At 52.1% G+C, this 70,936-nt stretch overlaps 3 protein-coding genes across 6 annotated transcripts in view; 2 read left to right on the plus strand and 1 right to left on the minus strand.

Annotated features, from left to right (window-relative positions):
- Nucleotides 1–3,606: 3,606 nt before the first annotated feature.
- LOC144733169 (uncharacterized) lies at nucleotides 3,607–19,818 on the minus strand. Of its 2 annotated transcripts, none has more exons than XM_078614952.1 (4): nucleotides 19,710–19,818; nucleotides 10,464–10,573; nucleotides 9,538–9,896; nucleotides 3,607–6,836 (listed from the first exon to the last, which is right to left on the minus strand). In XM_078614952.1, the coding sequence occupies exons 2-4, from the start codon at nucleotides 10,513–10,515 to the stop codon at nucleotides 5,757–5,759; spliced, it is 1,491 nt and encodes a 496-aa protein (XP_078471078.1). In that variant the 5' UTR covers nucleotides 10,516–10,573; nucleotides 19,710–19,818; the 3' UTR covers nucleotides 3,607–5,756. The 2 variants fall into 2 exon arrangements, with proteins under 2 accessions (XP_078471078.1, XP_078471079.1); XM_078614953.1 differs by lacking the exon at nucleotides 19,710–19,818 and adding an exon at nucleotides 19,135–19,689.
- Nucleotides 19,819–48,161: 28,343 nt separating this feature from the next.
- Nucleotides 48,162–57,832, plus strand: LOC144733170 (uncharacterized). Of its 3 annotated transcripts, none has more exons than XM_078614956.1 (6): nucleotides 48,162–48,342; nucleotides 49,737–49,799; nucleotides 50,504–50,659; nucleotides 54,378–54,400; nucleotides 55,793–55,893; nucleotides 56,850–57,832. In XM_078614956.1, exons 2-6 carry the CDS (start codon nucleotides 49,746–49,748, stop codon nucleotides 57,812–57,814), a joined length of 1,299 nt encoding a protein of 432 aa, XP_078471082.1. In that variant the 5' UTR covers nucleotides 48,162–48,342; nucleotides 49,737–49,745; the 3' UTR covers nucleotides 57,815–57,832. The 3 variants fall into 3 exon arrangements, with proteins under 3 accessions (XP_078471082.1, XP_078471081.1, XP_078471080.1); XM_078614955.1 differs by having other exon boundaries at nucleotides 48,163–48,342; nucleotides 50,483–50,659; XM_078614954.1 differs by lacking the exons at nucleotides 48,162–48,342; nucleotides 49,737–49,799; nucleotides 50,504–50,659; nucleotides 54,378–54,400 and having other exon boundaries at nucleotides 54,525–55,893.
- Nucleotides 57,833–63,664: 5,832 nt separating this feature from the next.
- The window catches only part of LOC144733163 (uncharacterized), a 7,309-nt gene continuing 37 nt past the window's right edge, over nucleotides 63,665–70,936 (plus strand). Inside the window, exons 1-6 of the mRNA XM_078614946.1 lie at nucleotides 63,665–64,067; nucleotides 65,145–65,385; nucleotides 66,557–66,694; nucleotides 67,101–67,395; nucleotides 69,647–70,133; nucleotides 70,882–70,936. The exon at nucleotides 70,882–70,936 is cut by the window's right edge and continues 37 nt beyond it. Coding sequence (XP_078471072.1) covers nucleotides 65,213–65,385; nucleotides 66,557–66,694; nucleotides 67,101–67,395; nucleotides 69,647–70,120 — 1,080 coding nt within the window. The 5' untranslated portion in view covers nucleotides 63,665–64,067; nucleotides 65,145–65,212 and the 3' untranslated portion in view covers nucleotides 70,121–70,133; nucleotides 70,882–70,936. The remainder of the gene's footprint in view (nucleotides 64,068–65,144; nucleotides 65,386–66,556; nucleotides 66,695–67,100; nucleotides 67,396–69,646; nucleotides 70,134–70,881) is intronic.

Consider the following 70,936-nt stretch of genomic DNA (forward strand, 5'->3'; position numbering starts at 1 on the left):
ATTATAGACTGCCAGTACACTCACCCAGCTTAGGCTAGGATATTTTGCGCCCGGGGACGAACTATAAAATTGGCGCCCCCCCCCCCCGTTTAATCACATTCTCCTATTACATCGAATAAGGAATAACAATTTAAATTTTTATGAAACATTGTATTTAAAGAAGCAAATTTATAGAAATATTACATGGCTCACTCAGTCACTGTCGTAGACTGGCTGACATAGTCTACAAAAGATAAATTTTTCTTGATTTCACTGTCGCAAACTGGTCAATCACGTAATCAAAATCAGTTTTTTTCCAATGTTTCTCTTTCAACGCTAAGAAGAGCAAGATCGCTGAGACGATCTTGTCCCATTGAAGCACACAAATGCGACAAAATAAGTTTCCATTTGCTGAACGACCGCTCACAGCTTGCAATTGAAACTGCTATTGTTAATACAATTTGCAGTGAAATTCGCAAATTCGGAAATATGTCGTCTCCATAAAACACAATAAAACCAAGAAGATCCAAAGGAGTTTCTGGTAGAACTTCATTCCGGTTACTGAGCAGCATTTTGCAATCTCCAATTTCTGTGAAAAGTTTGTGGCCATTGATGTCGGTGTCATAGAAATTTGCAAAATCTGTGCAATTTCGACGAATTGCACCGATATCTGTGTCGGATAGAAGAGTTTTGACATCCAGCAGACTTACTTAGATTAAGAACCAGGCTACAGTCTACATTATAGACTGTCAATACACTCACTTAGATTAAGAACCAGGCTACAGTCTACATTATAGACTGTCAGTGCACTCACTTAGATTAAGAACCAGGCTACAGTCTACATTATAGACTATCAGTACACTCACTTAGATTAAGAACCAGGCTACAGTCTACATTAGTGTGTTTTTAAATTAACTTTATTTTTATTATTATTTTTCTCTCTACGTGACTTGACGGAAAGAACCAAAGAATATAAATTCCTGCAGTCACGGAAGTTTTAAGTAAAAATTTTCTCCCTTCACTTTCCACTTCCCCTCTCCAGCCAATCAGCTTCCCACTCTTTCCCTCGCGGATCCCCAAACCGACCTCCCCTGTCCAATCGCCCCTCCGTTTTCCCGCGTCTCCTTCCATTTTGTATCTCGACCTCCATTGGCCCCTTCAATGCCCTGCCTCTAACCAATCACCGTATCAGGCCCCGTTAAGTAACCAATCAGAGAATGTGAGAGGGGTGGGAGGGGCTTGTTTTTTACCTCCTGAGTGTGACGCGGTGTGTGTACACGTGTCTGTGTGTGGGTGGGTCCACGTCTAGCCAAGCCCCTCCCACTCCCCCACCAGTTACCAGAAGTTGGTTCCTAGACAGAAGTTCCTCTTCTTCCTCTTCTCATCCACTCTGCTGCTGTCCGCACATGGCACTGGAACTGCAACTGCCTCCCAGATGAACACCACACAGACGTGTTCAACCACACACCCACACACGTGTTCAGCCACACACACTCGTGTACACCCACACACACTCGTGTACACCCACACACACTCGTGTACATCCACACACACTCGTGTACACACACACACACTCGTGTACACCCACCCCTTGCAGCGCACTGAGTCTTTGCGCTGCAGTGGTACCCAACAATCATGCTGATGTAGATGCTCATATTCTATGTAGATGTCACTCACGTCTGACATGGCTATTGTTCGTGATGTTCTGTCCGACGACAGATATGGGGGTGCGTGTTTATAGGGGATCTTCCTGATATGAGGGTGCTGAGTTTGGTCACGTGACCAGGAAGATCCGGGTTGAGGGACTCTGAGCCACGAGGCCAGCATGGGGTGGCGGCCATTACGCAGAGTACAAAATGGAGGTACAATTAGTGTCTCAGTGAAGACGGGTGCATCTGTGCATTGCGATACTTTGAGAAGCATTATCTGTAAGTTCGTTTATGTTCTCATAATACTGGGCAATGCTGTTACGATGTTGAGATTGCCGTTATAATGCTGCAAATGCCCTTAGAATGCTGTTAAATTTTTTGCGATGAATATGGGGCCTAGTTAACAACGATGCCTGCCACTTACATTATCGTGAATTTTTTTGTAAGTTGGATAAGTCGAGCCAGACTTGTGCCCCTGTAACTTAAATTTGTTCTTGAGAGTGAGGATGTCGAAGTATCTCATCCACAGTTCAGTGTTATACATAGCACTGTACATTTAGGCTGCGGTATGGTGATTACACAAAGTGACCTTATTTAACGCAGTTGCTTATTCTCTTGTATAGCTTTTCAGTGCTAATGTAGGTGCCTGGTCCATCCAGGACTTATTGTTGAGATTCAGGTTATCTAAGACAATGTTATGATGCTGCAGTGTTCATTCATTGTATTGATATTGCAAGTGTAATGGATTCATTTTAGGCGCAAACACTTCTTGGGAGGCAACACTCAGTTATTAGAACAGTAAGTATATAACACTGCACATTACACATAGGGTGGTGACCACCGACCTACTCTAGCTAACACACACTTCTCTAACTCTCAGCTACTCTAGTGTGACCCAGCCAGGTGGGATACTGGCAGGTCCGCTGACTGGAGGCTTGTCTCTTCTTGGCGTCTTCACGAGGCGTCTTCATTCTCGGCACAGGCAGCCTCGAACCTCGTGAGGAGGCTGCTGATATGGGCCTCGGCGTGCCCGGGCCCCACCCCGGCCACGCCTCCCTTCGAGCTCCCTCTGGAAGCCCCCCCCCCGCCCTGCTGTCCACGTGCCCCCCCGAGGTTCCCCCGGGCCCCCGGCCCCCACTGGGATCCGGTCACGTGTCCAGCACCGGCCCTGACGTCATTCCCGCCTCCAGCCGGGATGACGTCATGTGTGTGTGTAGACCCACGTGGTAGTAACGCTCCCGGCACAGTGACGTCACACGTGTGCGTGTGTACACAGTAGTGATACCACAATCATTACACGAGTATTAATGGATGCTGCATTTTGTGTTCTGTTTTTACATCAGTTTTACCTCGTTGAGAAACATGAAACTCGTTGAAACTCATTGATACTCATCGTAATGTTCATTCTCATTCATTAAATACGTTGGAGTCGGATGTTCAACCTGGCTCTGAAGGTTTATTGAATGCGAGGTTATCTATTCGGACAGTGGTGCAGCGCAGCGCACAGCGAGGCTGAGACACTTAATAAAAGTTGTGTTGTGGGTCAGATCGCGTCAATGTATAAATGTGGTGTCGTTAAACCCGCCACCACCTGGCACAGCCAATCAGTAAGGTTTAGCGTCACGTACACAGAAGGTGACCAATTCATTACTCGTACAGCACGAGTGTATAGTGTAGTGTATAGTACTGTATAGTCGTGTAGTGTGTAGTTTATAGTAGTGTAGTGTACAGTGGAGTGCATAGTGTAGTGTTTCGTGTAGTATACTAGTACAGCACTACACCGGTTGTGTGTTGGAGAGCAATTCCACAACATTTGCAACTAAATTACGGATGATATTGGTCGTGAAAACCTACGTGGTAAAATCGCTGTTATTCACAATTGCACCCATTGAAAATTGTGTAATTCTACACTACGCAGTGCGTTTACAAAGCAACAAATGTCACAGAAAGAGGTCAGGCAGTCGTCAAACGGACGAGGTGATTGGACAGAGGCTTTTATTGATTAATAAACCACTATTAGTATTCGCGATAAGCGGTGTACGTAGTTTTCACATGGAGTGTCAGCTTAGAGGTCATAATATTGGCCTAACGTTGATTGACCGTAGTCAAATGTTAACTACATATCAAAGCTCCGGGTCTCCTTGGCCACGGTCATTCCCTCTCTTCTCTACGCTTGTGAAACGTGGACCTCCCCTAATGTAACATCTTTGCCGGTTAGACACATTCAGGCTGGCCCTGCCTACGATCTATCCTGGGTTTAACCTGCAAGTTGGATTGTGTGAGGAGCTCACAAATCGTTGAAGGATGTGGACAAAGTCCCTTCATTAGTGAGCTTCACCGGCAGGCAAGGCTGCGTTGGCTTGGTCATGTAGCCCGCATGCCCAGCCACCGCATTCCCAAGCAGCTTCTGTTGGGCTGGATAGAGGGGACTAAACGGGCAAGGCACGGACTAGCGAAGAGATGGAGTGATGTGGTACAGGAGGATGTGGAGCTGAGTGGACTTGCCGATGACTGGTACCAGCGGTGTCAAGATCGGCCTCTGTGGAGGAGGCTCGTGAAGGACGCTGCTACTGGGCAGTTGGAGGCAGTCGCCCTCCAGTAACAGCAGAGGGCAGAGGAGCGACGCTCACAAGAACGAGCGGAGCGCCGGACAAATACATTGCAGCAACTTGGCGCAGTAGGGGGCATAGGTGGTGCTTCTGCCAGTCATCTCATTTGGTCAATATATGACACTTGCTGGGTCTGTCCCGTGACCTGCTCCTGCACCTAGCCTGGCACATCAGTCCAACCAATGGCACCTGCAGGGTCTGTCTCGTGACCTCCTCCTGCACCTAGCCTGGCACAGCAGTCCAACCCATGGCACCTGCAGGGTCTGTCCCGTGACCTCCTGCCAGCAGCGAGCCTTCGACATTGACAATTTCAGTTCTATGTTTATCTTCATCCATGCTCATTGCATCTAAAAGCTGCGTTGGATACGATAATTATAATTGCATAATCACGTTCAGGGCGACATCGTGTGCATGGCAATTATTATAATTGTTGTTACTTACTACAGCGAATTAAATCCGTCAGATAATGAGAATTAATTAAAAGCAATCGAGGAATGCGATTAGAAATAGTACGAGCAACGTCAACATGAAACCCGACAGCTCAAAATTTAAATCAGTAAGCAATAATCAATAAATGGTTACACAAATGAAAGGTATAAGCAACATAATAGTTACCACACACACACAAAGAGGAATAGAAAAGTACGTGTGCACGCGTGGTGTGTGTGTACACGTGTGTATGTGTATTCGTGTGTGTGTGTGCACGTGAGTGTTTGTGTGTGTACATGTGTGTGCGGTGGGTGTACACGTGCGTGTGTGCGTGTATGTTCACGTGTGTGGGTGTACACGTGTGTGTAATTATTATTTTTGGTTGTAAATTAATTATTTTAATCGTTTTAATATGTACTTGTTTTGTAAGTGTGGACAGTGATATAGGCGGTGCGTATATACAGGTTGCTTCAAAAAAATGTTCACACATTTGAGAATGTTGAACACAACCACGAGAAATGTGCCGCCTCCGGTCTCTGGAGACCACCTGGAGAAGATTCCAGGCACGCGTTGACATCGATGGCGAACAAGCGGGAGAATCTTTGAAGCTGTTAACAATACATTTGTTATCATGTTACAGTCCATTATAATCTGTTGTTTTTCCATTAAAAACTTTCGTCCCATGTAAGTGTTAACACTTTTTTGAAGCACCCTTTGTATTGATGTTGTTGCTGTTGAGGTTAGGCGTAGCGCTCATTGTGAACAGCTAAGAATGGGTGCTGTCTACCCTCTCTGGCGGTGGTGAAATAGCAGGAGGTCGTGTCAAGATGTTCAAACACCAAACAGAAACCTTTTGCAAGGAATCAAGTTTCTGCATTGACCACCACACGGAACCTGTGGTGACCCGGCAAACCTCTGGTCGTATATTGATGGCAGTGTCTTTGTAACTGATTGGCATATTCCATAAGTACAAGTGTAAGTATGAATGGGGGGTGGTTGGTCGCGGTGCGAGCAGGAACCGCGCACGCTGAGCCCCCTTCGTGTACTCTGAGACCTTGCTGTACGTATCGAGGGGGAGGATACCCGTCATCTATTTCCTATTTCTCTGGATGTAATCGGTGGTTTTCGCCATGTGGATCAGGTGCAACTTCAAGTCGTCGTACGTCTTCTGCCAGTGCTCTGCTATCTTTGATGGGCTCCCCTTGTGCAGATCGACCCCGGCCAAGATCAGGCTCGCGACGTCGACTACGAGGAACACGGAGCTCACTGCGATCCCGGCTACCCGCAAGCCGCCGCTCGCCACACCCTTCACCACCGCCAAAGCGACGTCGTCGGCCACTTTCGCGCCTTCCACAGCCACTTTCGCGCCTTCCACAGCCACTTTCGTGCCAACCACGGCCATTTTCGTGCTTTGCATGGCCATTTTCGTGGCAACCGCGGCCACTTTTGTGCCTTCCACGGCCACTTTCGTGCTTTCCGTGGCCACTTTCGCGCTAATCGTGGCCACTGTCGCGCCAAACGCAGCCACTGTCGCGCCTTCCGCGGCCAGTTTCGCGCCTTTCACGGCCATTTTAGTGCTTGCCCCGGCCACTGTCGTGTCAACTGCGGCCAGTTTCGCGCCTTCCGCGGCCAGTTTCGCATTCCTGGCCATATCAATTCCGTTTAAGAAGCCTCTCCACGCCCATTTATCAAAAGATATTTCAACATAAGTTCCGATTTTCTCACAAGTGACTTTGGTCACCAGCGTGGCCATGGTGACAACGTTGAGCTTGCTCACTGCCAAGTAAATCGACTGCACGGCTTCAGCGAGCTTTTCGCCAGCAATTTTATCCTTCTCGATGTTTTCTGTCGCCTCCTTGGTCGAGGCTTTGTTCATCACCAGCACGGCGATCGACGCCCCCGCGGCCGTGATGCCTCCGGCAACCCCCGTGGCCGTGCCGGCGATGGTGAGGCCCAGAGACGCGCCGAAGGTCACCGGGATGAGGGCTATGCCGGCGATGGCCATGGCACCACCAGCGATGCTCGCGGAAGAGCCAGCGACCTTGGAGATGTTGCCGTCTCTCGCTCTCTTCTTCAGCTGAACGATCATGTCGGCGAGCATCTTCAAGACCCCAATTCTTTTCTTCTTCCATTCTGGAAATACCTCCACGAGTTTGCTGTGTGCTTTCGACTGTTTTGGAAACAACAACAAAAGGTGAAGCAAGGATGGTGGAATGCATTTTTTTTTGACAGTGGCATGAAGACAACTGATTACGTAAAGTCGTTATCCTTTCGGAGTACCCTTTGAAACGTGTAGATCCAGTATATGTCTGAATTCTGTAACGGCAAAAAGCCACTGTGAGTGGCCACGTGGAATGTCTGATCACTCACTGAGGAGGAGAGGCTGCCATTCCTTTGTCTGGAGCTGGACCAGTACCGCCTAGATCTCTGCATTATTCAGGTGGTTCGGTAGATTGGCTCTGGCTCTTGCAACCATGAGGGGTGGACAGTCCTCTACTCAGAGCAGGAGACTGCTAAGCAACAGGGAGTGGCTTTTGTTCTGAACTAAATAATTAAGGGAGCGTGGGAGCGTTGCGGTGAAGTGTGAAAAGCTGTCAGCCCCAGGCTACTGTGGTCTCGCCTCCCCATAAATCGGACGCAATAAATGGTGGTGGTGATTGCTTACAACCTCCCTGATCATGAACATCAGTGGAGAGATGCAGGCAAGTCCGATGCCTTCGATGACCTCCTGTCACAGGTGCTAGTTTAAGTGGCCTCTCTGGATGGAATCATCCTGTTGAGTTACTTTAATGCCCGAGTTGGTCATGATGCTGGCACCTGGTCTGGAGTGATTGGAAGGCATGGGCCAAATCAGCTCAATAACAACGGTAGGAGGCTGCGTGACTTCTGTGCAGCCCATGGGCTTGTAATTACCAACACGCTGTTCCGACATCGGCACATCCACACAACATCATGGATGCATGCTGGGTCCAAGCAAGAACGTCTGGATTATATAGTGACAGAACAGTGGATGTGGGCCCATGTCCTTGACACTAGGACCTACCGTGGAGCTGATCTGCTCACTGACCATCAACTTATACTCTTTGGTTCTTTCGGTAAAGTCACGTAGGTATAAAATACATCTTTTTTTAAATTTTATTTTATATCTATACTTACGTGACTTTACCGAAAGAACCAGATTCCTGCAGTCAAATCAAGATTGACCATCGACTTGTCATCTGTAAAATGCGCCTGACATTATTCCACTCCTGTGTTGGGTGTACACCCAGGACCCCATTCAAACCCTTAGTGGCTTGGTCTCAGCTAGCTGATGAAAGTTGCAAGCGAGAATTTTATTATCGTTTGCAGCTGGGGTTGGCATCATCCCCCACTCCTCCAGATGTCGAGGGGAAATGGGCGAGGTTTAGGACTGTGGTTCATGCAGCTGCAATGGCTGCTTTGGGTACGCGGTCCAGACCTCCGCAGAGACCCTGGCTGACAGAGGAGGTGTTCAAGCTGTCTGAGAAAAAAATTAACCCGTAAAAACAAAGTTTTTCACTATAAATCCTTTATATGCGTGGCATCGGTTTCATTTTATTATTCATTTCTGTTTTTCTTGAGTAAGTAAGCAAGCGAAGTTAATATAAAGGATTTAAAAATGAAAGATCACCTCTTGACATGCCCCGTATATTCCCGAGGGCACTAGCGTTGACCCGTTTTACCACTTTCAAGAACCTAGCGGCTTCAATTTAACTGCTCTATAAATAGTCTCCACTTTACAGCGTGGGGGCAGGGATTTCATGCCATGTGGTTAGTCAACATTTGCGTCATCATGAAACGGGCGGCTCGAGTCCTCTCGTCCTCTGGTTTGAGATGGCTGCCACCTATGGGTCAGATGATTGTCTGCCACCATTACGCATTTGGTAAATAAATATTTTTTAAAAAATCCCTAAACAGTGTAACATTTTGGAAAAAAAATTTCACGAAAATTAATTGTCACGCACAACGAGTCTGTGTGCAAAATGTCAGCTCGATTGGATCACGGGAAGTGGGATAAAAAACGACCGAAAGATTTGCACGGTCCTAAGCAAGCAAGCAAGCACGCAAGCAAGTGAACTTAATATAAAGGATTTAATAAGTATAACCCGTAATAAGTATAACCCGTAAAAACAAAGTTTTTCACTATAAATCCTTTATATGCGTGGCAGCGAACTTAATATAAAGGATTTAAAAATATATTCGCCTGTGGAGGACGCGGGGATCTATCCCACGACCTTTGGCATGGGAAGCGAGGGCGCTACCAACTGCACTACTCCGCCACGGCCTGTGGAGGGGTTACGCTCTGGGCTCTTATACTGTGACGTTCAGCCAAAGCCATGAATGAGTTCTATTTGAATATATGTAAAATATTTTTTTGGCCTAAAAAGTGTAAAATTTTGGGAATTTTTTTTCACGAACATTAATTGTCTGGCACAACGAGTCTGTGTGGAAAATGTCAGCTCGATTGGATCACGGGAAGTGGGTTAAAAAACGACCGAAAGATTTGCACGGTCGTAAGCAAGCAAGCAAGCACGCAAGCAAGCAAGCATGCGAACTTAATATAAAGGATTAAAAAAGCGACAGGCCCACTTTCATCGGCTACAGCATCCCATGTCAGAGAATGAGGAGGCTTACCGCAGCCTTTGCTCGGAAGTTCGGAGAGCCGTGAGGCACTGCAAGGATGGGTGGTGGAGAGAAAAACCGAAGTGCCCAGAGGAAGAAAATCCACGCAACCACAGGGAGCGAGAGAGAAAGAGATATACACACAGACTCTAATTATATGGCAGGCATCGTCCCGGTCGGGATCTTACCACAAACCACCAGAATGCCAAAAGGAAGTTATGCCCACTCACCCATTCCTCACCACCATCCTGTGCGGGTGGGGATGATTGTGGTGAGGATGCGTTTCTCTCATCCGTTGCTCCTCCTTTCTTTGCCACCCATTGCATTTCATAAAGTTTCACAGACACGAGCTTCTCCCTCGCTTCTTCCGCCACAGTCTCCAGTGTCGTATCCTTCCTCACCTTGGGTTTGCTCTCCCATTTCTGCTCACACTTAGCTTGTGGGCAGGATAATTCTGTCTGCGTCGATTCCAACTCCCAGTGGACCTCAACGCAGACCTCGCAGAAGCTGTGACAGCATGACAACCTCACCGGATTGTAAAATAAACACCCGCATATCTGGCAGGTGCATTCATCTGGGTTTGTCTGATCTGTAATAGAAGACACACACCACCACCAACAAGAAAGATGTCAATGATAGGGTTCACAAATTTTGTTTGTGGCTGCCCATAGACTCAGCACTGCAACCCATAGACTCAGCACTACCCATAGCCTCAGCACTGCCCATAGATTAAACACTGATACCCATAGACTCAACACTGCTACCCATAGGCTCAGCACTGCTACCCATAGACTCACCACTACCCATAGACTCAACACTGCGCATAGACTCAACACTACCCATAGACTCAACACTACTCATATACTCAACACTATCCATAGACTCAACACTGCCCGTAGACTCAGCACTACCCATAGACTCAACACTACCCATAGACTCAACACTACCCATAGACTCAACACTACCCATAGACTCAACACTACCCATAGACTCAACACTACCCATAGACTCAACAATGCCCATAGACTCGACACTACCCATAGACTCAACACTGCCCATAGACTCAACACTGCGCATAGACTCAACACTACCCATAGACTCGACACTACCCAGACTCAACACTGTCCATAGACTCAACACTGCCCCTATGACTCACCTCTACCTGTAGTTGTAGTTTGTAGTTCACCTTTGCTCTGTTCTGAGCCCATGTCGTTGCTGTGCCTCTTACAATCGCAGCCACGAGCGTTGTCCTTGATGTGGAGAGTTCTGTGGGCAACATGGTGTGATAGTGAGCTTGTGTAGTATATAGTGTAGTGTATAGTGTAGTGTATATTAGTGAATAGTGTAGTGTATAGTGGTGTAGTGTATAGTGGTGTAGTGTAGTTTATAGTAGTGTCGTATATAGTAGTGGAGTGTATAATAGTGTATAGTGTAATGTAGGTTATGGTCTAGTGTATAGTAGTATAGTGTATAGTTGTGTAGTGTATAGTGCAGTGAGTAGTGTAGTGTATGGTAGTGTAGTGTTTAATAGTGTAGAGTATAGTGTTTTGTGTAGTGTAATGTATTGGTAGTGTATACAATAAACTATACACTACACTATTATACACTACACTATAAACTGCATTATATAATACACTACACTATACAAGGCACTATACTACTATAAACTAAACTATTGTACACTACTAGAGATTACACTTATACAATACACTACTAAACACTACACTATACACGACTAGCATATAGCCCGTCCAAGGAAAATATTGACCCACTCATGATTATTAATGAGGGGGTGGGGGCGGGGTCAACAGGAGTGACGTCATCCGCTCATGATTATTGATGAGTGTGCTCCATGTGGAGTGACGTCAGGCGCGGGACATACATTCTTAGCTCATTAGTAAACTATACACTACTCAACACTATACTATAGGCTGCTCTACCGTACACTTAACTATTATGCGAAAGCGAACGTCCATAAAAAAAAGAATTCACTCTTGATATGTAAAATTAAAAAAGTTAAATACCGAGGCACAATGCAATTGGACTCATCTTTTATTTGCACTGCAGGGGTTCACTGAACGGGCGCGCGTCACTCCTCGGCCAAATGCTAAACCGGCGCTTTGGCAGTATAACCGGCACATTGGCGGCACACCTGGAGCATTGGCGCGAGTCCATACACTACACTACACACTACACTATAAACTACACTATACACTACACTATACACTACACTATACACTACACTATACACTACACTATAAACTACACCATACACTATACACTACACTATACACTACTTTCCACTACAATACACGTGACATTACTGCACTACCATCCACTACACTACACCACACAATACACTACACTATACATTTCTATACACTACACTATACTATATACTACACTATACACCAGAGGTGGGACAAAGTCATTGTTATGCAAGTCCAAGTCGAGTCGCAAGTCATCAAATTCATGACTCGAGTCTGACTCGAGTCCAAGTCACATGACTCGAGTCCACATCTCATAGGTGGGACAAAGTCATTGTTATGCAAGTCCAAGTCGAGTCGCAAGTCATCAAATTCATGACTCGAGTCTGACTCGAGTCCAAGTCACATGACTCGAGTCCACACCTCTGCTATACACAACAACATACACAACACGACACACTACCATACACTACACTATACACGACTTTACACTACATTAATATACACTAAACTTAAAAATCTAGATAGATACACTAGACAAAACACAACACGACTGTACACTCCACTATTACAATACACTACAATATACAAAACTATACACTACACTATACAGTACACTACTGTACACTGCACATATGTACACTATACTACTTTACACTACACTATACACTACATTACGATACACTACACTATATACCACACTATACACTACTATACACTAATATACAATTACACTATATACTACACTATACACGACTGTACCCTACAATACGATACACAACACTGCTGTACACTATACACTGCACTATACACTACAATACACACTTCATTTATATATGTAGGACTCGTACTGACGCGACAGCTTCTTTGTCTTTCTTTGGTTCTTTATTAACATTTTTGGTTCCACATCTCTTCCGTCGACATCACTCAATGTCCCTCCGTACACTTCGACTCGCAGCTCCCCGTCAACATCACTCAATGTCCCTCCGCTCGCTCACTCGCTCCGCTGGCTTCGCTCGCTCTCCTTCTGCTCCTCCAGCGATCCTCCTCTCTGCTCTCTCTCTCCAGCTCGGCCGCTCTTTGTTAACTTTGTTGTCCCACTCCGTCGTAACTCTCCGTCGTCTCTCTCTCCCCCAAGGTCCGTTACACCGCTGCTATTCTACGCTGTACTCGCTCCATCCACTGTTACTCTATACTGTATTGTCTCTATCCACTGCTACCTTATACTTTATTCTCTTTGTCCACTGCTACCTTATACTTTACTCTCTCTATCCGCTGCTCCGTCTCTCCAACCGTTCGTATCTCGTCCCAGGCACCAAACCCCCCCCCCCCCCCCCCCCCGTTTAACTTCACGCTCTCCACCTTTATCCCTGAACCAATTACCCTTAATTAATTAGGTCATCCTCCGCGACGCCACTCGCCCCCAGCACCCGGTGCCACGTGGCGTTGTTGTTGCAGACACACCGGCGCCAATGTCAGACAACCGTCCCTTTCATCCAATCAGAGCCCTGCGTCCTCAATTACCCCCGGCCACCTGCAGCCCCCTTAACTATCACGCCACCTTAATTGGTAAGACAACAATGGCTAGCCAATCAGCGCCCTGTGTCCTCATTCGCCCTCACTGTCCGCCACGTGCACGTATATTGACCCAGCGCGTGACGCGTGTCTCAAGCACTACATCACCCCCCCCCCCCCCCATGTTTAAAGAGTTAGCCGTCCCAGCTAAGCACAACGCGTCACGCAGCAATACACAACAACCCGACACAATGTACATGATCCCCCCCTTAATACGGCAACCAACTTCTGTGTCACGCAATGTTTATGGAAAAGTCACTCTTCGGGAGCAGGTTCCCGCAGCCGGCCCGTCACCCCGGCCCGGGTGAACAGGGGGCAAGGGCGGGGAGCATCTCTCCATGGGTGCGGGGCAGCGTCCTGCCCGAACGTGCGCCTCTCTTTGTTGCACCGGCCATTCCCCAACGAGACCCCAATCTGGTCGCATGCATCCCGGGGTGGCCCCTGACTCAGAAATGGCGACCCTGCAGACACACGGGGGGTAAACTGCTGAGGTGCGTTCTCCCGTCGCCGCACAGTACGCTCGTCGGACACATCCAATACAGGCCGTTCCGAGATGGGAGATGACGCATCATAAGCTACCACATATTTCTTTAACTGCGACGGGTGAACATGCCACCATCGGCGACCGCACCGAATCCTCACACTCTGGTCCCTACGAACCCCCACAAATTCACTGGGACCCTGCCAGGGCCGATGGAATTTCGGTGACGTGCCCACTGGCACCATGAGACAATGTAACCCGGCCCTGTCTCCCATTTGCCATGGTTCCCGCGGAGGCTGTGTACCATACAGGAGCTCGTTAGCCGCCTGCCTCCGCTTTGTGTTACCCAGTTAACCCACCGGTGCTCGCAACGGCACCCGATATGGTTGCGCCGGCGCCTCTTGCCGCGCGCACTCGTTACATGCTTTACGTACAATGAACATCGTTCTGCAATCCCGGCTAGTAAAATCGTTACCCAAAGTCAATGCGGTTTCCTTCTCCCCCAAGTGCATCAACACTCGTGCGCATCGTGAATAAGTTTTACCCTCAAGCACAATGGTACCACAATACAAAATGTCAGCAACACGACATCCCAACAAATATGGTCGATACAACTGCATGAAGCAAATAATCGCCTACAATTCTCTGCGCGTTACAAAACATTCTTGCTCCGCTGGCAGATAGCACACGGCTGCCGTATGCAATGACTCTTTCCACCCCATCGATTTTCTGCGCAATAACAACCATCTCTTCAAAATTTTGATATATCTGAGCGGCGGTGCGTCTGCCAACGCATCCCGAAGTGCTTCAACGAACGCTGTTCGTCGTCATCTCACAGGAACCCTTCACCCCTAGCGGTCAGTGTATGCAGTGGCCTCGTAATCGTAGCAAATCTTTACCAAATCGACGGTAGTATAACGCAATTTCCACGAAGCTACGCACTTCCGACACTGACCTCGGCACTGGCCACGTGCGTACACAACTCGCTTTCTCCTAGTCAGTGGCATTCCTGCCGCGCTGACAACATGACCCAATACTTGACAGGCGTTCTCAACAAAATGGCATATTTGGGTTTAAAATTTCAAATTAACGTCTCACATCCAGCAAACACAGTTTCCAACCGTTGCAATTTTGCCTCAAAATCCTTACAAACCACAATGACATCGTCAGGTATATCAACATGACTCCCACTGCAATCCGGTGATGTTTCAACAGGGACGCGTGACCGACACCATATTTCCCTGAGCTAAAGACGTTTTTAAATTTCAAAAGCAGCTTACGGAGACGCGACCCCTGCTTGGATGTCAAATCATCATTACATTACAATCCCAGAACCACTTCGGTTCCTCGTAACACTGTGGCAGCGCATTTCCCTCGCCCGCTGCCAAGCACGCAACCCCATCTGAGTTCTGCGCAGCCAATGCATGCTCTAACGTAGTCCCTTTTTGAATAACAACTGACTCGTGCCCCGTATTAACAATCTGCATGAATGGTTCGCACTTCGCCGGCACCATCGTAAAAGCTCCAACCAAGGAGGGCGTCCGTGCCACAGCGTTTGATGGTGTCAACAAATCACTCTTTCCCCCCAAGTTATCCAAAGGCAGGCACTTTCAAGCGCAAAGGCACGAGCATCAGCGTCGCAGGTGGAACACGCACTATGCGACTAACCACCGCCAGCCCCCGGCACTTACATGAATTAATAACCACACACATTGCTCACTCAACATCATCATCGTCACAATTATCGTCATTATCGTTAACATCATCGTCCTCATCGGCACAATCATCGTCATCATTGTTAACATCATTGTCATCATCGTCACAATCGTCGCCACAATCATCGTAGCACATTTAGATGGAGTTCCCCAAAATTTAAGACATTTCCCCGATGGCAATTCCAACCATCGCCCCTCTATTGAGATCTTTAATGGCATCTTTTGCAAAAAAAATCTGTGCCCAACAAACATGGCATGGCCAGAACAGTCGAAACCAAAATGTATCCCGTTACACACACCACCCCAACTTTAATTGTTGCAAGCACGCGAGCCAAAATTGCCAACTGCCCCCATTTGTCACTATACACGTAGCATCCACTGGTTCCAAATTTTTTGGCGAGGTTGGCAATGAACGAAAGTTTCCAAGAAAAGAGGGTCGCTGAAGCCCCCGTATCGACAATTACTCTAATCTGTACCCCTTGAACAAGCGCCACCACATATGATGAACCTAAAACGCGTTGAACCAACGCGCCCCATACATCGTTACCGTGCGATTGGTACGAAGGGGAATTTAGTGTGTGGTGTCGCGGATGGGTGATGGGAAGGATACGGCCGTGTATTAAATGTGTCACGACTCGCCTGATAGTCCTGGGATGGGAAGAATCAGTGGTTGTAGTCTCCTGATGACCGCGGGAAGACGCCTCTCCGTCTCCAGCAGTCCCGTGCGAAGCGTCCTCGACGCCCGTACTCGTAGTTCGTCCGCGGGGTGGCGAGGCAGGTTTGCGAGCGGCCATGCGGCCACTGCTGCCAGCGACCCCGGTCCCTCCGACTCCGACGTGCCCCCGGCCGCGCCGGCGCACACCACCAGAGGCCGTGCCGTCACCACCGCTGGTTTGTCGCGAAGCCTCAACCGTTCCACGTGCAGCTGGCATAGCGAGAGACACAGCTGTGCCGCCGGCCACCGCTGTTGTCGCAGGCTCGGGCAGCGGCTGGTCCGATCCTGTCGGCGCCTCTTGTATCGTTTTCGAACTCCTTCGCGAGCGCCATCATGTTGGCCTCCCACTCAGCCATCGCAGTCCTCCATACATGAGGCGGGCTTGGTTCGTTATCGTCGTTCCGGTCGTCCTCCTCCCGCGGAGGCGCCCCACCATCCAGGTCCATCAGGGGAGCGGGAGCCTACAGCCCCGACGGGGTTATCACGTCCACATCGCTGCTGTCCGTCGACGAGCCCGCTGGTGCGTTCTTCTTTTTCGTTGCTTTCTTCGACATGTCGGCGCGGTTCTTTTGATCACTTCTAACACCAGTTGTAGGACTCGTACTGACGCGACAGCTTCTTTGTCTTTCTTTGGTTCTTTATTAACATTTTTGGTTCCACATCTCTTCCGTCGACATCACTCAATGTCCCTCCGTACACTTCGACTCGCAGCTCCCCGTCAACATCACTCAATGTCCCTCCGCTCGCTCACTCGCTCCGCTCCGCTGGCTTCGCTCGCTCTCCTTCTGCTCCTCCAGCGATCCTCCTCTCTGCTCTCTCTCTCCAGCTCGGCCGCTCTTTGTTAACTTTGTTGTCCCACACCGTCGTAACTCTCCGTCATCTCTCTCTCCCCCAAGGTCCGTTACACCGCTGCTATTCTACGCTGTCCACTGTTACTCTATACTGTATTGTCTCTATCCACTGCTACCTTATACTTTATTCTCTTTGTCCACTGCTACCTTATACTTTACTCTCTCTATCCGCTGCTCCGTCTCTCCAACCGTTCGTATCTCGTCCCAGGCACCAAACCCCCCCGTTTAACTCCACGCTCTCCACCTTTATCCCTGAACCAATTACCCTTAATAAATTAGGTCATCCTCCGCGACGCCACTCGCCCCCAGCACCAGGTGCCACGTGGCGTTGTTGTTGCAGACACGCCGGCGCCAATGTCAGACAACCGTCCCTCTCATCCAATCAGAGCCCTGCGTCCTCAAATACCCCTGGCCACCTGCAGCCCCCTTAACTATCATGCCACCTTAATTGGTACGACAACAACGGCTAGCCAATCAGCGCCCTGTGTCCTCGTTCACCCTCACGGTCCGCCACGTGCACGTATATCGACCCAGCGCGTGACGCGTGTTTCTCAAGGCCTACATATAGAAGACATTATACACTGTACTATACGCTGCACGATTGTACACTACTCTACTACACACTACTATACACTACACTATGCACTAAACTAGTATACACTATACACTACACTATACACTACACTGCTATAAATTGTACGTTACACCACACTTCTATACACTGTGACTACACTACTATACACTACACTCTACACTACACTCTTATATCATACACTACTACACTACAATATATACTACACTATACCATAAACTATACATTACACTATTCTTTACTTTACACTACACTATTTTACATTACACTACTATACACTACACTATACACTACATCACTATACACTACACTATACACTGCACTACTAAACCCTAGTATATACACTACTATACACTACACTACTATTTACTACACTATAAACTACAATGTAAACTAAACTTTACACTACTGTATTAATGTATAGAGCTCCATAGAGAAATACATAGACACATTAAAGTAGCGAGTAACAGCACCTATGAAGGCTATCGGCACTGTGGCACACACAGAGGGGGTGAGTGGCCAGCACCACCATGCCCGGCCGCCTTTGTCTCCCCAGTGCTGGCGATGTTAACCACACACCACCGCTACACCACCGCCACCACCGTTACACCAGCTACTCATTTCAGGCTGAGTCGACCTAGGGGAGGCCCAGGACCGGTTCAGATAATCGTCATCGAACACGGCAAAACGGGTTCGATTCCCGCTCACGGACAACACCACGGGTGACGATTCTCTAAATCGGTCCTGGGCCTCCCCTAGGTCGACTCAGCCTCAAATGAGTACCTGGTGCGGTGTGTAAACATTGCCACTAGGGAGACAAAGGCGGTCGGGCGTGGTGCTGGCCACCCACCCCCTCATGGACCGTGCCGGCCTTCATAGGTGCTCGCTAACAGCACTTGGCCCTACAGTCTGTTAAGGCTAAATGGGGGAACTTTGTTGATCTTTGTTGTGTCTACCTGTGTGTATCTACCTGTGCAGCGTAAGCACTAACCACTATACACACACTCACTCACTCACCTGTGAGTCTACACACTCACTCACCACTCACCTGTGAGTCTATACACGCACTCACCACTCACCTGTGAGTCTACACACTCACTCACCACTCACCTGTGAGTATATACACTCACTCACCACTCACCTGTGAGTCTACACACTCACTCACCACTCACCTGTGAGTCTACACACTCACTCACCACTCACCTGTGAGTCTACACACTCACTCACCACTCACCTGTGAGTCTACACACTCACTCACCACTCACCTGTGAGTCTACACACTCACTCACTACTCACCTGTGAGTCTACACACTCACTCACCACTCACCTGTGAGTCTACACACTCACTCACCACTCACCTGTGAGTCTACACACTCACTCACCACTCACCTGTGAGTCTACACACTCACTCACCACTCACCTGTGAGTCTACACACTCACTCACCACTCACCTGTGAGTCTACACACACACTCACCACTCACCTGTGAGTCTACACACTCACTCACGACTCACCTGTGAGTTTACACACTCACCACACACCTGTGAGTCTACACACTCACTCACCACTCACCTGTGAGTTTACACACTCACTCACCACTCACTTGTGAGTCTACACACTCACCACACACCTGTGAGTCTACACAATCACTCACCACTCACTTGTGAGTCTACACACTCACTCACCACTTACCCCGTGTGTTGGAACTGAATACATGTCTTGCCTCCAAAGTCTACGTCTACGATTCAGTTGAACCCATTGCATATGGGTAGTGTTATTCTTTGCAGTTTTGAAGCAACTTCAGTCGTTTTAGTCTATGGGTAGTGTTGAGCCTATGAGTAGTGTTGAGTCTATGGGCAGTGTTGAGTCTATGGGTAATGTTGAGTCTATGGGCAGTGTTGAGTCTATGGGCAGTGTTGAGTCGATGGGATGTGTTGAATCTACTTGGGCAGAGAGTAACAACGGTTCACGAGCTAATCAGAAAATCTGATTGCCGTGGAACGGATTGTGCAGCGAGAATTGAATACTGAAATATCCGCAGGGTAATCACAGTTATCAACGTGACGTCTGCAACGAGCGAAACTCCCTTTAGTGTATCGTGATGACAACGTATCCATAATTTAATGTTTTTGTAGGGGATTAGGTATTTGACGCGATCGAACAAAACTTCCCAAGTATGAGTATTGGCGGCTATCGCCTTCAGTGTTGAAATGCTAAGGCGTATTATTGTGAAGGTGTATAACGAGCAGGCGTTTTAAAGTGCTTACCCCTTCTCCTCGCGATTCCAATCGGCTGTGGTGGTTGTAATTTTGCGAGCGAGCGGTATTTATACAAAGCCAGGCTGGTTTTGACTTCAGCTTTGACGCAAATTCCCGGATTTGAACAAGGTCAAGACAATTTGCAGGAAGCACACACACACACACCTGTGTGTGTGTGTAAAGTACACCCACGCATTTTCCACGAGGTGCAAAGCCAGGCAGATTCGAGATCAGCGCACACACACAAACAAAGACAAAGACACGCACTCAACTTAGTGTGTGTGTCTTTGTGTGGGGGCAGTAATGTAGCGGTAGTGAAGCAGTTAGCGCGCATCACTACGAACCTGGCGACCCGGGTTCGAATCCCGCTCACGGCAAACACTGTCAGTGACGATCATCTGAACCGGACCTGGGCCTCCCCTAGGTCGACTCAGCCCCAAAGACAAAGGCGGCAGGGCGTGGTACTTGCCACCAACCCCATCATGTGTCGTGCTGGCCTTTATAGGTGTTGCAACTCGCGAACAGCATTTGCCCCTACAGTCGGTTACAGGCTACACCGGGGATCTTTGTCTTTGTGTGTGTGTCTTTGTGTGTGTCTGTCTTCGTGCGTGTGTGTCTGTCTTTGTGCGTGTGTGTCTGTCTTTGTGCGTGTGTGTCTGTCTTTGTGCGTGTGTGTCTGTCTTTGTGTGTGTTTGTGTGTCTTTGTGAGTGTAAGTCTCGGCAAAACCAACTCCCTACCTCCTCGTGGTGCTGGATGGGCAACGTCGTGGACAGTGCTGTGGGGAGGAGGGCCAATTCCGTTAGGCCTTTGCCCCTCAGGGCGTTTGTAACCACCACAGCAGCTAAATGGGGGCCGGAGGCCCCGGGGGGACAGGCGTCTATGACGCCTCCTGGCCAAACCCCATTTGGGGGAGCCAGGAGACTGAATCCGTACCCTCGGGGCTCCCCCACAAAAAAACAAAAAGTCACTACGGATGGCCACGTGGAATGTTCAAACGCTCACTGTGGAGGAGAGGCTGCCACTCCTTTGTCGGAAGCTGGACCGTCACCGTCTAGATCTCTGTGGTATTCAGGAGGTCCGGTGGACGGGCTTTGGCTCCTGCTATCATGAGGGGTGGACAGTCCTCCACTCGGGGTAGGAAACCACAAAACAACACGCAGTGGCTCTTCTTCTGAACAAAAGAATGAAGGGGGCTTGGGAGCGTGGCGGTGAAGTGTGGGAAGCTGTAAGCCGCAGGCTACTTTTGGCTCGCCTTCCCATCAATCCTGAGGGGAGGAGTGATGGTCGTGGTTACTTATGCCCCCACCGATGACGAACATCCCTGGAGGGATGCAGGCAAAGCCGATGAGTCAAATGCCTTCTATGACCTCCTGTCGCAGGTGCTGGCTAAAGTGGCCCCTCGGGATAGTCATCTTGTTGGGTGACTTCAATGCCCGAGTTGGTGATGATGCTGGCACCTTGTCTGGATTAATTGGAAGGCATGCACCAGATCAGCTCAATAACTACAGCAGGAGTCTGCTAGATTTTTGTGCAGCCCATGGGCTCGTAATTAACAACACGTTGTTCCGGCATCGGCATATCCACACCACATCATGGATGCATGCCGGGTCCAAGCAAGAACATCTGCTGGTCTACGTAGCGACGAAAAAGCGGATGTGAGCCTATGTCCTTGACACCAGGACCTACTGTGGAGCTGATCTGCCCTCAGACCATCAAGATGCGCCTGCCATTCTTCCACTCCGGTGGTGGGTGTACACCCAGGACCCCATTCCAACCTAAAGTGGGCTGGTTTCAGCTAGCTGATGAAAGTTGCAAGCAAGAATTTTATCATCACTAGCAGCTGGGGTTGGCATCGTCCCCCCTGCTCCTGATGTCGAGGGGAAATGGGCGAGGTTTAGATCTGTGGCTCATGCAGCTGCAATGGTTGCTTTATGTACACGGTCCAGACATCCTCAGAGACCCTGGCTGACAGAGGAGTTGTTCAAGCTGGCTGAAAAAAGCGACAGGCCCACTCTCATCGGTTACAGTATCCCACGTCGGAGAATGAGGAGGCTTACCGAAGCCTTAGCTCTGAGGTTAGGAGAGTCGTGAGGCACTGCAAGGATGGGTGGTGGTCGTGGGTTGCTGCGGAGATGAAGTCTGCTCAATGGCCAGCGATCAAAAATCGCTATATAGCTCCATCAAGAAAGTAACCAGCAGAGCAACACCTATTACCATCATTAGGGGAAAAAACGGTGATCCAATTTCCGACCCCCAGGAACAGGTTTGCTAATTTGATGAGCATTTCTGTGAGGTCCTGGGGGAGAGGAAATTCCTCAGCCAGGAAAACGTGGGACAAAGTGGGGATGACCCAGCTGAGGCTGCGGTGCCTAAATTATTGGAGGTGAAAGTCAACCCGTATGAGTGGCTGGCTGAGATTCCAACTGTTGAGTAAGTACTGAAGGCGATCCAGAGTCTGAGACCAGTAAAGGCACCGGGCAGAGATGATCTCCCAAGCGAAATGCTGAGGGACGGTGGCGTTTGTGCACAGGCTGCACTACATGACATCATAACAACAGTTTGGACCGCTGGACGGGTCCCGCAGAATTGGAAGGATGCCCTAGTGGTCCCCCTCTTTAAGAAGGGTGACCGCACACACTGTAAAAACTACAGGGGCATCTCACTCCTCAGGTCCTGGCAAGGATTATTCAACAACGCCATGCTAGGCATGCTGAGGAGAGGCTTGCGGATCTCCAATGCGGTGTCAGGAAGGGGCGGTCCTGCACAGATGCCATATTTCTGTCTGTCTGCTACAGCAGAGGTGTAGGGAATTCCCACAAGACCTACATCTCTGCTTTATTGATCCGTTCAAGGCCTATGATACCATCAGTAGGCCTGGGCTCTGGGTTGTTCTTCGTGCTTTCGGAGTCCCTGACCCTCTGCTCACGATCGTTAAGGACCTTCATGATGGTGAGCGGGCCCTGGTAAAACTACGTGGCCGGGAGTCAGAGCCATTCCCTGTACACCTTGGCGTGCAACAGAGATGTCCTCTGGCTCCCACATTATTTAACATCAATTTTGACCACGTAAATCGTGAAGCCTTCAATAGCTGTATTGGAGGAATTTCCATTTGGTACAGATTTATTGGGAGGCTGATCAATGCCCGGGTGCGGTCAAGGGATGGTTCCCTATTGCTTAACCACGTTATGTATGCTGATGATCTGGTAATTGCTGCTCACTCAGAGGAGGAGTTGGGGGCTCTGCTGCTGAACCTGGAGCTTGCCACGAAGAGGTGAGGCCTTAACATCAGCCCGACCAAAAGAAAGCACCTGCCTGGGTATTTTGTTCCATCGGTCACTCCACCCCCACAATTCCCAATCGGTGATAGGGCAGTTGTGGAGAGCGTGGAGAGTTTCCCAGACCCTGGCAGTGTGCTCATGACTGCTCTGGTTTAATAGCAGAGGTCTCACTCCGAATCACTCGAGCAGCAATATCTTTTCATCGGTTGCGTAACACTGTGTGGAAGCTACCTGGTCAATCACTACGCACGAAGCTTTAGGGCTTCTCAGCCACGTCATTACCTCCCTTCTCTACGCTTGCGAAACGTGGACCCCAGTAATGGAACATCTTCGCCGGTTAGAAATATTTAGGCTGGCCTGCCTACGATCCATCCTGGGTTTAACTAGGATGGATTGTTTGATTAGCTCACAAATCCTTTTAGATGTGGACCAAGTCCCATCGGTGAGCTCCTCCGGCAGGCAAGGCTGTGTTGGTTGGGTCATGTAGCCCGCATGCCCAGCCACCGCATGCCTAAACAGCTTTTGTTCTGCCGGATCGAGCGGCTAAACGGGCGCAGCACGGGCTAGAGAAGAGATGGAGTAATGTGGTACAGGAGGACGTGGAGCTGAGTGGACTTGCTGATGACTGGTACCAGCGGTGTCAAGATCGGCCTCTGTGGAGGAGGCTCGTGAAGGACGCTGCTACTGGGCAGTTGGAGGCAGTCGCCCTCCAACAACAACGGAGGGCGGAGGAGCGACGCTTACAATATCGAGCGCAGCGCCGGGTGGCTAAAGCAAAGCAAGATGGCACAGTAGGGGGCACAGGTGGTGCATCAGCCAGTCGTCTCAGTCAGTCCACTCGTCGCACCTGGGTCTTCCCCGTGACCTCCTGCCAGCGGGCGTTTGACACTTCACGTGGCCTCAAGGTGCACATGGCCTGGCACAAGCGTCGTGGTGACGTCACCGCCACTTAGTGGCGAATGGCGGTTGTTATCTGTTTTTGTGCGTGTGAATCTTTGTGTGTGCGTCTTTGTGTGTGTGTCTGTCTTTGTGTGTGTGAGTGTCTTTGTGTGTGTGTCTTTGTGCGTGTTTTTCTGTCTTTGGGTGTGTGTCTGTCTTTGTGTGTGTGTTTCTCTTTGCGTTTGTGTGTGTCTTTGTGCGTGTTTGTGTGTCTTTGTGCGTCTGTCTTTGTGCGTGTGTCTTTGTGCGTATGTGTGTCTTTGTGCGTGTGTCTTTGTGCGTGTGTTTCTTTGTGCATGTGTGTCTTTCTGTGAGTGTCTGTCTTTGTGCGTGTATGTGTATTTGTGTGTATGTAACGTACACACATCAAAATATTCTGTACCCCTAGGAATGTCCTACGATATCGAGACCATCACTTATGTGTCCCCTGCATACGGAACGACGAAGCAGCGTCGGGTACAATTAAAGGAAAAATGTGGAAGTCGGGAGGCTTGCGAGGGGTTTCGGTTGTAGTCTTCTTGTGCGCTTCTGATGCAGAACCAACGACAGTGATTTGACACTCATATTGAACAAGCCACTGATAGCAATTGGATGAGTGTGTGAGTGGGTGGGTAATGGGGTCGGTGGGTGGGTGGATGGATGAGTGAGTTCGTGGGTGAATGAGTGAGTGGGTGAGCAGGTGGGTGATTGAGTGCATGGGTGAGTGTGAGTGTGTATGGGTGAGTGTGGGTGGGTATGGGTGAGTGTGGGTGGGTATGGGTGAGTGTGCGTGAGTATGGGTGAGTATGGGTGAGTGTGAGTATTGGTGTGTATGGGTGAGTATGGGAGTGTATGGGTGTGTATGGGTGAGTGTGGGTGAGTGAGGGGGAGTGAGGGTGGGTATGGATGAGTATGGGTGAGTGAGTGTGGGTGTGTATGGGTGAATGTGGGTGTGTATTGGTGAGTATGGGTGAGTTTGGGTGAGTGTGGGTGTGTAAGAGTGAGTGTGGGTGAGTGTGAGTGAGTGAGGCTGAGTATGGGTGAGTGTGGATAAGTGAGGGTGAGTGAGGGTTTTCTTCTTGTCGTAGGGCCGCTGATCTAGAATCAACGACTGCGATTTCACGTTCAGCTTTGTCAAGCCTTCAGATAACAATTGGATGGGTGGGTGAGTGAGTGGATGGATGAGAGAGTGGGTGGGTGAGTGAGTGGATGGATGAGTAAGTAGGTGGGTGAGTGAGTGGGTGAGTGAGTGGGTGGGTGAGTGAATGAGTGAGTGAGTGGGTGAGTGAGTGGGTGAGTGAGTGGGTGGGTAAGTGAATGGTTGAGCAGGTGTGAGTGTGTGTGGGTGAATGTGTGTGGGTGAGTGTCTTTGTGTCTTTGTGTGTGTGAGAGCCGTGAGGCGCTGCAGGGATCGGTGGTGGTCGCGGGTTGCTGAGGAGATGGAGTCTGCCTCAATGGCCCGCGATCACAAATCCATATTTAACTCCATCAAAAAATTAAGGTTTCGACTTCAACTTTGACGAAAATTCCCGGATTTGAACAAGACAATACAATTTGCAGGAAGCACACACACACCTGTGTGCGTGTGTGAAGTACACCCACGCATTTCCCACGAGGTGCAAAGCTAGGCGGCTTTGACATCAGCACACACATACACAAAGACACGCACGCAACTTAGTGTGTGTGTCTTTGTGTGGGGAGCAGTAATGTAGCGGTCGTGTAGCAGTTAGCGCGCATCGCTACGAATCTGGCGACCCAGGTTCGAATCCTGCTCACGGCAAACACCGTCAGTGACGATCATCTGAACCGGACCTGGTCCTCCCCTAGGTCGACTCAGCCCCAAAGACAAAGGCGGCCGGGCGTGGTACTGGCCACCAACCCCATCATGTGTCGTGTCGGCCTTCATATGTGTTGCAACTCGCGAACTGCATTTGCCCCTACAGTCGGTTACAGGCTGTGAGTGTCTGTCTTTGTGCGTGTGTGTGTCCGTCAGGCAAGGCAGCGTTGGCTGGGTCATGTAGCCCGCATGCCCAGCCACCGCATGCCTTAACAGCTTTTGTTCGGCCGGATCGAGGGGGATAAACGTGCGCGGCACGGGCTAGAGAGGAGATGGAGTGATGTGGTACAGGAGGACGTGGAGCTAAGTGGACTTGCCGATGACTGGTACCAGCGGTGTCAAGATCGGCCTCTGTGGAGGAGGCTCGTGAAGGACGCTACTGGGCAGTTGGAGGCAGTCGCCCTCCAGCAACATCGGAGGGCGGAGGAGTGACGCTCACAACAACGAGCGGAGCGCCGGGTGGATAAAGCAAAGCAAGTTGGCACAGTAGGGGGCACAGGTGGTGCATAAGCCAGTCATCTCGGTCATCTCAGTCAGTCGACCTGTGGCACCTGCTGAGTCTGCCCCGTGACCTTCTGCCAGCGGGCGTTCGACACTTCACATGGCCTCAAGGTGCATATGGCCTGGCACAAGCGTCGTGGTGACGTCACCGCCACTTAGTGGCGAATGGCGGTTGTTGTTGTGGGTCGTTGTGTGTTTATCTGTCTTTGTGTGTGTATCTGTCTTTGTGTGTGTCTGTCTTTGTGTGTGTGTTTTTGTGCGTTTGTGTCTTTTTGTGTGTGTCTGTCTTTGTGAGTGTCAGTCTCGGCAAAACCAACCCCCTACCTCCTCGTGGTGCGGGATGGGCAACGTTGTCTTGCACAGTGCTGTGGGGGGGGAGGGCCAATTCCGTTAGGTCTTTGCCCCTCAGGGCGTTTGTAACCACCACAGCAGCTAAATGGGGGCCGGAGGCCCCGGGGGGACAGGCGTCTATGACGTCTCCTGGCCAAATCCCATTTGGCAGAGCCAGGAGACTGAATCCGTACCCTCGGGGCTCCTCCACAAACAACAAAAATCCACTACGTGTGGCCACGTGGAATGTTCAAACGCTCACTGTGGAGGAGAGGCTGCCACTCCTATGTCGGAAGCTGTGAGTACGTGATGGTGCGTGGAATTATCAAGCAACCAGATGTTTCCTCTGAACAAACATCAGCAATCATGAATGAAGCTCTGCCATATATCAAGCAGACATTTAAAATGTGGGGAAGCAATATTCTTCGAGCAGATGCGATCTGTAGGTTGGGTCAAAGAGAAACTGCAACCGTCAGTGGCCATGCCAGTAAACGTCCCAATTTTACAACTAACATTGGTAATGTGCACAATGCTCAGCAAACACGACAGAAGAACAAAGCTTCCCTGTCTCGACTCGACTGCATCGTTGCTGTGCTCAGCGCTGCTGATTGCACAGTCGTTCAAGAGATGCTGCAGATAATGACCAAGTTCCCAATGGCGCTCCCCCTGGTGATGCCAGATCTGGAACTTGCAGGCAGATTGAAGGTGATGCTTCCCCTGCTTGCCGGCAATACGATTAAGTGGGAGGCTCAATCTGGTGTCATTGCTGAGAACCACCTGTTCCTCAGCCCTTTCAGACTCATCTTGGCCGTTAGACTCGGCAGCGGTTTATGCGGGAAGAGCACAATCCTCAACCAGCTCATGGCCGTGGAGAACATGTTCTCGTCGTGTGGGGAACCAGGAGCCCAGGGAGGGCCACCCTTGACCCTGGCCGGGACGGTGGAGTTCACGTGGCTCACACAGGAGACGTGCAGTTCCTGAAGAAGTTCACCTCAGCATACCTCATTTTCATGATGCCAGGAACAAATAACGTTTTGGCAAAGAGAAGTGAGAAGTTTGGCAAACATGCACGTTCTGAAGATAAATCCTTCATCCTTCTTGTCGATCCTTCAGCGGACTGCGACGAAGCGGACGAAATCATCATTCAGACATCAACGCTGACAAAGGACGCTACTCTGGAGAAGGTGCGCTCCATTTTCAGAGGAATTCTAAAAATGCCTTCAACTAAAATGATGCTAAACCGAAGCTTGAAAGCGACGAAATATGCGACTCACTGTCATTCGCACACGGGATTGAATGTGTCGAATCACAACGAGTGGTAAATTTCGTTCGACAGAAGACGTGTAAAGAAATTAGAAAAGCCATGCATTTTCAAATGCATAAAACAGGTCAAAGAACAAATCTGATTAGATTATGGGGCGAAAACGAAATACTCCAGCAGCAGATGACACATTATGGGGCAGTTTTGAGCCTGCCTCTTTCAGAAAGACTAAAAGCCATGTCCCATCTTGAGAGGGATATCTCACTCCTATCCAATGCAGAATCCTCGTGCCTTAGACAAAAAGTTGCAACTAAAATTGAGAACTTGCAACGACAAATAGTTCTTAAGAATCAAGACAAGAAATGTGTGAATAAAATAAAAATGGATATTGAAAAGAACTTTAAAGAGCTGGACCAAATGTGTCTTGGTTTGGAGCATTTCTTTCGTGAGTTGGGTCATATTTATGAGATAGTGCAAGGGGGTCAAGGTGAAAATGAAGACATTAACATTTCCAAAATGGTATGGAGAGTTGCTCACCCAAGGCCATGCAATTGAACTGCTTCACGGTGACACCAGCGAAATGCCCGGAGCGTGGTTGGCAGACATCTTTCAACACATTTCCCGCAACTTCCCAACACTCTGCATATTCGTGATGTCCATACTGGGATTGCAGTCGTCTGGGAAATCCACACTCCTGAACGCCCTCTTCGCTTGCAAATTCGCCGTCTCCGTTGGCCGCTGCACCCGCGGTCTCTTCATGAGGCTGCTCTTCTTGGAGGAGGAGCTCGTGACGGAGCTCAAATGCGATGCGATCGTGCTCATCCACACCGAGGGACTTGGGGCGCCGGAGAAAATGAGCGACGACAACGCGGAACAAAATGGCCGAATTCTCGCAACGTTTGCGATGAGCGTGAGCAACCTCACTCCCATCAACGTCGTCGGGGAGAATATGCGAGATTTGACTGAAATCCTGCAGATCGCGATCGTCGTGATGGCTCGGCTCGAAGAGGTTAAAATGACGCCGGACATCGTCATGGTGCAGCATCTCACGGAGAGGAACACGGACATGATGTCATCAGCGCAAAACCAATTTTTTCAAGCGATTGAGAAGGCACTGGAGCTTATGGAGAAGAAGGATTTTGACATGGGCATTGCCGATGTTAGCTGCTTGAAGAACCTGACTGACAGAATCCAGAATGGGAAGCTTCTGAAACAATTCCGCCCGTTCAAGAACGGAGCTAGCGCTGGTTCTCCCCCTTCGGAGCAGTACCACGAGGACGTGCGGGATCTGTATAAAACGATCCTGGATACTTGTGCAAAGTCGGGTGGCTCGGTGCTGTTCTCAGAATGGCAATCACGTTTACAGAGCTTTTGGAGTTGCGTCTCCAAGGACAATTTTGCCGTCCGATTAAAAAGCATCAAAGAGATTTATGAATTCAATGACGTGGCCATCGAATTGCAACCGTGAAAGAGACCGCTGATGCGGAATTTTTTTCACACACAGAGAAGCTGAAAAAACAAATGTGCACAGAGGTGCAGGATTGGAATGAAAAAACTCAACAAAATGCGTTGAGCATATTCGAAAAAGAATTGAATGCGGTGCCTTATGGCTGTAACGATGGTGCATCGAAAACATCCTGATGCGAGGCATGTGAGGATGTCTCTACAAAAATCGATAGTTTACAGGCATGTGCAAAAGAAACACAGTGCAATCTCGAGATGATGAAAACGGTTAACAGCTACGTACATCGCATCCGCCAGTCCACTTTGACGACTCTCACACAGATACTGGACGCCGCCTTGGTGCGTCAAGGCTGCTCGGAGCAGTTCTTGGAGGAATTTAAGCGATGCCTAAAAACGGAATTGATGAAACGGCCAGCTGGAAATGTATCTGACGAGGAACGCAGCATTATTGTTGAGAAGATTCTATCGAGTCTCTCCAGGATCGCTACTTCGATGAGAAAGTATTTACCAGATGATAGAAAACTTAAAGAGGAGCTAGAATATGAATATGAGCAAGTGCCTTCTATACCTGCTCGATACGGTAACAAGACACCTCTGAAGTCATTTGGAATCAGAAAACTAGTACAGAAAAATAAGTGGTCACGGCCATGGCAATGGCAATGGCCATGGCAATGGTCATGGTTATGGTTAAGGAAAATGACCGATAACAGCACAAGTGAAAATATCACTTCGCTAGAGAATGATTTAGAATCATTGCCTAAGCAAATACTCAAGGATAAGAAGGCTGAGTATTTTGAAAATGGCATGATTCGTGAACTTAAAAAACGAGTAGAAACATATATACGTCTTTATGAAGAGAAACGACACGTTAAACTGCCCACAGATATCAAGTCGGAAGCCCACTTATTCACTCTCTGTAAATTTGGAGAACTCATGTCAGTCTGTCAAGATACATGGGAAAAACAACACTGGCCAATTGCAATACTGGAACAAAAGAAGGATGAGTTCAGAGCAATAATAGACATTCAACCTCGAGGTGGATTTTCATCTGCTTCCGAAGCGAGAATCATTGCCAAATATTTCCTGGACGCTATTCGACAGAGATCGATTAAGTCTGGAAATCGCCAAAAGGTAGAAGCCGTGCTGAATTTGCACTGGACAACCAATAGCGAGAAGGTGCGCCTCACCTACTTTGAGCATCTGGCCACCCAGGTCGATAACAAACAAACCGAAGAGGCGCTGCAGCACTTCAGACATCCAAATTGCACCATCGAAAAGTAGTTCTCCAAGAGGGTCGACAGCCACGTCTGTGATAAAACGACCGAGGCGTTTAAGGCGACGTACGCCGCTGAACTGAAGCACGTCGTTCAGGAAATCCGGAACTGTCAGGACATCGCATCAGTGCAGAAATTCACTCGTGATTACCTGACTGATGCCGAAGACCTCGAATACAACAGCTGCTTAGACGAACAAGATGTATCGAAAATGGACATCTCTTTACTTCGTGACAGCGTCCTGGAAGTGCTCAATGACACAAAGTAAAAGGGAGACCCCGACAGCGTGAAATTTGTGGACCCGTCGACAGACGAGAGGGTCCAAAGTCGTCTTGGCTGCACGGCGCGATGCTTCTGGCGTGGGGCTCTGTGCTGGGGGTCACGGGGTCATGACGAGAACGATGACGACACAAAGGCGCACCACAGCTGCCACCAGCCAAGTGGCCTTCACGGCACGAGTGACAGAGAAACCAAACATTTACAAGCAGAGCCATGCAATTTATTCGAGGATGATTCGTCAGTTTGTTGGGGAGACAATCGCATGAAGTGGTCCAAGGCGAAGGCCACGGAGTTCAAAACGTAGAAGTTTGACGCCCACTGTAATGACAAATTTGAAGCACTCATGCGCTGTTTTTTCAGATGTTGCACGAAGAGATCGCTGCATCACGGCAACTGCTTCCCGCTACAAAAGAGCAATTGGTAAAATACAAATGCCAAAACCTTGAACATCGTTCTATACTGGCAGCAATTAGGGTGGTGATAAAATAGATGTAGTTAAAAAACGGGCATTCATATGTAGAAATGCTCGAGGAACCTGTTAATATTTGAAGCTTTCGTGACTGCAAGGATCCATACTCTTGTTTTTTCGGTAAAGTCACGTAGGTTAAAAAAGGAAAACGAAAACAAATACATTAAATCACGACGTTTCGGAGGCAACACAAGCCCCCGTCTTCAGGTGGAACAGTCACAGCAAAATTACTGTATCAAGTTTTAACTTACGTGACTTTACCAAAAAAACAAGAGTATGGAACCTGCTAATAATTATCGGTGTTTTGGATTATAGGGCAATCATTATTAATCACGTAGACACATGCAGATACAATTAATTACAGGTAATGTACACATTGCCATTGTTGTATTTATGCCCCTTTTAACAAATTCATATAAAGAATAATTCGGCCAATATTTTTTTATAAAAAAATATAAAAACAGATACCCCCAAAACTCTCAACTCTACCCCTCACAAGCCACACCAAGCATCTGGAGGTCGTAAAATACCATTCAACAAAAAGCTTCGGAGGAAAGAGAGGTCAGCGACTATCTGGAAATCTCCAGATTGACAAAAGGTCTATGACCTGACATTCCCCAAACGTCTGGAGGTGCACAAAATATGCGGGGCCAGAGGAAAACACACGCTCAGATCAGATGCAAACAACGTTACAACTCGAGTTTTCTTTAACGGTAAAAAAAGTTAAAACTCAGCAAAAAGAACAAATCAACGTGATAAGACTGCAGTCTACAATAGTGGCTTTATTCGAGGATGATTCGTCAGTTTGTTGGGGAGACAATCGCATGAAGTGGTCCAAGGCGAAGGCCACGGAGTTCAAAACGTGGAAGTTTGACGCCCACTGTAATGACAAATTTGAAGCACTCATGCGCTGGTTTTTTGAGATGTTGCACGAAGAGACCGCTGCATCGCGGCAACTGCTTCTCGCTACAAAAGAGCAATTGGTAAAATACAAATGCCAAAACCTTGAACATCGTTCTATACTGGCAGCAATTAGGGTGGTGATAAAATAGATGTAGTTAAAAAACGGGCATTCATATGTAGAAATGCTCGAGGAACCTGCTAATATTTGAAGCTTTCGTGACTGCAAGGATCCATACTCTTGTTTTTTTCGGTAAAGTCACGTAGGTTAAAAAAGGAAAACGAAAACAAATACATTAAATCACGACGTTTCGGAGGCAACACAAGCCCCCGTCTTCAGGTGGAACAGTCACAGCAAAATTACTGTATCAAGTTTTAACCTACGTGACTTTACCAAAAAAAACAAGAGTATGGAACCTGCTAATAATTATCGGTGTTTTGGATTATATGGCAATCATTATTAATCACGTAGACACATGAATAAACAATTAATTACAGTTAATGTACACATTACCATTGTTGTATTTATGCCCCTTTTAACAAATTCATATACCATTCAACAACAAACTTCGGAGCAAAGAGAGGTCAGCGACTATCTGGAAATCTCCAGATTGACAAAAGGTCTTTGACCTAACATTCCCCAAACGTCTGGAGGTGCACAAAATATGCGGGGCCAGAGGAAAACACACGCTCAGAGCAGATACAAACAACGTTACAACTCGAGTTTTTTTCAACGGTAAAAAGTTGAAACTCAGCAAAAAGAACAAATCAACGTGATAAGACTGTAGTCTACAATAGTGGCTTTATGATTAATTCCCTTATATTACTCGTATTCACCACACATATATTATTTTGTATTGTATCTTTCTATCTATGTAACCTCACCAAAATGAACCAAATACATGAGCCCTGCCATTACCCAGCATCGAAATATAACTCAAAATAAAACACTAATCCATGGAGACAGACTCATAACGAAGCTTGGCAAAACCCTCAAAATAATGACGTAACGAGGAGCATTACGAATATCGATTAAACATGAACCGAATAATAACCACAATATTAAGACCGGGGGTAACTCATAAGAGATACAAGGAATAAATCTAACACACAGGACCACATAATGTCTCCCATAGAACCAAAGCCTCCTCAGCCACCTTTGTCTTCCAATGGTTCGGCACAAACACATGCCAGCCATAAATACGTATTAAGGAGTCTCGAGATGACAAGCACTCAGAGGGAACGCGGGAGAAATTTGAGACTGACGCCATCCAGACTGCCACTCTACGCCCGACCTTATGGAAGAGGTACGTAGATGACACTTTTGTCATCTGGCCACATGGCCGGCCTGCTCTAGACCAATTCCTCGACCACATCAATTCCATACACCCAGCCATCAGATTCACCATGGAAGTCGAAAAAGATGGCAAGCTACCCTTTTTGGATGTCCTAATTTAAAGGAGACCTGATGGTTCAATGAGCCATTCTGTCTACAGGAAAGCCACCCATACGGATGCTTACCTAAAACCGGATTCCCACCACCATCCATCCCAGAAGAACTCCCTCATCAAGACGCTATACCATAGAGCCCAATGCATCTCCGACCAGGAACACATTGCCAGTGAACTCAAACACGTACGCCAAGCTCTTAAGGCTAATGGTTACTCCGACTACACGATCCGCAAAGCCATCACTCCAACCATCAAGAAGGATCCTGTTGAGGAGCCTTTCAAAACCATCACCTTACCCTACATTGCTGGGGTCACAAAAAATATCTCCAAAATCCTGATTAAACACAAGATCCAGGTCCGATTCAACACAGTACATAAAATCCGTGATCTGGTCCCGTCTGTAAAAGATGTGGTTCCAAACATACAGTACCCTGGCGTCTACAAACTAAGTTGCCTCTGTGGTAGCAGTTACATTGGAGAAACCAAACGACATGTCTCGGACCGCATCCGTGAACATAAAGCAGACCTGAAACACGGTAGGACAAACACCTCGGCCGTGGCAGATCACTGTTACAATTCAGTGGGCTCACATGACATTGACTTCTCCAAGACAGAGGTTCTCTGCAAGCCATCTGGCTACCATGAGAGATTCGTTCATGAGGCGATCCACATATACAAACACAGAGACAATTTCAACCGAGAAGATGGATTCTGGCTCAGCAATAATTGGAAAGACGTAATAAACCATTTCGGATCTTAACTGATTGTGTTCACGTTTACGGTGACTTTCAGACCGCAATCCACTCACTGGTTTTGACTATATATCTTGTATTCTCCACAGGGAATGGATTATTTGCTCCGCTGCAAGTCTCCTACCACCACTCTCCCATTGACATATTTCGTTGCTTCCTCTTAGTATCTTTCAGGCGATGGTCAATGGTATAGTGTATAGCAGATTGTATAAATAGTATAAAATTGTAATGTTTAATACAATATATACGGTAATATACAGTATCGTAATTGTTTAGTGAATATACAGCAGTGTGGTATACAGTAGGGTGGGTAGAATAATACTTAGTTTAATATTATAGTCGAAGGTATAGGGTGGTGTATAGTAATCCAGTATATAATTTAATGTTGGGTTTGTCTATGGGAGTATATAGTACGGTGTAGACTCGTGTGATGTAAGAGAAAAAGTTTAGCTGGAAGCATATTATACCTTTTTTTGCTACATAGAATTGTAATGTATTACTTACTGTTAGTAGCTCAGCTTATTGGAGAGGTTATTTAGTATACTGATGATACTATGTAGTTTATACTTTATTTTTTTTACGTGGTGGTTTAGTAACTGCAGCTACATAGTATTAACATTCCTTCCCTTTGTTAATGCTACCCCTATCCCCTCCCTTTGATGCTGCTAATCCTGCATAATGCACGGGCATAATATGACTTTGAAACCCCCCGCCCACCTCCTACGCATTTCACAAGTAGTGACTAATCCCATATCTGCATTTCCCATAAAAATGCTCAATTCCTATTGATATGCAAATTCCTTTGTCAAGGCTCTCTTCTCCCACCAACCCAGCTTAAATATACGCTCCAAGCTTGGTGGTGTTTAATTCTTCACCTGAGGACGGCTGCTTGCGTTGTGGCCGAAACGTCGTGAGAATTATTTTATTATGTTTTATTTTTATTATTTCATTATTTTCCTTCTACGTGACTTTACCGAAAGAACCAAGAAGATAACACAGAAGTGTTTGAGTGTTTCGTTCCTAAGTTTATGCATACACATTTTAATTATAAGAACTGTATCCTGCGTTGAGATATGAATTTGGAGACCTAACATAACATAAACACACTAAGATAATCAATAAATGTTTAATCAAAGATAATTGTTTTATCCCGATTGATACAACTCTGGATAACGAAGCTAAGTCTAATTATCATAACTGCCCACATTAACATAATCGCAAGCATTCGCATAAATTAATACGATTATCTCCATGATTATCATAATATATGCGTATAAGTACGTACATTGGCATAATTTACGCGAAATACGCATTTTTCCAAAACATTTTTTTATTTTAAATGTGTTATCAAAATTTCATAACCCGACATATACAACACCATATACAGGGTGCTTCAATTTTTTATTTTAACACATACATGGGACTATCGTGTTTAATGGAAAAAAGAATGGATAATAGTAGACTGTAAACACGATAACAAATGTAATGTTAACAGCCTCAAAAAGTCAAAGAGTCTCCACTTGTTCGCCATCGTTGTCAACGAGCGCCTGCAATCTTCTCCAAGTGGTCTCCAGAGACCAGAGGCGCATTTCTCATGGTGTTGTTTGAAAATTCTCAGAAATGTTCACTTTATTTTGAAGCACCCTGTGTGTGTGAATATATGAATCCTTTACCTGCACATTCTTATATTAGATAATGCACGCATTACGCAGATCAACGTCCCTTGATACGTGACCATTGCTTCGGCATGAATGCACGGCCGTGTGGGGTAAACGAAGCGATGTCAACGCTTAGCCAAAGGGTCGAGGATCAGCAGCCCTCGCGACAACAACAACAACAAATTTATACTTGAAACTTTCGTGACTGCAGGAATTCATATTCTTGGTTCTTTCGGTAAAGTCACGTAGATAGAAGAAAAAAAAATACAAAATAAAGTGAATAAAAATGATCAAAAACGAAAGAAACACTTTACCGAAAAAGCCAAGAATAACAACAAAACACAGCGCTCGATTTGCTGCATTCAGAAGTGCGTGATGCCATCTCCCCATCGAGCGAGCGTGAGGCGGTGCTCGCGTGGAATTGCATCCAACCCCCCAACCCCCCAAACTTTCCAGCGGGCAACTCACCCCGACACCAGGAGCCTCGTCTACCCCCGCTGCTCGTACGATAACAAAACAGAGTGATCACTTGTAACAAATCTGCAATCTGCAATGCTCACCACGCGGTACGAATGTGCTGGCAGCCACCACCAGACCTCGTTTTTAGTCGCGATCCCACGCACGCTTTGCTTACTAAACGTGCTAGCGTTGTCATAGCTTTGGAAGACACACATATATATATAAATATATATCAATCGTTATCATGTTGTACCACTGAGTAATAAATGAGGATTATTTTACTTGTGATAATATTGGAGCGCGATTGCGAGTTTAATTCTGGGAGTTGGGGGGCTTCATGTTATTTGCGGGTTATGCTGCTCTTAGCTGTTGATTAGAATCAACGCCGATTCGAATGGTGGCCTCTTTATGATGTAAAATGAATGTGTACGCTTCGTTTAAAAGGCAAACGCAGTAAATCAAAAGTTGCCTTGAATGCGTCTCCTCGTTTCACTTCACGTCGCGTCATCACGTCATCACGTCATCACGACGCACAGCTACAAACACAGCTACACACACAGACAGCTACACAACAACAACAACCGTCATTCGCCACTAAGTGGCGGTGACGTCACCACAACGCTTGTGCCAGTCTAGTTGCACCTTGAGGCTATCACGTTAAGTGACGAGCGCCTGCTGGTAGGAGAAAGGTCACGGGGTCAGACCCAGCAGGTACCACGGGTCGACTGACTGGCTGATGCACCACCTGCGCCCCCTAATGTGCCAACTTGCTGTGTTTTAGCTACCCGGCGCTCCGCTCATTGTTGTGAGCGTCGCTCCTCCGCCCTCCGTTGTTGTTTTTAGTTTTCTGTTTCATTTATTAGGTATAACTCTGTGAGCCATGCGGCTCTTGACTCGGGTGCAACCGCAACAAACAAAAACATGAACAAGAAACATCTTAAAGTGACTACACGCAACAGAAAAATCCAGGAAAAAACAGCAAAGTCTTCCAGAAGAAGCACCGCATTTCAACACTGTGTGCAAAAATCCCAGTTGGATGCAAGTCAAGCAATAAAAACCATAAGACAATTTAGATTAAAGTTATCAGGCTAACTCCGTACTACAACAAACAAACATGGCGAAACCAAAACTTTTCAAAATCACCAAAATAAATCTATAAAACAATGTAACAGTGATCATAGGAATTGTGATTCCAATTTAACGATTCACTCCATAACAGCAGGAGTATCAGTAGCAGTATCAATATTCTTCAATACACGTTTAAAGATCAGCACACTATAATAAAAACTCAAGATCATACTTTGCAGCGGTCATCCGGAATGATACATTTGATTTCAGGCCATTCTGAATAGCAGTGGCAGCAAGGCGTGTACAACTCCTCTAGAGCAGTTTTGAGTGAAGATCTCACAGGTAGTCATCCAAGTTGCAGTTTATTTGTGATAGCGTTCCAGACCCTGGGGGCATCAATAGAAAAGGCCCTTCCTCACTGATCTCTGCGGTATCTCCTCACTGTTTCGAAGAACAAATGTGACCTTCTGCTCTATTTAAGACCGGGAGCAAGTGGAGGGCTACACCATTCTGGCAAATTGCCTGATGACGCTGGGGATGTAATTACCAGCGAAACGTCACAATACTCAAAAACTGTAAATGTTGTGGATTCACTCTTCAACACACCGGTGGGCTAAAGTAGTGAACTATTTGTCTTTTGTCAACGTGACACCTTTTTTTTACTGATTGGCTGTGTCGGGTGGTGAAGAGTTACGGCACATTCATAAATAACGCGATCTAACCCAAAAACCTGTATTATGAATAAATTCTTGCTTGCAACTTCCATCAGCTAGCTGAGACCATGCCACTTAGGGTTTGAATGGGGTCCTGGGTGTACACCCACCACTGGAGTGGAAGAATGGCAGGCACATCTCAGTGGGCAGATCAGCTTCACGGTAGGTCCTGGTGTCAAGGACATGGGCCAGCAACCGCTGTTCCGTCACTATGCAGTCCAGCAGATGCCGGAACACCGTGTTGGTAATTACAAGCCCATGGGCTGCACAAAATCTAGCAGCCTCCTACCGTTGTTATTGAGCTGATCTGGCCCATGCCTTCCAATCACTCCAGACCAGGTGCCAGCATCATGACCCACTCGAGTATTGAAGTCACCCAACAAGATGACTCTACCCCGAGGGGCCACTTTAGCCAGCACCTGTGACAGGAGGTCATAGAAGGCATCTGACTTATCGGCCTTGCCTGCATCCCTCCACGGATGTTCGTCTTTAATGTGGGCATAAGTAACCACAACCACCACTCCTCATCTCTGGTTGATGGGAAGACAAGCCCAAAGTAGCCTGGAGCTTACAGCTTCCCACACCTCACCGCCACGCTCCCATGCTCCCCTTCATTCTTTTGTTCAGAAAAAGAGCCACTCCCTGTTGTCTCCTGCCCCGAGTAGAGGACTGTCCACCACTCTTGGTGGCAGGAGCCAGAGCCGGTCCACCAGACCTCCTGAATGCCACAGAGATCCCGGCGGTACCGGTCCAGCTCCCGACAGGGGAGTCGCAGCCTCTCCTCCGCAGTGAGCATTCTAACATTCCACGTGGCCATCTGTAGTGGTTTTTTGTTGTTTCTGGAGGAGCCCCGAGGGTAAGGATTCAGTCTCCTGGCTGCGCCAAATGGGATTTGGCTGGGAGACGTCATAGACGCCTGTCACCCCGGGGCCTCCGGCACAAGCTCTTTTTCAATAAAATTTTGCGGTCGTGGTTTAGTGGTAATTAATTGAAGGTGGAGGGGTTACCAGCCCCTCGCACTAGTCCAGAGCCCCCATTTAGCCGCTGTGGTGGCTACAAGCGCCATGAGAGTAAAGGCCAATCGGAAATTGTCCCTCCCCCCACAACACTGCCCACGACAGCGTTGCCCGTCCGGCACCACAAGGAGGTAGGGGGTTTTGATTTAAAGCTTTCGTGACTGCAGGGATTCATATTCTTGGTTCTTTCGGTAAAGTCACGTAGAAGGGAAATAATTAAATAAATAAATATTAACCAATATTGTTTTATATTTATATAATTTTATTACTTCCCAATATATTGTTTAATATTTATATTATTTATAATTTCCCTTCTACGTGACTTTACCGAAATAACCAAGAATAGGTAGGGGGTTGTTTTAGCTACACACACAGCTACACACACAGCTATACACGTGTAGAGGTGTAATTGTGTATGGGCACGGATGGCTAACAAACACAAGGGGCGTGGTTAGGGCCGTACACAGAGGAGGTGCTCACACCGACGTCCGCACCTGCATCCCCCACGGGCCCCTCCCGGGGGCCGAGTGCTATAAAAGGTGGTGAGCCGGAGGGCTCGAGGTCGAGTATTAGCTTTAACCAGCGAAGAGTGAAGACCAGCTAGAATAGGCCCCGGAGCTCCCCTGGCTCGCTGTCCTTGTCAGGGCCGACCAGGGCAAGCCGGTGGTGTGGCCCTGAGAGCCCAGACTGACGTTCTTATAAGAGCCGGTCTGGAGACTCAGGGTGCCGGGATCCCAGCTTGACCAGGGCTGGGATAGGTAGCCTCCCCTAGCTCCGTAGTGGAGGACTCGGGCGTAGGTTAGCGGGGTTAGACGTGGTGTCTCCCTGTTAGACGAGTGAAGGGGACGATACCCCTTCAAGTGCTGTGTGTACCCGTTACTGTGCACAAGTTGGTGTTAATAAATAAGTGTGCCTCCGACCCCGTCGTCCAAGCCTCTTGCAACTTACTACATCTGGGGTCAGAAGTGATCATGCAACAATGGACACACGAAGGACAACACGTACCAGGGAGTCGGAGATGGAGGACACCTCGGCTGACTCGGCACCAGAGATGGCCGAGGTCGGATCCGATCAGCCGGGGCCAAGTACACCCGCGCCGCTACGACAGGAAGGGTGGGATGCGTCGGCCGACGGACTTCGGCTGGCTCACTCCCGCCTGGCGGAGCTGCTCTACGCTGCGGCCGCCACGTTGGAGGAGATCACGCGGCTGGGGGCTGGAGGGGCTGCGCGGGACGACGACGGCAGCCGTTGCGCGGCGCCGTTTCCCGCCACCCCGACGCGGCTCGCACTCAAATTTCCCGCCATCGCTACAGTGGGTGCAGAGGGCGGGGCCGGCCCGCGTCAGGTGACCGCCGAGGGCCAAGCAGAGGCCGTGACGTCATCGACACCGGCCAGCGCGTCAACAACGGAGCGACCGGCGATGCCATACGCTCGGCCCGCCCACACTGTACCGAGTGCCGGGAACGACGGAGCGCCATCCGCAGCCACGGACGTCGCGTTACAGCAGCGACTGTCGCCTCTCAAAGAATTCGTGGACGGGGACTGGGGCGGCTTCAAGAGACGGTTCATCGCTCATCAGAAGATGGCAAACTGGACGGACGCCGAAGCACTACGCGCGCTGCCGGCGATGTTGGACAACGACGCCCTGGCTACCCTCACCTCGGCTCCTAAGGAAAAGCGCGCCACGCTGCACTTGGCGCTGCAGCTGCTGTCAGCTGTCTACGGCCCGCCTTCGGACTGCAGGCAGCTGTTCCACGATCGTCATCGGGGCGCCAACGAATCGCCTCTGGCTTTCCGGACGGCTCTCCTGGCCCTGGCGAAGGCAGCTTTTCCACGGATGGACGAGGAGGGAGTGGACGCTATGGTGGCAGAAAAGCTGTTGCTACTCGCGGACGAGCTGGACGTCGCCGTCTTGGCTCAAGACGACACAGAGATGTCTTCCTTGCTGGTCGCGCGCCACATCCACGGGGGCTTGCGGTCCCTGCGTCGCAAGGCCGCCAAGGGGGTGGCCGGCCATGCCATGGCGGCTACCACCCTCCCATCGGAGGAGGTCTGCGGGGTGGAGCGGCGGGGGGAATGGAGATCTGTGGGACCACAGGCTCGGAACGGACCGAGCCACCAGGAGCAGCCCAAGCCATCTGGGGCGCTCACACTCTGCTACAACTGTGGCCTTCAAGGCCACGTGGCTTCAGGATGCCCGGCTCCTCGTCAGCGCGGGGCGACACCTCGTCAGGACGCCGCGCCGCCTCCACCCAAGCTCCAGCAGAGAAATACGGCGAGTCGTGGCACCTCACACGTTTGGCCCGTGCACACATCTGTCACACGCTCACTCGCTGAAACAAACAGGGCTCGAAATTCGCCGGGCGTTGCGTCAGATTGTTCGGAAATGCGGTGAGCGCTCCAACCAGGCCAGTGGTCGGAGCTCGCCCATCGTGTCGTTGCAGCGTCGGCGGGGTCGTCAGTCGTGGTCGGTCACATAGATGGGGTTGAGGTGCGGATTTTAATTGACACGGGAGCATCGGCGACCATTATATCTGATTTGATTTATAACATCCTTCCCGTTCAAAGCCGTCCTTTGCTCCCCATTGACGTGCCATGCTATGCTGCTAACGCGGGCTCGCTGGGCATCATTGGGCAGATCCGCGCCAAAATTTGCATTGGGGACATTAAATTATCCGGGCCTGTATTGGTTTCCTCCTCGCTGGCGGTTCCGTGCCTATCCGTATATTGATCGACCAGGGGTGCATCGAACTCCCGTCGGGCCGACATGTAACATTTTTGTCTTCCCCCGCCATGGAGCGTCAGGCATTTGCGACCGTGCAGGCGCTCGTGGCGAGAACTGTACGCGTGCCCCCGGGAGCTCAGATGCTCGTCCCTCTTAGGTTACGTCGGCCGTTTGCTGAGGGGGTTGCGGATCGGGGGGTCTTGTTGGGACCATCTCGAGCCGGGGTCAATGGACCTGATTTGATAGCGGCTCAGACCATGGTGAAAGGGGTTGGGGATCCCTTCATTGCAGTCCTTAATGTGGGATCGCGAACGGCCGTGGTTCCTCAAGGGACCGTGCTTGCACACGCAACGCCGGCACCCTATGAGGAACCTCTCGTGGGTCAGGTGAGCACCGATCCTCCGTCGCGACCACATTCGGACTGTGATGACGGATGGCTGGATGCGCTTTGCGCGGGATCAGTGGACCTGTCCGACTCACAGTGTGAGAGGCTGCGAGTTCTCCTGAAAGAGTTTGCCGACGTTTTTAGTCGACACAAATTTGATATTGGTTGTACTAAATTGCTGCGACACCACATTGACACGGGTGACAGCGCGCCAATCCGCCAAAATCCCTTTCGGTTGAGTCCCGCCGAAAAGGATCATGTCAAATCGGCCATTGACGACATGCTAGCCGCCGATATCATATCCCCTTCCAACAGCCCGTGGGGCGCACCGATCGTTTTGGTGAAAAAACACGATGGCTCACTGCGGTTTTGTGTCGACTTTCGCCGGTTGAACAAAATTTCAGTAGCCGACGCGTACCCGCTACCTCGAATGGATGAGTCGCTTGATGCCTTGGCGGGGGCGTGATTCTTTTCCACCTTGGATTTACTTTCTGGATTCTGGCAGCTTCCTCTGGATGATGAATCTAAACCTAAGACGGCTTTCCGTACACCGCACGGCCTTTTCCAGTTTAACCGCTTGCCGATGGGCTTACATTCTGCGCCGGCAACTTTTCAGCGGTTAATGGAACTGGTCTTGGCGGGCTTGCAATGGGATTCGTGTTTAATTTACTTGGACGATGTCATCGTCTTTAGCAAAACGTTCGATGAACACCTCCAGAGGTTGCGTGCTGTTTTTCTCAAAATGCGGGATGCCAATTTGAAATTTAAACCGCAGAAGTGCCATTTGCTCCGCGAATCGGTGCGGTATTTGGGTCATATTGTTGGTCGCTCGGGGATATCCACCGATCCCGCCAAAACGGAATGCGTCAGCTCCTGGCCGACTCCCACCTCGGTGGGGGAGGTCAGGAGTTTCATTGGGTTCGCGTCGTACTACCGACGGTTTGTGGCTGACTTCGCTATGATCGCGAAACCCTTGCATGCCTTGACGTCCAAGGGAGTCAGGTTTCGTTGGGGGCCGGAGGAGGAGGCTGCTTTTCGCTCCCTCCGGGATGCCCTGGTGGGGGCTCCGCCGTTGAATTATCCCGATTTCTCACAACCCTTCTTGCTCGATACAGACACAAGTAACACGGGCATTGGGGGCGTGCTGTCCCAGCTCATTGGTGGCGTAGAGCATGTGGTGGCTTATGGTAGTCGGGTGTTGTCTCCGGCGGAACAACGGTACTGCGTTACCCGTCGTGAACTATTGGCGATCGTTTATTTCATTCAGCAGTATTGCCCGTATCTGTACGGACGACGTTTCACCGTCCGTACAGATCATGCGGCTCTACAGTACGCCCTGCGGATTCAACAACCATCGGGACAGTTGTCTCGATGGTTGGAGATTCTCCAAGACTACGACTTTGTCACCACATACCGTAAGGGCGTCCGCCATACGAACGCTGACGCTCTGTCATGGTTGCCGCCTACTTCGGAGTGCGCTTGCCTCTCGGGTTCGGGGCGTTGTAGGCCCCCGAACGTGACCACAGATTCGGTCCTTGTGGCCGCCGCAGATGCGCCTTCAACTTCGGGCCCTATCGAGCAAGAAGGGAGGGATTCCTTGCTGGGGTTGTCTGTTGCGGAGTGGTGACGCCTCCAAATGGAGGACACCTCCCTCCTCGCTCTGCGCCGTCGCATCGGGGGGGTTGGTCAGGGGGCGGCGAACGTTGACTCGTGGGGGTTGTTCCAGGGGCTTTTAATGCACTGGGACGGGAAATCCCGCCGCCAACGGCTGGTGGTGCCTGCAGCATTGAGGGGTAAAGTGGTGTGGGCTGCGCTTGAGCGGCTCCTGCACTTGGGGATTCACAAGACCCTTGCCATGCTCCAGCTCGATTTCTTCTGGCCGGGCATGGCAAGGGACGTGGGGAATCTCCTGGGGTCATGCACTCAATGCGCACAGCGGAAGCCACCAGCGAGGGGGTCCAACCCTCCGCTGCAGTCCATAAAGGTTTCCCGAATTAACGAGCTCGTTGCTCTGGATATTCTCGGGCCATTTCCCGCTACACCCAGGTACTTATTGACAGGGGTCGAATACTTCACGAGATGGCCCATGGCCTGACCCCTGGCCAACCAGTCGGCAGCAGCCGTCGCAGAGGCCTTTGTCCAGGGCTACGTCCTTGACAAGGGTGCTCCGGAACGGCTGCTGACTGACCAGGGTAAAACATTTTCGGGGAAACTCCTCCGCGAGGTGTGCAACCTCTTGGGTACGGAGAAAATTCGGACCTCCCCATATCACCCACAAACTGACGGGATGGTGGAACGGCTGCATCGGACTATCACGTCCATGCTGTCCCAGCAGGTATTGGAATCACAGACAGATTGGGACCTTCGCATTGCGGGTGTGTTGCAAGCCTACAGGATGGCTCCCCATGCGGCCACCGGATTTTCACCTTTCTTTTTAATGTATGGCCGCGAGGCTAACCCGCCTGTGATGACTCAGCTGAAGCTCTCGGCGCCTCAGGCGATGTCTAAATTGTCCGACCACGTTAAATTTAACATCGGGAAATTAACAGAGGCGCGGGAAGCGGCCGTGCAAAATTCTGAACTCCGCCAAAAGGCGAATGAGAGGCTTAGGCTGGGACGGGCACATGTGTTCCAATGGAAACCAGGGGACAGGGCATAGTTGCACTGTCCCCAGGTGCCACTGGCGACCTCGTCGAAGCTGGTGCGGCCGTGGCGGGGGCCCATGGAGGTCATACAGGTCTTGCGGCCGCAATGTGTACACGTCAAGTGGGGGGAAACGTCAGTGGTACGTGCACCCCTCCAGGTTGAAACCGTTCATTGCGCCGCCCCAGGGTTCTCACACACACACGCATGGCCAAACGTGTGAGGGGTCCGCCGACTCCCCGGCTTCGCTGCTTTCGCCTAACCTGACACCGACTGTTCCATCTCCAGGTGCACCAGGAGTGACGGGTCCACGACTGCCAACCCCTCCCGGGGGGGTCGGGGGTCACTCAGCAGCGAAGCCGGACACTCTCGCACCCGGACTGTCGACACCCGCCACTGGGCGAGCCGGGGCGGGCCCTTGTGACGGGCCCGCCGCGAGAACGTGCGCTAAAACGCGCAGACTTTTGTGAGGTCGGCCGTTGGGGGGGCCCTTGCGGAAGAAGGGGGGGGGGCGTCCGGAGTGCGTGTATATATGTTGGTTTTGCGGAATGGGGTATTTATTCAGGGGGGGTGCGTCGGGTTGTTTTTTCTGTTTCCTGTTGTTATTGTTGTTGTTCTTGTTAAAATTACGCGAGGCACACACGGTTTTGGGGGGGGATGCACCTTTATTGTGATTTTGTTGCAGCCGGGGACGGCTGCGAGCTGTACAGGGGGGGGGGGGGGTGATGTAGAGGTGTAATTGTGTATGGGCACGGATGGCTAAAAAACACAAGGGGCGTGGTTAGGGCCGTACACAGAGGAGGTGCTCACACCGACGTCCGCACCTGCATCCCCCACGGGCCCCTCCCGGGGGCCGAGTGCTATAAAAGGTGGTGAGCCGGAGGGCTCGAGGTCGAGTATTAGCTTTAACCAGCGAAGAGTGAAGACCAGCTAGAATAGGCCCCGGAGCTCCGCTGGCTCGCTGTCCTTGTCAGGGCCAACCAGGGCAAGCCGGTGGCGTGGCCCCGAGAGCCCAGACTGACGTTCTTATAAGAGCCGGTCTGGAGACTCAGGGTGCCGGGATCCCAGCTTGACCAGGGCTGGGATAGGTAGCCTCCCCTAGCTCCGTAGTGGAGGACTCGGGCGTAGGTTAGCGGGGTTAGACGTGGTGTCTCCCTGTTAGACGAGTGAAGGGGACGATACCCGTTCAAGTGCTGTGTGTACCCGTTACTGTGCACAAGTTGGTGTTAATAAATAAGTGTGCCTCCGACCCCGTCGTCCAAGCCTCTTGCAACTTACTACACACACAACTACACACACACAGCTATACACACACAGCTACAGACACAGCTACAGACAAACAGCTACACATACACCTACACACGACACACACACCTACACACACCTACACACACACCTACAACTACACACACACAGCTACAAACACAGCTTCAAACACACACACCTACATACACACACACCTGCATACACACACACCTACATACACACACCTACATACACACACCTACATACACACACACCCACATACACACACACAGCAACACACGCACAGCTACACACACAGCTACCTAGGGGAGCTTTGTCTCTTTATTTGCCCGTGACCGTTCCGGTTTGCTGCGACGTCCAACCCTGAGTTGCGGCATTCCGCAACTCAGGGTGGTGAGTGGTGAGTCGGGGGGTGAGTGGGTTGGTGAATGGGTGGGTGAGTGGGGAGATTCTAGTGGGGGAGTGCGAGTGGGTGGTGAGTTGGTGGGTGAGTAGGTGGGTGAGTGGGGGGGGTATGCAGGCTGGGTATGCTTTGTGTTCGCAGGCTGAATCAACCCCAAACGAGTGGGTGAGAGGGTGGGTGAGTGGGGGGGGGGAGTGGGTGGGTGAGTGAGTGGGGAGGTGAGTGAGTGGGGGGGGGGTGAGTGGGGGGGGTGAGTGGGGGCGGGTGAGTGGAGGGGGGGGTGAGTGGGGGGTGGGGTGAGTGGGGGGGTGGGGTGGGGTGAGTGAGTGTATGGGTGGGTGGGTGAGTGATTGAGGGGGTAAGTGAGTGAGTGAGTGAGTGGGTGAGTGAGTGGTAGGGGAGTGGTGAGTGAGTGGGTGAGTGGGTGGGTGAGTGAGTGGGTGGTTGGGTGGTTGGGTGGGTGAGTGGGTGAGTGGGTGGGTGGGTGAGTGGGTGGGTGGGTGGGTGAGTGGGTGGGTGGGTGAGTGAGTGAGTGAGTGGGTGGGTGGGTGAGTGGGTGGGTGAGTGGGTGAGTGGGTGGGTGAGCGGGTGGTTGGGTGGGTGAGTGAGTGGGTGGGTGAGTGGGGGGGGGGAGTGGGGGGTGAGTACGTGAGTGGCTGGGTGAGTGGGTGGGTGAGTGAGTGGGTGAGTGGGTGGGTGGTTGAGTGGGTGAGTGGGTGGGTGAGTGGGTGAGTGGGTGAGTGAGTGGGTGGTTGGGTGGGTGAGTGAGTGGGTGGGTGAGTGGGGGGGTGGAGTGGGGGGGTGGAGTGGGGGGTGAGTGCGTGAGTGGCTGGGTGAGTGGGTGGGTGAGTGGGTGGGTTGGGTGAGTGGGTGGGTTAGTGGGGGGTGGCTGAGTGGGTGGGTGAGTGGGTGGCTGAGTGGGTGGGTGAGTGGGTGGGTGAGTGGGTGAGTGGGTGGGTGAGTGGGTGGGTTGGGTGAGTGGGTGGGTTAGTGGGGGGTGGCTGAGTGGGTGGGTGAGTGGGTGGCTGGGTGAGTGGGTGGGTGAGTGGGTGAGTGGGTGAGTGGGTGGGTGGGTTGTTGAGTGGGTGAGTGGGTGAGTGGGTGGGTGAGTGGGTGGGTGAGTGGGTGAGTAGGTGAGTGGGTGAGTGAGTGGGTGGTTGGGTGGGTGAGTGGGTGAGTGGGGGGGGGGGGGTGGAGTGGGGGGTGAGTGCGTGAGTGGCTGGGTGAGTGGGTGGGTGAGTGGGTGGGTTGGGTGGGTGAGTGGGTGAGAGGGTGAGTGAGTGGGTGGTTGGGTGGGTGAGTGAGTGGGTGGGTGAGTGGGGGGTGGAGTGGGGGGTGAGTGCGTGAGTGGCTGGGTGAGTGGGTGGGTGAGTGGGTGGGTTGGGTGAGTGGGTGGGTGAGTGGGTGGCTGAGTGGGTGGGTGGATGGGGGTATGCAGGCTGCGTAGTTGTGTTCACAGGCTGAATCAGCCTCAAACGAGTGGCTCTCTGGGGCTCTGCAGTTTGTAGTCCCCAACGCCCCTCGGGGAAGACAAAGACGGCCGTGGGACAGGCCTCGACAGACGCTGCTTCTCGCTGCCAACGCAGCCCAGGTGAGGCGACACGGGTGGGGTGAGTGGGGTGAGTGAGTTGGGTGAGTTGGTTGAGTGGGGTGAGTGGGGTGAGTGAGTGGGGTGAGTGGGGTGAGTGGAGTGAGTGGACTGAGTGGAGTGAGTGGGGTGAGTGAGTGGGGTGAGTGAGTGGGGTGAGTGGAGTGAGTGGGGTGAGTGAAGTGAGTGGGGGTTAGTGAGTGGGGTGAGTGAGTGGGGTGACTGAGGTGAGTGGGGTGAGTGGACTGAGTGGAGTGAGTGGGGTGAGTGAGTGGGGTGAGTGAGTGGGGTGAGTGGAGTGAGTGGGGTGAGTGAAGTGAGTGGGGTTAGTGAGTGGGGTGAGTGAGTGGGGTGAGTGGGGTGAGTGGAGTGAGTGGAGTGGGGTGAGTGGGGTGAGTGGAGTAGGGTGAGTGGGGTGAGTGGAATGAGTGGGGTGAGTGGAGTAAGTGGGGTGAGTAAGTGCGGTGAGTGGGGTGAGTGGGGTGAGTGGAGTAAGTGGAGTGGAGTGAGTGGGGTGAGTGGGGTGAGTGGAGTGAGTGGGGTGAGTGGAGTGAGTGGGGTGAGTAGGGTGAGTGGAGTGAGTGGAGTGAGTGGGGTGAGTGGGGTGAGTGGAGTGAGTGGAGTGAGTGGGGTGAGTGGGGTGAGTGGAGTGGAGTGGGGTGAGTGATTGGGGTGAGTGGGGTGAGTGATTGGGGTGAGTGGAGTGAGTGGAGTGAGTGGGGGTGAGTGGGGTGAGTGAGTGGGGTGAGTGGGGTGAGTGGGGTGAGTGGAGTGAGTGGGGTGAGTGAGTGGGGTGAGTGGGGTGAGTGGGGTGAGTGTCTCTGTGTTCAGGCCTCACTTCTCTGTGTCTCTGTGTTCAGGCCTCACGTCTCTGTGTCTCTGTGTTCAGTCCCCACGTCTCTGTGTCTCTGTGTCTCAGTGTTCAGGCCCCACGTCTCTGTGTCTCTGTGTCTCAGGGTTCAGGCCCCACGTCTCTGTGTCTCTGTTCAGGCATCACGTCTCTGTGTCTCTGTGTTCAGGCCCCACGTCTCTGTGTCTCTGTGTTCAGGCCTCACGTCTCTGTGTCTCTGTGTTCAGGCCCCACGTCTCTGTGTCTGTGTTCAGGCACCACGTCTCTGTGTCTGTGTTCAGGCCCCACGTCTCTGTATCTCTGTGTTCAGGCCTCACGTCTGTGTTCAGGCAACACGTCTCTATGTTCAGGCCCCACGTCTCTGTGTCTGTGTTCAGGCCCCACGTCTCTATGTCTGTGTTCAGGCACCATGTCTCTGTGTCTCTGTGTTCAGGCACCACATCTCTGTCTCAGTGTTCAGGCACCACGTCTTTGTGTCTCTGTGTTCAGGCCCCACGTCTTTGAGTCTCAGTGTTCAGGCACCACGTCTCTGTGTCTCTGTGTTCAGGCACGAGGAATGACGTCTCCCGCCACCGTGAGGCGACTGGTAGAGTCGCACGCAGCAGTGAGGGTACGGGAGGATACTCACCAACTCATCACCCACCCACTCACTCACTCACCAACTCATCACCCACCCACTCACTCACCAACTCATCACCCACCCACTCACCACCTCATCACTCACCACCTCATCACTCACCCACTCACCCACCCACTCACCCACCCATCCACCCACTCACTCACCAACGCATCACCCACCCACTCACCCATCCACGAACCCACTCATCCACCCACTCACCCACCTACTCACCCACTCACTCACTCACCCACTCACCCATCCACTCACCCACCCACTCACTCACCGACTCACCCACTCACTCACCCATTCACTCACCCACCCACTCACCCACCCACTCACCCATCCACTCACCCACCCACCCATCCACCCACTCACTCACTCACCAACGCATCACCCACCCACTCACGCATCCACGAACCCACTCATCCACCCACTCACCCACCCACCCACTCACCCACTCACTCACTCACCGACTCACCCACTCACCCACTCACTCACCCATCCACTCACCCACCCACTCACCCACCTACTCACTCACCCACTCACTCACCCATCCACTCACCCTCCAACCCCCTCCAACCACCCCCCACCGTACCCACCCACCCAACCCCCCCAACCCCCCCCCACCCACTCACCCCCCCCCATCCACCCCACTCACCCCCCCACCCACCCAGGCGTCTCTGCTGCGCACCAAGGTGGAGCTGTGCGCTCGCTACGCGAGCCGCCGCCTGCAGCTGGACCAGGAGGAGTGGGCGGCGCTGGCCGAGGTGGACGAGAAGGGGGGGGCGGTGCTCGCCTGGATCGAGAACCACGTGCAGCGCCTCCACCAACAGCAGCAGGAGGAGGAGAAGGTTTGTGTGTCGCTGTGTGTGTGTGTGAATCCGGCAAAACAACCCCCTTCCTCCTCGTTGTACTAGATGGACAACGCTGTCATGGGCAGTGCTGTGGGGGGAGGGCCAATTGGCGTTTTTGACCACCACAGCGGCCAAAAGGTGGCTCTGGAGGGGCTGGTAACCCCTTCCCCTTCAATAAATTACCACTAAACCACGTCTAAAATATCTAATTAATAAGCTTGTGCCGGAGGCCCTGGGGGGACAGGCGTCTATGACGTCTCCTGGCCAAACCCCATTTGGCATAGCCAGGAGACTGAATCCTTAACCTCGGGGATCCTCCAGAAACAAAAAACAACTATGTGTGGCAACGTGAAATGTTCGAATGCTCACTGCGGAGGAGAAGCTGCCACTCCTCTGTCGGGAGCTGGACCGGTACCGTCTGGATCTCTGCGGCATTCAGGAGGCCCGGTGTACCGGCTCTGGCTCCTGCCACCATGAGGGGTGGACAGTCCTCTGCTCGGGGCAGGAGACTGCCAAACAACAGGGTGTGGCTCTTCTTCTGAACAAAATAATGAAGAGGGCTTGGGAGAGTGGTGGTGAGGTGTGGGAAGCTCGAAGCCCCAGTCTTCTTTGGGCTCGCCTTCCCATCAAGCGGAGGCGAGGAGTTGTGGTCGTGGTTACTTATGCCCCCACTGAAGACGAACATCCGTGGAGAGATGCAGGCAAGGCCAATGAGTCAGATTCCTTCTATGACCTCCTATCAGAGATGCTAGTTAAAGTGGCCCCTCGGGATAAAGTCATCTTGTTGGGTGACTTCAATGCCCGAGTTGGTCATGATGCTGGCACCTGGTCTGGAGTGATTGGAAGGCATGGGCCAGATCAGCTTAATAACAACGGCAAGAGGCTGCTAGATGTTTGTGCAGCACATTGGCTTGTAATTAACAACAGGCTATTCCGGCATCGGCGCATCCACATAACATCATGGATGCATGCCGGGTCCAAGCAAGAACATCTGCTGGACTACTCCTTGATAGCCGGACCTACCGTGGAGCTGATCTGCCCACTGACCATCGACTTGTCATCTGTAAGATGTGCCTGCCATTCTTTCACTCCAGTGGTGGGTATACACCCAGGACCCCATTCAAACCCTTAGTGGCATGGTCCCCGGAAGCTGATGAAACTTGCAAGTTAGAATTTAATAATCGCTTGCGGCTGGGGTTGGCACCGTCCCCCACTGCTCCTGATGTCGAGGGGAAATGGGCGAGGTTTAAGACTGTGGCTCATGTAGCTGCAATGGCTGCTTTGGGTACACGGTTCAGATCTCCGCAGAGACCCTAGCTGACTTAGGAGGTGTTCAAGATGGCTGAGAAAAAGCGACAGGCCCACTCCCATCGGCTACAGCATCCCACCTTGGAGAATGTAGAGGCTTACCGCAACATTAGCTCGGAGGTTCGGAGAGCCGTGAGGCGCTGCAAGGATGGGTGGTGGTCGCGGGTTGCTGAGGAGATGGAGTCTGCCTCAATGGCCCGCGATCACAAATCGCTCTTTAATTCCATCAAAAAAGTAACCTGCAGCGCCACACCTATTACCATCATTAGGGGAAAGAACGGTGATCCAATCTCCGATCCCAAGGAACAGGTTTGAAGATTTGCTGAGCATTTCTGTGAGGTCCTGGTTGAGGGGACATCCCTCAGCCCGGATAACAACGTGGGACAAAGTGCGGATGACCCTGGTGAGGCTGCGTGTGCCTCAAATATTGGAAGAAGTCACCCCCTGTGAGTGGCTGGCTGAGGTGCCATCTGAGGAAGTACTGAAGTTGATCCAGAGTCTGAGACCAGGAAAGGCACTGGGCAGAGATGATCTCCCAAGCGAAATGCTGAGGGAAGGTGGCGTTTGTGCACATAATGCCCTACATGATATTATAACAACAGTCTGGACCACTGGATGTGTTCCGGAGGAGTGGAAGGATGCCCTGGTGGTCCCCTTCTTTAAGAAGGGAAATCGGACAGACTGTAATAACTACAGGCGCATCTCACTCCTCAGTGTGCTGGGAAAGGTCCTTTCAAGGATTTTTCAACATTGCCTTGCTATACACGCTGAGGAGAGGCTTGCAGAGCCCCAATGCGGTTTCAGGAAAGGTCGGTCCTCCACAGATCCCATATTTTCTGTCCGTCTGCTACAGCAGAGGTGTCTGGAATTCCAACAAGACCTACATCTCTGCTTTATTGATCTGGTCAAGGCCTATGATACCATCAGTAGGCATGGGCCCTGGGTAGTTATTCGTGCTTTCAGAGACCTTGACCCTCTGCTCATGATCATTAAGGACCTTCATGATGGTGAGCGGGCCTGGGTAAAACAACGCGGCCGGGAGTCGGAGCCATTCCCTGTACACATTGGGGTGCGACAGGGATGTCCTCTTGCTCCCACATTGTTTAACATCTATTTCGACCACGTAGTTCGTGAAGCCTTCAATCGCTGTACCGAAAAAAATTCCATCTGGTACAGATACAATGGGAGGATGATTGATGCCCGGGTACTGTCAATGGATGGCTCCCTGTTCCTCAACCATGTTATGTATGCCGATGATCTGGTGATTGCTGCTCACTCAGAGGAGGAGTTGGAGGCACTGCTGCTGAACCTGGAGCTTGCCACTATCGGCCCCACCAAAACTAAGCACCTGCCTGGGTTTTTGTACCATCGGACACTCCACCCCCACAACTCCCAATTGGTGATAGGGCAGTTGTGGAGAGAGTGGAGAGTTTCCCATACCTAGGCAGTGTGCTTATGGCCGGCTCCGGTTTAACAGCAGACGTCTCACTCCGAATCAGTCGAGCGGCATTATCTTTTCATCGGTTGCATAACGCTGTGTGAAAGCTACCTGGTCTGTCGCTCCGCACGAAGCTTCTCGGCCACGATCATTCCCTCCCTTCTCTACGCTTGCAAAACGTGGACCCCCCTAATGGAGCATCTTCGCCGGTTAGAAACATTTAGGCTGGCCTGCCTATGATCTATCCTGGGTTTAACCAGGCTGGATTGTGTGAGGAGCTCACAAATCCTTGAAAGATCTGGACAAAGTCTCATCGGTGAGCTCCTCCGGCAGGCAAAGCTGCGTTGGCTGGGTCATGTAGCCCGCATGCCCAGCCACCGCATGCCTAAACAGCTTTTATTTGGCCGGATAGAGGGGGCTAAACGGGCGCGGCACGGGCTAGAGAAAAGATGGAGTGATGTGGTACAGGAGGACGTGGAGCTGAGTGGACTTGCCGATGACTGGTACCAGCGGTGTCAAGATCGGCCTCAGTGAAGGAGGCTCGTGAAGGACGCTACTGGGCAGTTGGAGGCAGTCGCCCTCCAACAACAATGGAGGGCGGAGGAGTGACGCTCACAACAACGAGCGGAGCGCCGGGTGGCTAAAGCACAGCAAGTTGGCACAGTAGGGGGCACAGGTGGTGCATCAGCCAGTCATCTCAGTCATCTCGGTCAGTCGACCCGTGGCACCTGGGTCTGCCCTGTGACCTCCTGCCAGCGGGCGTTCGACACTGCGCGTGGCCTCAAGGTGCACATGGCCTGGCACAAGCGTCATGGTGACGTCACCATCACTTAGTGGCGAATGGCGGTTGTTGTGTATGTGTATATGTGTGGATGTGTAGAGTGTATGTGTTTGTTGTGGTGTGTGTGTATGTGTGCTGTGTGTACGTGTGTAAGTATGTGTGCTGTGTGTGTGCTATGTGTGTTTCAGAATCGAGGGAACAAGGACGCGAGGTGCCTTGCTTGATGCACGCTCACACCCAGCACTCGGTGGCTAGGAGATATTAACTACCTCGCCTGGTACACAGGAGGTCGTGGGTTCGATTCCAACGCTGACGATGTCTGCTGCGGTATAATTGGAGTCTGCATCTCTCTCTCTCTCATCATCATCACGGTGGCTAGGAGATGTTAACTACCTCGCCTGGTATACAGGAGATCGTGGTTTCGATCCCGACCCCGACCCTGACGATGACTGCTGCTGCTGTAGATTTAGTAGCATGGAATTGTCTCCGGGTCCTCTGTTGTTTTTCCCATCCACATTTAGAATCCACATCAGGCGCCTTCAGAGTATTTGTCTATACATCTCCACACGACGATGATGATGGTGGTGGTGGGGATGGGGATGATATCAGCCCACTTGGTTCACCCGCTTTATCATGTTGCGATGGCCAGGTTCGCTTCTCAACAAAATAGCTACACAGCTCAGAGGGGCCTTAAACCTGGTTACATAAACATAGCTTAGTTTTAGTGTGGGTGTATGTGGGTCTCTATGGGTCTCCGTGTATCTCTATGTCTCTTTATATAGCCAAATGAGTCTCTATGAGTCTGTATGTGTCTCTAGGGTCTCTATGAGTGTCTATGGGTCTTTATGTATCTCTAGAGTCTCTATATATCTCTATGGGTCTCAATGTCTCTATATGGGTGTCTATGCATATCTGTGTGTCTCTATGTAACTCTCTGCATCTAGAGTATTTGTCTGCTGCTATAAATGTCCACACCACGACGATGATGATGCTGATGGTGGTGATGGCGATGATATCAGCCCACTTGGTTGAGCTGTTATCATGTTGTGATGGTCAGGGGATGGCTTCTGACTAAGAGCCACTGCACAGCAAGCTCAGTGGGGCCTCGCTACACCCTGGTGAGGGACAAATTTAGCTCAAGAGATGGAATCGACTGCTGTTGCTACAACATCAACCCGGCCACGCCCGGCCGCCTTTGTATCATCTTTTCCTCCTCTTCCTCCTCTTCCACTACCTCCACCACCACCTCCACCACCTCCACCACCACCACCACCTCATGCATCACCACCACCACTTCCACCACTACCACCACCACCTCTACCACTACCTCCTCAATCACCACCTCCTCCACCACCATAACCACAACCTCATCCACTACCACTTCCACCACCACCACCACCACATGCATCACTACCTCCACCACCACCTCATCACCACCACCTCCTCCTCAACTACCACCACCACCTCCACCACCACCACCTCCTCAACTACAACTATCTCCTCCTAAACCACCACCACCACCTCCTCACCACCACCACCTCCTCCACCACCACCTCCTCCTCAACCACCACCCACCACCCACCACTACCACCACCACTTTCAGAGTCGAGGCCCTGCCACTGCGGCTCGTCACCGAGGAGGGCATGGAGCTCGCCAACTTGATCTCGCTGGGCGGCGTCAAGATGATCATGCTGCCCTTCTTCTGTGGGTCACTACACTATGCACTAAACTATACACTAAACTATGCACTACACTATACACTACACTATACACTACACTATACACTACTATACACTCCGCTATACACTACACTATACACTACAGTACAGTACTATACGATTATCATGCTGCCCTTCTTCTGTGGGTCACTCCACTACCACACACTACACTAAACACTACACTATACACTACCCTATACACTACCCTGTACACTACTATACACTACACTATACATTACAGTACTATACAGATTATCATGCTGCCCTTCTCTGGGTCACTACACTATCACACACTATACTTTCCATTACACAATACACTACTATACACAACGCTATACACCACAATACCATACACTATCCACTACACTGTGCACTACACGGCTATACACTATTCACTATTATTCGCTGCACTACTGATGATGCTGCTACTACTACTGATGATACTATTGCTACTACTACCCCTCCTGTTACGACTGCTGCTACTACTACTACTGCTGCAACTACTACCACTGATGCTGCTACTACTGCTACTACTATTGCTGCTACTACTATTGCTGCTACTGTTACTATTGCTACTACTACTGCTAACACTACTATTACTGATACTTTTAATACTGATTCTGCTGCTACTACTGCTAATACTACTACTGCGACTATTGCTGCTACTACTGCTGTTACTACTGCTACTACTACTGTTACTATTTGTAATACTACTGCTACTACTGCGAACACTACTTTTACTGCTACTACTGCTGCTACTACTGATATTACTTCATGATACAGTTTTTTTGGGTTAGATTGCGTAATCTAATCTTACGCGATCTAACACAAAAGACGTGTATCATGGATGACATTGGTCGCGAAAGCATGCTACGGGTTAAACTGACCACTGCTGCTACTGCCGCTGCTCCTGCCGCCGCTGCCGTCCCCTCCACGGTGCAGACGGATGCTCCCCTACCGTGAACGTGAACTCCGCCCACTCATCCCTCGCCGTGTCGGCCGACCTCCGCACGGTGACGCGGCTCTCCGGCCCTCCTCTTCACCTCCTCCACCGCCACCACCACCCGGAGCGCTTTGAGCACTGGGACCAGGCCCTGTGCCGCGAGGGCCTCTCGCGCGGCCACCACTACTGGGAGGTGGACGTGGGCTCGTCGGCACGCTGCCTCGTCGGGGTGGCCGAGGCTTCGATCCCCCGCCAGGGCAAGGCCCGGGCGGGCCGCCTGGGCCTCAGCGGCGCCTCCTGGTGCCTCGAGAAGTGGGACGGGCGCTACTCGGCGCGGCACAACGGGGCGCAGACCTTCCTGGGGGAGGAGGTGGTGGTCGGCGGTGGTGGTGGTGGATGTAGTGGTGGTGGGAGCAGTGGTGGTGGTGATAGGGGTAGTGGTGGTGGTGGTGATGTTGGTAGTGGTGGCGGAGGTAGTGGTGGTGTGAGTGGTGATGGCGGTGGAAGTGGTGGTGGTGGTGCGGGTGGTGCAGGTGGTGTGGGTGGTGGTGGTAGTGATGGTGGTGGAGATGGTGGCGGTGATGGTGGTGGTGGCGGTGAAGGTTGTGGTAGGGGTGGCGGTGGCACTGATGGTACAGATGGTGGTGGTACAGGTGGTGGTTGTGCAGGTGATGGTGGTGTAGGTGGTGGTGGTACGAGTGGTGGTAGTGCGGGTGGTGGTGGTAGCAGTGGTGGTGGTGGTGGCGGTGGTGGTAGCGGTCGTGGTGGTGGTGGCACAGTTGGGCAATGCATCGGCGTCTACCTGGAGTGGGAGGAGGGGGTGCTGTCGTTCTACTGCGTGCAGGGCTCCCGCCACCTCCACTCGTTCCACGGCGTGTTCACGGCACCGCTGTTCCCCGCATTGGGCGTCTACGAGGGATCCGTGGCCATCGCGGAAGCGCCGTTCGGAGGACGCCGCGGGTGACAGCCCGGTTCAGTTGGGGTGGGGTGGAGTTGGGTGGGGTGGAGTTGATTTGGGTTGGGGTGGGTTGGGGTGGGTGGAGTTGGGGTGGAGTTGGGATGATTTGGGGTGGAGTTGGGTTTAGTTGGGGTAAATTGAGGTGGGTTGAGTTGGGGTGGATTGAGGTGGGTTGGGGTGGAGTTGGGTTAGGTTGAGTTGGTTGGGTTAACTCAACCATTGCAATTCTCTCGCGATGGCTCAACCATTCCTATTCACTTCCTCCACTCCCGCACATCGCCCCCTCCTCACTCAAGATGGACGGCTGAGGATGAACGACAACATCCACACTCTGCCGCGCCGTAGATGAGGCACAGGCCGTCTGTGATCTCCATAACCCGGGGGATCTTGGCGGCATACCGTCTGACCCCGCACACCCCCGCCCCCCGCCTCACCGCAGGTCACGCCCCAACGACCTGTGCCCTTGCAGGTCGCGCTCGACCCACTGCGTTTCGGAGTGAGCAGCGGAGGCGATGGCCGCAAAACACGACAGAGGCGCGGGCCGCTGACGAGGCAAGACGCAGGTCGCTGTTTTCGTCGTGGGGGCTGTTCTCACACACGCACCTTCGCCGCATGGCCGAACGTAACCACGGCAAGGCGCGGTCACGTTGACCTCACGTTGACCCCATCGCGCGCAGGCTGCCAAAACCGCACCGACCACAGCAGGGTCCGGCCGACGTCGCCCCTCTTGGATTCGTTCGCAAGTCGACGCCAAGTGACCCCGTGCCCACGTCCCGTTCCGCCAGAGGGCCCCCGGGGGCATTCGACGGTGCAGCAGCAGCCGCTCAGAGCGCGTTCCCCCTGAGGCACATGCCCCTGCACAACTCACGGAACCCGGCAAAGATAGCGGACCGTCCACGGCTGGATCGGCGACAAGGAACCCCCCCCCGCCCCCCCGCCCCCCCAGTTCAAGATGCACCCAGCGGAGCTGACGCTGTCCCTGTCGGAGCAAAGGAGACTTTTCGCACGCCGCTGTTTCCCACGGTCTGGTGGTGGTGGTTGTTGTTTGTTGTTCTTAACAGAGGATTGTTTGGGGTTAGATCACGTAAATATATAAATGTGTTGTTAAAACCCCGTCACCACCCGACACAGCCAACTAGTAAGGGTTGTCACGTGAACAAAACATGCCGATTCGTCACTAGTGCAGCACTAGTGTATAGTGTCGTTTGTAGTGTGGTGTATAGTGTAGTAGTGTATAGAATAGTAGTGTATAGTGTAGCAGTGTAAAGTATAGTAGCGTATAGTTTGGTAGTGTATAGTGTAGTATACTCGTACATCACACCGGTGTGTTGGAGAGCCAAGCCACAACATTGACAATCTGAGTACGACATTTCGCCAGTAATTACAACCAGCATCATCAGGCGACAGTCAGATTCGTGGCGGGTTTTAACGACACATTTATATATTTACGCGATCTAACCAAAAAAACAAAACTCTATTATGAACGATATTGGTCGCGAAAACCTGCTACGTGTTAAATCGTTCATTGTTAGTTGTTGTTGTTGTATCGTTTCTGTTAGCAATCGTGGGAGGGTGCAGAATCCACTCACGCCGCACCATCGGTCCTCTCCGCATCGATCGTTTTACTGCCGTAAGTTGGTGTTCTCATGCTTCGTTGGGGGTTGGTCGATTCCCTTCCTGGTGTTAGCCGGGACGGCTCCTTTTTTTGTTTAAAAGTTGGAGGAGCGGGGGGGGTGATGTAATGACCAAGGCGACAGACCACTTACCTAAGACAAGCGTACGGGGCAGGCCGACAGTCGGGAAGTCGGCGGCCAAGACCTCTGATTGGTGCAGAAAGGCCTCTGATTGGTGCAGAGAGGCCTCCCGATTGGTGCAGAAAGGCCTCCGATTGGTGCAGAAAGGCCTCCGATTGGTGCAGAAAGGCCTCCGATTGGTCCAGAGAGGCCTCTGATTGGTGAAGAAAGACCTCCGATTGGTGCAGAGAGGCCTCTGATTGGTGCAGAGAGCCCTCTGATTGGTGCAGAGAGGCCTCTGATTGGTGCAGAGAGACCTCCGATTGGTCCAGAGAGGCCTCCGATTGGTGCAGAGACCTCTGATTGGTGCAGAGAGGCCTCTGATTGCCGCAGAGAGGCTTCTGATTGGTCCAGAGAGGCCTCTGATTGGTGCAGAGAGGCCTCTGATTAGTGCAGAGAGACCTCTGCTTGGCGCAGAGAGGCCTCCAGGGCGATTGGTCGGGAGGCGAGGATCAAAAAGATTGGTGGTGGGGGGGGGCGAAGGGTCGACATCCCCGAAACGTAAAATGTGGGAAGCCAGGGTCGACAGCCGTCGGTGGAGGAAAGAAGGAAGGAGGATTGGCCGCAGGGTTTGGGGCGAGCGAAGCTTCACGGAGAGGTGTGGGGGGGGGGCCTGAGGATCGTGCAAGGGGACGGCTGGAGAGCAGACGAAGTTCGAGCACCGAAGATCAAAGGCTGGGCCCAGAGAGTGCTGTGTCCAAATAAAGTCTCCCATTGAAGGGCAGCGCGTGTGGGCCTCATTGCAGGGGGGTGGGTGGCGGTCGCGGTTGCGGTGAGCTCCTCCCGGCAGGCGAGGAAGCCACGTTGGCCGGGTCACGCCCGGCCACTGCATGACCAGGCCACCAAGTGCACAAGCAGCTTTGTTCGGCCGGATAGAGGGGGCTAAACGGGCGCTGGAGACGATCTGGAATGATGGGTGAGTGGGTGAGTGGGTGAGTGGGTGAGTGGATGAATGAGTGAGCGATTGAGTGATTGGGTGAGTGAATGAGTGGGTGAATAGGTGAGTGAGTAGGTGAGTTGGTTAGTGAGTGGGTGAGTGAGTGGGTGACTGAGTGAGTGAGCAGGTGAATGGGTGAGTGAGTGAGTGAGTGAATGGGTGAGTGAGTGAGTGAGTGGGTGAGTGAGTGAGTGGGTGAGTGGGGTGAGTGAGTAGGTGAGTGGGTGAGTGAGTGAGTGAGTGGGTGAGTGGATGAATGAGTAAGCGATTGAGTGATTGGGTGAGTGAGTGGATGAGTGGGTGAATGGGTGAGTGAGTAGGTGAGTTGGTTAGTGAGTGGATGAGTGAGTGGGTGACTGAGTGAGTGAGCAGGTGAATGGGTGGGTGAGTGGGTGAGTGAGTGGGTGAGCGAGTGATACGGGCTGCAGAAGAGATGGAGTGATGTGGTACAGGAGGACGTGGAGCTGAGTGGACTTGCCGATGACTGGTACCAGCGGTGTCAAGATCGGCCTCTGTGGAGGAGGCTCATGAAGGAAGCTGCTGGGCAGTTGGAGGCAGTCGCCCTCCAGCAACAACGGAGGGTGGAGGAGCGACGCTCACAACAACGAGCGGAGCACCGGGCGGATAAAACACAGCAAGTTGGCACAGTAGGGGGCATAGGTGGTGCATCGGCCACTCATCTCAGTCAGTACAACCCATGGCACCTGTTCGGTCTGCCCCGTGACCTCCTGCCGGCGGGCGTTCGACCTTTCACGTGGCCTCAAGGTGCACATGGCCTGGCACAAGCGCCATGGTGACGTCACCGCCACTTAGTGGAGCCTGGCGGTTGTTGTTGTTGGAGGGAGCTTAAAATAACATCGTAAGACAGAGAGCCCCGGAGATCCATGCAGACTCCGGCGATACAGGAGGCTTCTAATCTTATCTTGAATGTATATGGCGCCCTATACGCGAGGCGCTTTACAAAGGGGCTCTAAGTGGTGCAATGAGGGTGGCCTCGATAGGGACGGGGTGGGAGGCTGAGTGGGAAGGGGAATTCGCGGTGGGTACCGAGGGGTGGAGGGAAGGAGGCCCAGGGAGGACAGCGAGTGGCGGGGGGTCTTGAAGGATGGGGTTGAAACTGGACAGGAATGGTCTGCATCTATGAGTCTCTGTGTCTGTGTGTCTCTGTGTATCTGTATGAGTCTCTGTGTATCCCTGTGTATCTGTCTGTCTCTGTGTGTCTCTATGAGTCTCTGTCATCTCTGTGTATTTCTGTGTATCTGTCAGTCTGTGTATCTCTAGGAGCCTCTGTGTGTTTATATGAGTCTCTCTGTGTATCTGTGAGTCTCTGTGTATCTCTGTATATCTTTATGAGTCTCTCTCTCCCCCCCCGCCTCTCCCCCCCCCCCGCCTCTCCCCCCGCCTCTCCCCCCCCCCCCGCCTCTCCCCCCCCCCCGCCTCTCCCCCCCCGCCTCTCCACCCCCGCCTCTCCCCCCCCCCCGCCTCTCCCCCCCCCCAGCCTCTCCCCCCCCCCGCCTCTTCCCCCCCCCCGCCTCTCCCCCCCCCCCGCCTCTCCCCCCCCCCGCCTCTCCCCCCCCCCGCCTCTCCCCCCCCCCGCCTCTCCCCCCCCCCCGCCTCTCCCCCCCCCCCGCCTCTCCCCCCCCCCCGCCTCTCCCCCCACCCCGCCTCTCCCCCCCCCCCGCCTCTCCCCCCCCCCAGCCTCTCCCCCCCCCCGCCTCTCCCCCCCCCCCGCCTCTCCCCCCCCCCCCCCCGCCTCTCCCCCCCCCCCCCCGCCTCTCCCCCCCCCGCCTCTCCCCCCCCCCCCGCCTCTCCCCCCGCCTCTCCCCCCCCCCGCCTCCCCCCCCCCGCCTCTCCCCCCCCCCCGCCTCTCCCCCCCCCCCGCCTCTCCCCCCCCCCCCGCCTCTCCCCCCCCCCGCCTCTCCCCCCCCCCCGCCTCTCCCCCCCCCCCCCGCCTCTCCCCCCCCCGCCTCTCCCCCCCCCCCGCCTCTCCCCCCCCCCCCCCCGCCTCTCCCCCCCCCCCCGCCTCTCCCCCCCCCCCCGCCTCTCCCCCCCCCCCGCCTCTCCCCCCCCCCCCGCCTCTCCCCCCCCCCCCCGCCTCTCCCCCCCCCCCCGCCTCTCCCCCCCCCCCCGCCTCTCCCCCCCCCCCCGCCTCTCCCCCCCCCCCGCCTCTCCCCCCCCCCCCCGCCTCTCCCCCCCCCCCCCCGCCTCTCCCCCCCCGCCTCTCCCCCCCCTCCAGCCTCTCCCCCCCCCCCCCCCAGCCTCTCCCCCCCCCCCGCCTCTCCCCCCCCCGCCTCTCCCCCCCCCCCCCAGCCTCTCCCCCCCGCCTCTCCCCCCCGCCTCTCCCCCCCCGCCTCTCCCCCCCGCCTCTCCCCCCCCGCCTCTCCCCCCCCCCGCCTCTCCCCCCCCCCGCCTCTCCCCCCCCCCCCGCCTCTCCCCCCCCCCCCGCCTCTCCCCCCCCCCGCCTCTCCCCCCCCCCCGCCTCTCCCCCCCCCCCCGCCTCTCCCCCCCCCCCCGCCTCTCCCCCCCCCCCGCCTCTCCCCCCCCCCCGCCTCTCCCCCCCCCCGCCTCTCCCCCCCCCCGCCTCTCCCCCCCCCCGCCTCTCCCCCCCCCCCCCCGCCTCTCCCCCCCCCCCGCCTCTCCCCCCCCCCCGCCTCTCCCCCCCCCGCGCCTCTCCCCCCCCCGCGCCTCTCCCCCCCCCGCCTTCCTCCGCCTCTCCCCCCCCCACACCACGACCACGATCGCCAGCTACCCTGAGCGCTCTAACCCGGACTCGCCCAGCCACTCAGCACCCACGAACGACTCAGCACAGATGGGGGCGGGAGGAGGAGGGTAGCTCACGACCCCCCCCTCCCCCGTGATTACCAATAATCACCACCAATCACCAATAACCAATCACCAATAGCCATCACCAATCATCATCACCAACAATAACCATCACCAATAACCAATCACCAAACATCACCACCAATAACCAATCATCATCACTAATCATCATCACCAACAAGCAATCACCAATAATCATCACCAATCACCAATAATCACCACCACGAGCGTCTCTGAAGGAGCCCCCAAGCAAAACGCCCCGGGGGCTCCCCCGCTCGCCTATAAATGCCCCGGAGGCTCGGAGGCGCGACGGCTTCCTCGTGTCGCGACGTTTTATCGCTCCCTCCCATGCGCTCCCGTGGGGGACATCGCTTTGTTCCATCTCCGTGACTTATCCCTCTAGAGTTTCTACATCTCCGTGATTATCTGTGTAGAGTTTACACATCTATGTCATCAATGTAAATATCTGTCCGTGTACGTGAAATATATTTAACTAAAGTGTGTTTGTTTTAACTCGCAAAAAGATACCCAGAGGGAGAGAGACAAAGTTTTAAACGTGAAATAGTTTTGTTGGCGTCCAGAGAGGAAAAGATCGTGGTGATTAATAATTATTACTAATTACTACGACTAATTATTAACTTTTTATTTTACCTTTTTATTTACTTCTGAGTCCGAAAACGTCGTTGTTGGTGAAGCCGCGAACCGGGTGAGTCGTGTGAGGAGTGGTGGCGCTGTGGTTGGCTCACTGAGGAGTGGTGGCGCTGTGATTAGCTCGCTGTGAGGAGTGGTGGCGCTGTGATTAGCTCGCTGTGAGGAGTGGTGGCGCTGTGATTAGCTCGCTGTGAGGAGTGGTGGCGCTGTGATTAGCTCGCTGTGAGGAGTGGTGGCGCTGTGATTAGCTCGCTGTGAGGAGTGGTGGCGCTGTGATTAGCTCGCTGTGAGGAGTGGTGGCGCTGTGATTAGCTCGCTGTGAGGAGTGGTGGCGCTGTGATTAGCTCGCTGTGAGGAGTGGTGGCGCTGTGATTAGCTCGCTGTGAGGAGTGGTGGCGCTGTGATTAGCTCGCTGTGAGGAGCGGTGGCGCTGTGATTAGCTCGCTGTGAGGAGCGGTGGCGCTGTGATTAGCTCGCTGTGAGGAGCGGTGGCGCTGTGATTGGCTCGCTGTGAGGAGCGGTGGCGCTGTGATTGGCTCGCTGTGAGGAGCGGTGGCGCTGTGATTAGCTGGCTGTGAGGAGCGGTGGCGCTGTGATTAGCTCTCCGTGAGGAGCGGTGGCGCTGTGATTAGCTCGCCGTGAGGAGCGGTGGCGCTGTGATTAGCTCGCCGTGAGGAGCGGTGGCGCTGTGATTAGCTCGCCGTGAGGAGCGGTGGCGCTGTGATTAGCTCGCCGTGAGAAGCGGTGGCGCTGTGATTAGCTCGCCGTGAGGAGCGGTGGCGCTGTGATTGGCTCGCCGTGAGGAGCGGTGGCGCTGTGATTGGCTCGCCGTGAGGAGCGGTGGCGCTGTGATTGGCTCGCCGTGAGGAGCGGTGGCGCTGTGGTTGGCTCGCCGTTAGGAGCGGTGGCGCTGTGGTTGGCTCACCGTTTGTCTCCCGGATGTGCAGGGGCTCTTGAATCGCCGTCACCGTGGCAGCGGCAGTCGGTGAGCTCGAGGCCGTCGTGGACGTCAATGGGGGTCCCTGCCCCCCCCCCCCCCTGTGGGAGTCTCATTCTCCCCTGTGGGGGTCTCTGTCCGTGCAGTAATCACCCCACTCCCCTCCTCCTCCTCCAACCCTCGCTGTCGCTCCAGTGACTGGATCGGCGTCACAGCCTGCCACGTGCCTCGTCACAGTCGCTGCCTCGTGCCTCATCGTCGCCATGAGGGAGGAGATCGCGGCCGCGGTGTTCTTCGTGACGCGCCTCGCGCGCAGGGGCGAGCGCCTGGACGAGCGCCGCGTGGCGCGCCTCACCGCCAAGCTCACGGCGCGCCTCCTCGACCGCTACAAGAACCACTGGTACCCCGAGCAGCCCAGCCGCGGACAGGCCTACAGGTGGGGAGTGGGTGGGGTGTAGGTGTGTGTGTGGGGTGGGTGGATGGGTGTGGTGTGGGGTGGGTGGATGGATGGATGTGTAGTGTAGTGGTTAGCTCTACGCTGCGCTACGAACCCGGCGACCCCCGTTAAATTCCCGCTCGCCCACCCACTTCCAGGTGACGACTACTAAAACCGGTTCTTGGCCTCACCTAGGTCGACTCGGCCTCAAGTCCCTGGTGCAGTGTCGTAAACATCGCTACTGGAGAGAGACAAAGGCGGGCTGGTGCTGTGCCGAGCCAGCCTCGGTCATAGGTGCTGCTACGCGCTGATGGCACTTGCCCCAAAAAGTATTAAAGGCTATACTGGAGAAAGGGGGTCTTTGTCTTTGCCGGGTACAGGGACTCTTCTACTTACGAATGAGTCGGTCCCAGAGGTTTGTGTTCGAAAGTCGATTCGTTTACAAGTCAAACTTTACTCCTGTGAATTCCAAATGTGTTATATGGCGTGCTCACTAAACACGAAGTAGCTTTTAAAAGTTGGATAATCGCGGAGCTGATGTAGATGCCGCTGGTTCTTCACGTTCTGTAGATGCCACTGCCATCTCTTGCACGGCTGTTCAACATAAAGGACGGGTTTGTTCGTATCTCCTGAAAGTTCGTAAATTCCAATGTTTTCCAGTAGAAGAGTTCCACTTTTTAAATCCTTTATATTAAGTTTGCTTGCTTGCTTGCTTGCGTGCTTGCTTGCTTAGGACCGTGCAAATCTTTCGGTCGTTTTTTAACCCACTTCCCGTGATCCAATCGAGCTGACATTTTCCACAGACTCGTTGTGCCAGACAATTAATGTTCGTGAAAAAAAAATCCCAAAATTTTACACTTTTTAGGCAAAAAAAAAATATTTCACATATATTCAAAAGAACTCATTCTTGGCTTTGGCTGAACGTCACAGTATAAGAGCCCAGAGCGTAACCCCTCCACAGGCCGTGGCGGAGTAGCGCAGTTGGTAGCGCCCTCGCTTCCCATGCCAAAGGTCGTGGGATCGATCCCCGTGTCCTCCACAGGCGAATATATTTTTAAATCCTTTATATTAAGTTCGCTGCCACGCATATAAAGGATTTATAGTGAAAAACTTTGTTTTTACGGGTTATACTTATTACTGTTCCTGGTGGCGGTGCGGCTTGCCGCTGCAGGTGCCTGCGCATGAACAGCATCAAGGCGGTGGACCCGGTGCTGGCGGCGGCGTGCGAGGCGAGCGGCATCGCCTACGCGGAGCTGGGCCTCCCGCGTGAGCTCACCGTCTGGGTCGACCCCGGGGAGGTCAGCTGCAGGTTCGACTCCCGCGACCGTAGGGCCCTGACAACACCAGCCCCGTAGGGTTTGACTTTCGTGACTTGCAAGGAATTTGTATTCTTTGGTTCTTTCGGTAAAGTCGCTTGGATAGAAAAATAATGCCAAACATTTTAGTAAATTTTATTTTTATTCACTTTATTATTATTTTTCTATCTACGTAACCTTTACCGAAAGAACCATTGAATGCATGCCCGTAGGCTCGACAACACTGCCCCACCTTCTGTCCGTGGTATTCCCTCCACGCCCCTCTCGCTCTTTCTCTCATCTCCAGTCTCCATCTCTCTGCCCCGGTTGGTGTCTCTTTCTCTCCCCCACCCCCAACACCCCCCCCCCCTGGTCCCCAACCCGTCCATCTTTGTTTGTGTGGCGATTGCTTCCATGCAGGTACGGCGAGAAGAGCCGGGCGTTCACCGTCACGAGTCTCGCCCGGGGCAGTGAGCCGGCGTCTCTCAGCATCAGCGCCGCCGTGGAGAGGGCCGCTGGCGACTCCGCTTCCGGCTCCTCTCCCCCGCCCTCTCCGGCCTTCTCCAGCGTCGCCCTCACCTCCTCCACCTCGTCCTCCTCGTGCTCCTCCTCCATCTCTTCCTCCGTCGCGTCTCTCCACTCGGACGACATCGCGGGGAACTTCCAGGCGGCGCAGCCGATCGAGACGGTTTGCAACCCCAACAGCGTCTATCAGGTGCGGGGGGGGGGGGTGCCTGGCGGGGTTCGGAATCGGATTATTTGAGACTGCAGGAGGAATCTGAGCTGTGAAGCTCTTTACAGATAATCCAGTAGGGGGCACGGGGTGAGAACATTGCAACAAGGATGGTGGCGCAAAGTACAGGACGAGGGGTAAACGCCTCGCACGGATGGACACGACATTTAAACCATCCCCATCCTACGGAGCTATTAAGTTTGTTTTTCAAAAGCGACCCTGGCTACCGCAAATGATAGATCCACCAAAGTGGGGCCCCATCGTTTGGACATTTATAGCAGCAAACTAATCTAAATATCCGAAACGCACGTTTTTCTAAAATGTGGAGGTTGGTGGGGGAACCGGAGGACTCAGACAAAATCCACGCGACCCACAGAGACGCAAACTCCAAATATTATTATACAGTGAGCGTCTCGCCGGGTTATCACAGGGCGCCTGTGGGTGTTCAGGCTTCGCTACCAGGGCTCATAATCCAGGGATCCATACCCTTTGAACTGAACCCACCAGGGCTAGATCAGTATTTGTAGACGGTGATAAGACTAATTGTCAACTGCTCACCATCCCGATTATAAACACCCGCAGTAAGCCCTCCTTTGAGAATTTTTGCTCTCAATGTCCAAATGAAACTAAATTAATAGCTCGGTGGGCTTTGCCTGGGTAGGATAGTTTAGTGTTGTATCTGTTTTTTAAGATGTTCAAACGCCAAATATATATATACTAATATAAAAACTATTTATTTTACCAGGTAAGGGCCCACCTGAGCTGCGTAGTTATTTATTTCAGAAGTGACCTGGCCGCCACACATGTTGATAAGCTCAACGAAGTGGCTTTATCGTGTGGAAATTTACAGCAGCCAAATGCTTAAAAAAACAGCGTTTCTAATCGTGGAGGGGAAGAAATACACCCGACCATGGGGAGATGTGCAAACTCCAAATATACATTCATAATAGAGCTTTTTGGGTTGGATCTCGTAAATATAGATACGTCATTAAACCCGTCGCCACCCGAACAGCCAAATTAAGGTGTTTGTCACGTGAACTAAACGTACCAATTCGTTACTAGTACAGCACTAATCGGTTGGGTGCTGCAGAGTGAACTCGCAACATTTACTATTCGAGTACCGTGACGTTTAGCCACTAATTACAATCGGCATCTGGCGACGGATTGGTCGCGACGTCCCGCATACCAGGCGAGCAAGATGACCTCTGGCCACCTATTGCAAGGCATCAAAGTCGACATTGACCGCACGTGCTTGTGGCCAAAGCACGCAAACACACGAGCTCTGATAATTGAAAACTCGGGAGGCCTTCGAGAACAATATCCCACAAATAGAAGTCCTTTCAGGTTTGATCTTGTGAATATAAATGTAACGTTTTACTCTAATTGTGAATGTGGTGGGCTTGCTCTGCAACACGCCGGCATGAACTAGTACTGCTAATCCTACATAATACACGAGCATAATATGACTTTGAAGACCCCCCCCCCCACTGCCTACACATTCCACAAGGAGTGACTAACCCCATATCTGCATTTGTCATCAACATGCTAAATTCCTCTATGTAGACTCCTTTGTCAATGCTCTCTGCTCCTCCCACCAGCTTAAAATACGCTGCCAAGCTTAGTGTTTATTAGGACGCTGTCTTTCCGACAGCTGTTTCTTCACCTGATGACGGCTGCTTGCGTTGTGGCCGAAACGTCGTGAGAATTTTATTATGTTTTATTTTCATTTTAATATTTCCCTTCTACGTGACTTTACTGAAAGAACCTAGAATATGAATCCCTGCAGTCACGAAAGCTTTAAATCGAAATGAACTAGTAACTAAAATGGCACGTTTTGTCCATGTGACAAACCTCTCGCTAATTGGCTGGCTGGGTGGTGGCGGGTTTGACGACACTGATATTTACGTGTCGATCTAACCCCAAAAAACACCTCCTGGAGCTCTGATAACGTTTTGTCACCAGGTGTGTGGTTGATGCAGACTTTGATGCCTTCCCAAGAGGTATATCTATTTGGCGTTTTATTGCCAGCCGGGGTTAAACGTCTGGTCTTTTTTTCGATAGCATTGCCAAAAAAGTCCCATACTGCTAGCGTTTCTTTTTTTACAAATAGCAATTGTTTTCACTTTTTTAAATGCGTCTGTAGTTGCGCATACGTGGCAATCCGCTCACTTAATGCGATCCCACACGCTCCCCTCCAACCCCTACCTCTCCACCCCCTGCCCACCATGTCCAGGTGCAGCAGCAGCAAGGCCGCGCCTTCTCCGCGTCTGTGCCATCGTCGGTGTCGTCGTCGTCGCTGTCGTCCTCCGCCTCATCGTCTGCCGCCGCACCGGAGTGGGGATGTTCCCGGACGGACCCCTCTCTGCTGCTGTTCCCCTCCTCCGCCGCGTGCTTCACGGCGCTGTCTCTGCCTCCCCATCCTCCTCCTCCTCCCCCGCGTCATCCTTCCACCCTGGCCGCCCGCACTCCGCGCGGCTTCCCGGGCAAGGCGGCCCCCCACCTCTGCCTGCCCCTGCGGCGTCGCGCGGAGAGACCGCGTCCCTACGACGACTACCGGAGCGGCGGTGGCGGCGGTGGCAGGAGGGCGCGAGCGGGTCGAGGGGCCGACCGCTTCCACTGGGTCAACCCGGCCACCCTCAGCAAGGCCGCGGCCACCGGCTGGAGACCCCTGGCGGTCGACGCCTGCAACCCCGTCTACTTCTGCTGAGTGCTGCCCCTGGGTGCGTTCATGTGTAGTTGTGTGTGTGTGTGTGTCCTGTAGTGGTTAGCGCTACGCTGTGCTACGAACCTGATGAACCGAGTTCAAATCCCGCTGACGGCCAACACCACCAGGTGACGATTATCTGAACCGGTCCTGGACCTCCGCCCCTAGGTCGGCTCGGCCTCAATTTCAGTACCTGGTTTGATGCGTAAAAAAATTGCAAACAGGGAGACAAAGGCGGCCGGGTGTGGTGTTCCGGCCTTCATAGGTGCTAGTCGCTATAACAGCACTTGCCCCAACAGTCTGTTCGGGCTATACGGGGGATCTTTGTCTTTTGATGGGAAGTGGTGATGCAGCGGTTGGCGCTGTCCAGTGCTGGAGACCCGAGGTCTGTTCCCGTTCACGACCAACGCCGCTCGCGATTTATCTCAATTGGTCCTGGCCCCCCCCACCCCCCTCAGGTCGACTCTGCCTCCAATGGGTACCTGGGGCAGTGTACAAAACATCGCCACTGGGGGAGACAAAGGCGGCCGGGGTTTGTGCTGGCCACCCACGGCCCTTGTGTGCCACAGTGCCCGGCCTTCATCGGTGCTGATACTCGCTGCTAACAGCGCGCGCCACAACAATCCGTTACAGGCGATTTACGGGGGGAACTCGTGGTTGCTGCCCATCGTATGCGTGCGTACAGATGCCGATTTGCAAGGTGTGAACGGCTTTGGCACCGGTACGTAAGCCAACCGTAATAACGGTGCGGGTCCATTCCCCAGGGCAACCGGCGGACCCTCGATGTGAATCTGGAGCTGCCGCTGCTGCTCCACGGCA

The sequence above is a fragment of the Lampetra planeri genome, chromosome 45, assembly GCF_965212315.1.
Source record: "Lampetra planeri chromosome 45, kcLamPlan1.2.h2, whole genome shotgun sequence".
NCBI lineage: Eukaryota > Metazoa > Chordata > Hyperoartia > Petromyzontiformes > Petromyzontidae > Lampetra > Lampetra planeri.

What these genes read in the sequence shown, in the direction of transcription:
- LOC144733169 (XM_078614952.1), bottom strand. Translation starts at nt 10,515, where the DNA reads ATGGGCTCAGAACAGAGCAAAGGTGAACTACAAACTACAACTACAGGT. An exon ending in AACTACAACTACAGGTAGAG is followed by an intron (nt 9,897 to 10,463) that starts GTGAGTCATAGG and finishes CTTCTATTACAG; the next exon opens with ATCAGACAAACCCAGATGAA. An exon ending in AGGATGGTGGTGAGGAATGG is followed by an intron (nt 6,837 to 9,537) that starts GTGAGTGGGCAT and finishes TTTCCAAAACAG; the next exon opens with TCGAAAGCACACAGCAAACT.
- LOC144733170 (XM_078614954.1), top strand. Translation starts at nt 55,239, where the DNA reads ATGGTCAGGGGATGGCTTCTGACTAAGAGCCACTGCACAGCAAGCTCA. An exon ending in GATCATGCTGCCCTTCTTCT is followed by an intron (nt 55,894 to 56,849) that starts GTGGGTCACTAC and finishes TCCACGGTGCAG; the next exon opens with ACGGATGCTCCCCTACCGTG.